Raw genomic sequence first — 64,816 nt, 5'->3', positions numbered from 1 at the left:
ACGATCTCCATGTCTTTCTACATTGTCCAATGGCGCTACAAGTGTGGGAACTCCTATCTATGGAGAGCGGAGTACTCATTGCTTCCACCTCCATTTACGAGCTCATGTCCTCCCTGCTTACAATCCAAAACCTTCCTCCTTATGGTGTGATAATACCATTGTGGCCTTGGGTGTTGTGGAACTTATGGAAGGCCAGAAATCATCTCTGTTTTGAGAACAGGAAATTCTCTGCCATAGAGATTGTTACCAAAGCAATTCGAGACGCTATGGAATGGCAAAAGACGCAGTTGGTAGACAATCCTCAGAGTGCTGATAATGTTCACCGACGCCAACTACTGCCGGCGCTCCCGAGTTCTGCTACTCCCAAGTGTTATGTTGATGCGGCGTGGGATGCCAGAACCGAAGCATGCGGGCTGGGGGGGAGTCTTCAGTGGACCTCCATCCTTTGATCGTCTCCCTCATTTGTCCGAATCCCGGACCCTAGTTTCTTCTGCATTGATGGCTGAGGCCCTCGCAGTTCGTTTGGCGGTCATGAAGACTGCGTTTTCAAACATGAAATCCTTGGTGATTCTCTCTGACTCTCTCTCTCTCATCACTCTGCTGAAAGGGAAGGACTCAAGACCAGAATTGTTTGGAATTCTGTTTGATATTTATCACTTCATTCCCTACTTTGATGCTATTTCCTTTTGTTATATCCCTCGCTTTCAAAACACTGAGGCCGATGGTGTTGCTAAATCTGCTCTAGTTTCTGTTATTGCTTCATTCTCCATTTCAGGAGTGTAAAACATTTTAGTTTGAATGAAAGTTCTTGTTGCTCAAAAAAAAGATCCATATTTGTGTGACCACAATGATAAAGTATAGTGGGGTAATTTCGAACATAAATTACTTATCAGTTCAAAGCATTCCTACCATCAGAGCACCATCGGTTAGTATAGTATAGTTGATAATGATACATAGGTATTTATTACTTTTTAGAGTAGCTAGTTACAGTCAGGAGTGTTAGTTTTTCTCTCTGGTTCAATAATCGAGACAACGTCGCCGCTGCTGCTTCTTGACGCCGGCAAGGCCTCTGGTCGCCGGCGTCGGGAGACTTGCTACATCTTTCTCATGGGTTTTCTCGCTCCAAGTCAAAGCTCTCGTCTTGTTTCTTGCTTCGCACTTACTCAATCAGTTTCTCTGGATCTGGTGTCGTCGATATTGGAGAAGATCTTCGTGGTCTCTGCTCCGGTTTTCAAGACCACTGGAACTGCATCGTTAATCGGGGTCTCTCGGAAAAGCTGTACACGGTTCACCTTTCACCTCCTTCCTTACTCTGAGCCCGGACTTCACATGCGCTCCAGATCTGAGAGGTCCTCCGTGGGATGTTCCGGATCTGAGCAGGATAAAGCTCAAAACTTAGCCATAAAGAGCATCTCAGGCCACCGCGGTGCATCATCTTCGAGTTATAAACGGGGTTCCGTTTCTCTTCTCGGTGGTTGCTCAACCCCCAACACTCCAATCATCACAGCCTTCTCTCCTCCATCTTGCGCCACCGACGAAGTGTACCTTCACGTTGCCGCACGCACTCTCCGTTCCAGCTCCGCCTCCCATCCTGGATCTAGGGTTTCTCCAGCCAGGCTGGTTGTTAATGGGCCAAATTTCAATTGTTTGTGGGCATGGCCCAGTACCACTAAGGAAGAAAGCGGTCATTTGCTTAGTCAATCAATACCCACTGGTTTGATTAGTTTGGCTAGTTTAAAGATTTCTAAGGGTTTCCTTGGGATCTATGTTATGCGCGTATTGCTATATCAATCTTATAGGATGAATTGTTCGGTGGTTTTACCGACTTTGCTACCGGTACTATCATCCTCTTCTACAAAGGAGAGAATCTTATTACCATGCCTCTTTTCTGTGAAAGGAGATGATTCCTCGGTTATTTTACCGAGAGTTTGCTTCAACTTACTCACCGGTTTGTCACTTTGCATAGCGGTCTGTACGGGATCTGAAGGTGCAAACGAGAAGACTACTTCGGTTCTTCTCGTTGGTGAGAGTTGGCTTTCAACATCACAATATAAGGTGACTAAATCCCAGCTGTATGACTTTGTCGTACATGCTTCCTCGACGCATCCAAGCTTTGGCTTGAATTCGCTGTCATCTTCTGATGAAGACTTATTATGTTTAATCTTAATTGCTGTTGTGGCTTATGTTTATTTTCCAAGAAGATGTCTAATTCTCTCTGGTTATTGTAGTTTTTCAAGTTGATTTAATGAAAGAAAGTTTGTGTTCAAAAAAAAAGAAGATACATAGGTATTTATTTTTAAAAATTTTGTTTGAAAATTATCTAAGAAATTAATTCATAACGATGCTTACCCATTTATTTGCGACGATCATTTTTGCTTTTCGAATCCCTATCATTTATGTCGGAAATTAATATATTTTTATTTATATTAATTGTTTAACTAGATAATAAACTCATAAAATAAACGAAATATAAAATCCTATCTTAGATTGTTATGAAGTTATATAAGGAGATCAATCACAACTAATGGAAGATGTTCTTCATTAGTAAATAAGTAATGAATATACATATAAATGTATGGAATAAACAAACTAATTTGGATGTTTCTTGTAAAAACAATGCCAACAATTTGTAAGATGATAGGAATGTAGTGGCAATTTTCTAAGACAAAATTTAACCATTAGTATAGATTATAATTTCTTAGATTCCTCTCTTGCAGTCAACTTCGGACCTCGTTTACTACACCTTTGGGGAAACAAAAAAACAATTAATAGAAAAATTACCTAGGATAATTTTAAAATTTTAAGAGTTGTTATGATAACTCTTTAACTTTTACTACCCAAGTAATCGTTTTCATGTTTTAAATTATTAAAAAAAATTGGACTTGGAAAAGTTCCAAATCTTCTAGATTTGAAACTTACTACTTAGATTTATCCATCTGCGTGGTTAGATAGCCTGGGTATCTAATTTCCAAATAGAACAACCAACTCCTTGAAAATTAGTTTGGATTTCGACCTGAAACACCTTGAATTTGTCAAAAAAGATATAACAAATTTTGTGTCGGTTTAAGTATTATTTTAGTTCGGTTAGCATTCAGTTCTTTTCCATTTGGTTTATATTTCCCACTTCCAGAGTTCTAGCCTTCATATGCATTGTCTCAATCACCTGAACTAATGGTCGATAAGACATTACAGCTGCAGCATTCATCTTCTTACCGATCCCAGCTCTCTTCGAACAGACATGTCCCAATGACCATCAACGTCATCTGCATGTTCACATCTGAAATCTTCGTCAATGTACATGTTACCCTTTCGATACGGGCCATACAGCTGTGCTAATTATCTCCCTTTGAATACAGTTTTGTCAGTTTTCTTCTGGAAATTAACGTAATATAAAAGTTGGACCAACTAGGTTGGGGTAGCATGTGGAATAACTCGTGGGTGAGTCTTGCTTATCTAATGTGAGATTCAATGCCACTAAGCTGCATGCTAAACACTATATTTATGTGGCGAGGCAATTTCCCCGCACCGTGATATGTTCATATCAAATATAACGGAAAATGTAATATTATATTAAAAACAAGCACAAGAAACAAACTTCGACCCTTCGTTAACGTTTAATCTTTCAACCGCTAGACCATCATAAATTGGTTTGAACATTCAGTTTTTTATGTACATTCAGTTGTCTATGTACAAATTTAATTTATTTTTGTACTGTCATATATGTACTTAAAATAATGTCATATTTATCTTATGCATTAATATTAAATTTGTACCATTTTCATATTGGGATTGACTTCCAAGTGAAAGCAGGCGTTTTACTGTTTTAGTTTAGGTAAAAGAATGATGCTGTCGTTTCTCTCAAACCCACCTTCCACGTGGTAAGAAACCAATTGTCTAAAAATAGTCTGAAAGCAACTTCAAGAAAACTGGAAAAAAAAATCAATGTAGATTGCTTGGTTTTATTATCCTCACATACAATGACTACTGAAGACTTTCGACACTGGAAACAATATTTTCCCGATATTTATGATGTAACTTTTCTAAAAAAGTCTTTCATATATTTATTATGTAACGTGTTTGATCAGGTAAAATAAAGAATGCATGTACTCCTCTGAATCTAAAATAAAGAATGCATGTACTCCTCAGAGGAGGATGATTGCTTCTTGTGGAAAATTGGTAATGACCCCCCCAAAACCACCTTTTCTAACTCTCTTATGTGGGCTCACTTGTTTGATAACCTCCCGGAGGTACCATGGCATAAGTCTGTGTGGTTCAAGGGGAGAATCCCAAAACACGCCTTCCTTACTTGGTTGGTGACTCTGGATCGATTGTCTACACGGGACAGAATGAGACGTTGGGGGGTTTCCATTTCTCCGTTATGTCCTCTGTGTAACTCTGAGAATGAGATCCGTCAACATTTGTTTTTTGAGTGCGGTTTCAGTAAGGAAGTGTGGGAAGCCTTCTGCTCGGCCTTCCACCTTTCTCCTCCACCTCTATTCATGGACGTATTAGATTGGATCAAGGCTCCTTCTCATGACAACAATGTCAATGTGATGTTCAAGCTCGTCTTCCAGGCGGTAATATACCTGCTTTGGAAGGAACGTAACTCGAGAGTTCACAACCTGTCTTCTCGTCCAGCCGCATCTATCATCTTGGAGATCAAGAGGATTCTTAGTGCTAAGATGGATATCTTATCTAGAGCTCAGAGAAACGTAGCCTCTTCCGTTACCTATTTATCTACTTGGCGAGTTGTATTTCCTAGCCGGTAGAAGTTTCTTTTTTCTTTGCAGTTGTATTTTGTTGCTTCTATGAATAAAGGAAATTTAGAGTTAAAAAAAAAAAAAAAGAATGCATGTACTCTTTAAGGACCACACGGTCATATGAAACCCACATGGAAGAAAAACAGTTGTGACATCAAATTGATGGTTGTAAGAGTTTCTTATTCTATTCGCTTCCAAGCCGAACGACTAAAGTACCGATTGTTTTTACTTCTATGTTTTTCAACTTTTTTGTTGCCATGGACTCAAACCTATAAAGTTTTACATTTTGTTTATAACATTTTATAAACTTCAACTTTCATTTAGTGAAATGATATTTACATTTGTAGCAAAAGAAAAAAAGTTGTAAGAGTCGGTATTCAAGATTACTGAAGAGTTTTGTATAGTTAACGGTCAATTCATTAAGATAGATTATAGACCAAAACTCCAAAATTTATACGGTTCATATAAGTAAATCTCTTATAATAGAATATAGATTTATTTTCAGCTAGTAAAAAACATAAAACGAGTAGGCAAGTCAAAGTCTTATCTTCTAGGTCAACTGGTACCCATTTCTCACGTCACATATTTTGTCATGTCTAACCAAAAAAATATATATTAGTGTTATATATTAGCCATGTCTCCTATAATGAAAATACAGATTCATTTTTTCAGTCCTATTGATTTGATAATTTGAGTAAATGGGAAAGAGTTGGGTTATGAATACTTCCCTCTTGTTTTTTATTCTCTTCCTTCAAACCCTAAAACATGTTCACGCCAGTTACAAATGCTACGGCGACTTTTTCACCGGTAACTATGGCATCAACCGAGACAACCTCTTATCTACTCTTCCTTCCAACGTCGTCAATAACGGCGGCTTCTACAACGCATCACTTGGCAGAAACAACAGAATCCATGTTGTCGCCTTATGTATAAGAGGCTACGAGGCCCAAGCTTGTAAGACATGCCTCGAGCATGTCATTGACGATACAAAATCCAACTGTCCTCACCAAAAGGAAACTTTCTCATGGGTCACTGAAGAGGCCAATGACGTTTTATGCAATCTCCGTTACACCAATCACTCAACTTTCGGCAAGCTAGAGCTTTTGCCATTTACTATCAACCCTAATTCGAAAGTTCTAGAATCATACAAGAATATGACTCTTTTCAGCCAAGAATGGACTGCTATGGTTAATCGGACGCTCGAGGCTGCTTCTACCGCTGACACTTCCTCAGTACTCAAGTACTATAGCGCCACAAGAACAGAGTTCACAGAGATTCCAGATGTTTACGCGATGATGCAATGCACGCCTGATCTATCGCCAAGTGACTGTAACAGATGTCTTAGAGAGTGTGTGAATGAGTTTCAGAGGCAGTGTTGGGGAAGACTAGGAGGTGGAGTTGGTCGGCCTAGCTGTTATTTCCGGTGGGATCTTTTCGAATTTTATAAAGCTTTTGATAATGTTACAAAGGTTCTTGCTCCTCCTAGGCAATGTTCTCCGCCTGCTCTGGATTGTGGGAGAGACGAGAAACATTTTGAAGGAAGACATATTGCAATCATTGTGGTCCCTGCAATCATTAATCTCATTATCTTTGTTGGTTTAATCTGTTCTTGGAAGAGAAAAACGTCAGACACCGGAATCAAAGGTAAAGTTATTTAAACAACACCATATATTGAGTTTTGTTGTTGTTATCCTATGTTGCACAAAAAAGTTAGATCCTATATTATATTAGAAGTTCTAACACACTTGGTATATAAGAGTCGATGCGTTCAAGTTTAAATTAAGATAGTGAACATGATATCAAAACTCATTTTATTAACCCAAATAAGATTTGTCCAAATAGGCGCCTAGGATGAAATTCGGTTCAAGGTAACATATAAGAACCAAAATCTAAAGGGAACGTGTTATTAGTATTTCTATCAGGAACTAACAAGAACCTCTTGTTTTAGAACGTCTTCAACTACTTGATTTTTCATTTTAAATTGGAGTTTGGACTAAAATCTTTTCTTATCCTACTTTATATTAGAGTACAAAATGAGATTACTCTACAAATAAAATAATAAATCTAGTTTTATTCATTACTACTTTTACTCTAAAATGAAATACGATTAGAGTCAAACTCAACTGTAAAATGAAAATTATTTTATTTTAGAATAAAATTAGAGTAATAAATAGGAAATGCTCTTCTATAAGGGGGCTATTTTTTTATCTCCCCCCTGATTCCTACAGCCTTTGTTTTGGATCCGTTGCATCCATTGCGTTTACATGAGATCCATTGAGTATACATGATTTTCTACTGCCAAGTGAGCAAATGAAGGAAAGAAGAAAAAGAGAGACTATTATTTCTTCTTTTTTGTTTTCTATTTCCCATTGAGAGTTAAAAATATATATATTTTGACCCAAATGTTAAAAGGTTAGAATATATGCATAGGTTTCTTACATGTCTCATGGTGATCTGCAGAGTCTTATAATCCATATGATGGTCAATCTATGTTACGGTTTGATTTCGTAATGCTTCGAACTGCAACCCATGACTTCTCTCCTGAAACGAAGCTTGGCGAAGGTGGATTTGGATCTGTCTACAAGGTAAAATAAACTAATAAGTCCAAAAAAAATATTTAGATGGGTCAGTGATCATATAGAATTACAATGGTTTTTCAGGGGGTGTTACCGAACGGCCAAGAAATAGCGGTAAAGAGATTAACAAAAGGTTCAGGGCAAGGAGATATGGAATTCAGGAATGAGGTCTTACTCTTGACAAGACTCCAACATAGGAATCTTGTTAAGCTTCTTGGGTTTTGTAATGAAGGAGATGAAGAGATTCTTGTCTACGAATTTGTCCCCAATTCAAGCCTTGACCACTTCATATTTGGTGAGCTTTCCTTTGATCATTCCATTTTTGGAATAATTTAAAAAAAAAAACAAAATATATAAAAAAAAATTAATCTACAGATGAACACAAACGTTGTCTTCTTACATGGGATGTGAGGTACAGAATTATAGAAGGAGTTGCAAGAGGGCTTCTTTATCTCCATGAAGATTCTCAGTTGAGGATTATTCATAGGGATTTGAAGGCAAGCAATATTCTCTTAGACGCTGAGATGAACCCTAAAGTTGCAGACTTTGGGATGGCAAGGCTTTTCAACATGGACCAGACTCGAGGACAGACAAGCAGAGTTGTTGGAACATAGTATGTATGCTCTGTTTTCCTTTCTTAAGATTCCTCCATAAACATTTCCATTTAATGTGGATTTGGTTAATGCAGTGGATATATGGCTCCAGAATACGCAACATATGGACAATTCTCAGCTAAATCTGATGTTTATAGCTTTGGTATTATGCTCCTAGAAATGATAAGTGGCAAAAGAAACAAAAGCATGAAAGAAGAAGAAGGAGAAGAAGAGGAAGAACAAGAAGGGCTTCTAGATTTTGTAAGATTTTCACATATTTTGATCATTATTCTTCTTTTCTTCCTTATTGAAATGTTAAAAAAAAATCTTTACAGGTATGGAAGAAGTGGAGTGAGGGAAAATATGCAGAGATGATCGATCCTTTGGCTGCGCCGAGTAACAACATCTCAGTAGACCAAGTAATGAAGCTCATTCACATAGGTTTATTGTGTGTTCAAGAAGATGTTTTCAAAAGGCCTACCATTAATTCAGTTCTCATATGGCTTGAAAGTCATGCTGCTACAACCATGCCTGTGCCCACACCTGTTACTTTTCTTACGGCACCATCGTCACCATCATCATCACTGCACGGTTAATGAACCATCAAGCATGTTTGTATACATCTTTGGCTTGCTTATTGCAATTAAAGAGATGCCGTCTAGTGCAAACAAATTATCTTTTTAAAGATTAGTAAAGGGAGGCTTGTATTGTATAATTACTTTCTTAACTTCAAATTCTTAAATAATTATTTCTTCAGTTGGTGTCCACTTCTTAAGTATGAACATCAACTTGTTTCATTTGACACATTTTCTATAGTTGTCACAGTAATTTCTTTTTAAAGCACATCATTTTTAAGTTTTTTTTTTTGAAACACACATTCATTAAATAAAAGGAAACGAGTTAGTTAGGAGTAGAAACTACTCCATCAACCATTAATACATTGGCAACCGCTAAAGCATGTTTTGCCATAATGTCAGCCTGGACATTTTGATCGCGAGGGATCCAAGCAAAAGAAATAAATTCAAAAGCATTAACAAGAGAAAGGACATCAGAGATGACTCCATAGAGATCCGGCGAGAAGCTCCCCGAACAGACTTCCTTCACTAGTTGCAGAGAATCAGACTCAAAACAGACTGAAACCAAACCTTCTTCCCTCGCCATTTTCACCGCTTCGAGGAGGGCAAGCCCCTCTGCCATTAGAGTCGAGGTCACAAAGGTTGCAGTCGAACTAGCAGCTCTTGTACATGCAGGCGACAACAAGAACAAACCCAGACCTGCGTTTGTTCCTCTCATATTCCAAGCAGCGTCAGACCTTATTGTACACGCGCCTAAGGGGGGGGGGGAGGGAGTAGGTGCTCGGATGGTCCTTTTAACAGGTTCCTTCTGCTGCTTGCTTAAGTTCCATTCTCTGGCTAGTCGTAAAGCTTTAGATAAGGTTTCCTCTGCTGAGCCTGAGCTCCCTTCAAACACAAACTTGTTGCGTTCTTTCCAAATACTCCACAAGATCCATGGGGCTAGCGAGCCTGAGGTGATTCCCGATGGAGGTAAGCACGGTTTTGAGCATAGCTCAGACCAACATCCCGCCAAATCTAGCATTCCACTGTAATCCGTCGTCGATGAGAAAGGGGCTATGATGCGGCCATGAAATCCACAGCTCCTAAAGTAGACAAAACTTTCCATGTTTGGACTCGAATGAACCTAGACACCATCAAGCATGTGGTTTGTTTGTCTCAGCTGGCTGTTCCGAAACAAAGGCCACCACTTAAGCCTCCTTATCAGCTAATAAATATGTGGATCAATGGTATTAAAGGCGTGGTCATCATCTTCTCAATAAGCAAATCTCAATCCCTTGAGATCAGCCATTTTGACCAGCATTTTGATTGTCTTTTAATTATGATTTGTCCTAGAAATCCGCCTTTCATTTATGTCTTTGATTTTGTCCAAGAGCTATATATAAAGCTCCTCTCCATTCATTGTAAAGGCAGACTTGAGTATTGAATAAAAAGTGAGATTTTATCTTGAGAGCTTTTATGCTTGTTCTTGTTAATTCTAAGTTATGTGAGAAGCTTTCTTAGGATACAAGTGTGGAACCTTTATCTTTGTGTGAGGTGCTGGTTCTTGATCTTATCTCAAAGCCTTTCACATCTTTGAGTGGCGATCTTCATTTTATTTAAGCCGTAAGTTTTGATTTCTTGTGAGAAAAGCTAGAGTGAGATTCTCAGCCTGTATCATTTGGTATCAGAGCTAAAAGCTCCTATCATTTTTTCTGTTTTTCATTCTACTTTCCAAAAAAAAAAAACCAGAAAAATCGTTTTCCTCTCTCTTTCTTTTTTGTTTTGTTTTTTTTTTCTCTAAGTTTCTTTCATACAAAAATTATAAAGAGAAGGTATGGAAAACCAGTCCAGCAACAACAACATGGCCGACCATCCTTGGAGTCTTTTGAAGCAAGAAGATTATTATTTTGCAGGAAGATCAGGCCCAGATGAGTACTTTGAATGGGAGCACAAGATGAATGAGTTCTTCATTTCTTGCCGCTGTCCAGATTTCGAGAAGGTATACATTGCTGCTGATCAACTCATCGACCTAGCTCAACTCTGGTGGAGACAATCTACTGCAAAAGGAGGCCGTCGCTGGAATTCTCGAGAATATACTTGGGGTGAGATGAAAAATATGATGAGGAAGCAATACATCCCACACGATCAGTATCAAGAAATCCGGAGGCAATTTCGCACGCTTTGCCAAGATGATAAGACGGTCATGGAGTACCACAAGCAATTCAACCATCTTCGCATTCGGCTCAATCCAGGAGTAAGGAATGAGGATATCATGGACCAGTTTGCTTATGGGCTAAAAAAATGAGATATGTTTCCACATACAAGGACACTCATGCAATTGTTTGGAGGAGTTGGCCCAACAGACGGCCCAAATTGAGCATGAAAACAAAGAGCCCGAACCGCTTGATCCATCTGAAGAGGTCCAGCAAAATCCGAGGTACATCCCTATATCACATGAGCAAGTTTTGAGGACAAAACTTTTACAAAGGGGAGGGAATGATGCGGCCATGAAATCCACAGCTCCTAAAGTAGACAAAACTTTCCATGTTTGGACTCGAATGAACCTAGACACCATCAAGCATGTGGTTTGTTTGACTCAGCTGGCTGTTCCCAAACAAAGGCCACCACTTAAGCCTCCTTATCAGCTAATAAATATGTGGATCAATGGTATTAAAGGCGTGGTCATCATCTTCTTAATAAGCAAATCTCAATCCCTTGAGATCAGCCCTTTTGACCAGCATTTTGATTGTCTTTTAATTATGATTTGTCCTAGAAATCCGCCTTTCATTTATGTCTTTGATTTTGTCCAAGAGCTATATATAAAGCTCCTCTCCATTCATTGTAAAGGCAGACTTGAGTATTGAATAAAAAGTGAGATTTTCTCTTGAGAGCTTTTATGCTTGTTCTTGTTAATTCTAAGTTATGTGAGAAGCTTTCTTAGGATACAAGTGTGGAACCTTTATCTTTGTGTGAGATTCACTTAGGTGCTGGGTCTTGATCTTATCTCAAAGCCTTTCACATCTTTGAGTGGCGATCTTCATTTCATTTAAGCCGTAGGTTTTGATTTCTTGTGAGAAAAGCTAGAGTGAGATTCTCAGCCTGTATCATTTTAAAATGTTGTGGGCACAGGGTCAGGCCTTCCGGAAATATGGAACTGAGGTTTAGTCCAATAGTTCGGATTGGTACCTGAAACAAAGAGTGAACCTTTTTATGAGTTTTACATATTTATGATGCAAACAGAAGCAAATATGAATATGAATCAGAATGATAATAAGAATAAAAGCAAATAGAAAAGGGATAGATTGATGGAGATGGGATCTTTGTTGCTGGACTGAAGTCACTCTCAACAAGATCAATGGATGGAAGATGGATAGATATGGGATTTGCTTGCTGGACTGAAGTCTCTCTCAAGGCAAATCAGTAGATGGAAATGATGGGGGATTGAGGACGCCACAAGACACTATGGAAAGGAGTCTTGATAAGTCAAGGTGCTCTGGAGCTGCTTCTCACAAACTCTAAAGACTTGAAACAATAGTTTTTAAGAAAACTAGAAAACTGAATAATTCATATTACTTTCAAAGATGGGTGATTATTACAAAGACAACTACTGAGCTTATATAGGCTCGACCTTGGGACTCTCTAACAGTCTAAAAATGACTAAAGGAAAGAAATAAACTTGAAATAAAAGTCTTGGAAGCAAAGGCTTTGATGGCTCCAAAGAAATAGCCTTTAGCTAGATTTATGCTCTCTTCAAAGGGGAAACTTGATCTGATGTTGTATCTGGATGTTTTCTTGAACCTGGATGGTTTAAGAGGATAGGAAAGCATCCTGGGAATCTTCTTCATGGCTGGATAGGAGCTGATCACGTTCCTGGTTTGAACAGAAAAGAGCTGTTGGACATTAATGTCGGTTTGCTCCAAATATGGTAAGTGTGATTGCAAAAGAATCCATCTGATCCTCTGGCTGCTGGTGCATGGTATAAAGTCTTGGATGTCTTCTGGTTGGCTAAGAGTATCTCCTGGTTTCCACAAATAGGTTTGGGTCGGACCAAATTGAATTGTTTGACAGCTTTCCGAAATTGATGTCGGTTTGACCGGTTTTGGGAATTTGAGTAAACCAAGTGGATCTTCTGGTTGGATTGGGATTTGGGCTTGGTTCTTCTTGCTCTGGACTCCTAAAAGGCTCTCCTTAATATAATAACTGGCTTCAGACGAGGCCGCTTCATGGTTAGACTTGTATGGACCGAAACGTGGCGGATCTGACCCATTGGGTGCTGAGAAGATGGGCTGACTTGTAAAATTCATAACTTCCTGATCCGAGAATCTTTTCTTGAATTTACATGCCTCAGTAATTCCTTGATGAGTTAGGCTTCTTCTAAAATTTGTTTCATGACAAAAATCCTTCTGGTTGTTGAGATATTCGCCTTGGACTGAACCTCTGTCGCTGGCACCTCCAAAGTGGCCGGATTGGATAGTTTGGTTGACCTCCAGTTCAGCTACTGTTTTGATGACCACATCATCCCCTACCCCTTGTGAAGGTTTTGACCTCAAAACTGGATAACCTGATACACCACAATAGAGCAAGTCAGGTTTCATTCTCTTTTGGGAGTTTAGAACCTTATCTTGATACAATTTTGGTTTGGTAATGGTTTGTGCATCTGGTGGCTCTTCTTTAAAGAAATGGGAAATGATCACGCCTCTGGCCTGGATAGTGTCATTTCTTCTCTTCTGGAGTTGATGGTACTTCACACTAGTGGTAACCTCATGGTTGATCATCTTTGGGACTGATTCTCCAAGTAATAAAAGATTATCCGGTGGGATTTCTTTTAAAGCTTTCTTCTTTGCAACCTGAAAAATTCTCAACATTCTGGACAAAGACAAAGTGAATTATATCTGATACTGGAGTTTCATAAACAGAATGTGATATGGTCGAATTTACCATAGGTGCATCAGCATGATGAAGAATTAAATTCTTCTTTGGACAGCTTTGGATTGATGGCTGCCTTTCTTGCACCCTTTTATCTTGTTGGGTGTGATATCCTTCTTGTCTTGTATCTGAAAAATAATTTCTTGGCAAAGACAAATGCATTATATCTGTGGTTGAAGATTTAAAAACAGAATATTTAAAATTCATACTTACTTTGATTGCAACAAAAAGTTGAAGTATGATTTTCTCTTTGTTGCCAGCTTCTCCTTCATTCTGTTTTGCACATGTAATGTTGATGGTGTGCCTTACTAGGGACGTGAGATCTCTTCCTCTAGGCTCTCTTTCTTTTGTTATTCCTGGATCAAAATTCCTTGGCAAAAACAAGTGCATTATACCAGAATTTTGAACCAATAAATCAGATTGAATAAAACTATCACTTTTTATAGATAAATCTGTTTTCTTTTCTAGTGATGTTTGTATCAATGCTTGCTTAGTGGGGCAAGTCACAACAAAGTGTCCTATTTTATGACATCTATAACATGTCTGATCTTTTAAAAATTTTAAGTTAGAAGACTTACCTTGGGTTGATGCCTTTTCTTTCTTTTGGTTTGGAATCTCCATTTTTCTTGGAAATAAATCATGGACAACTCTTGATTCCAACAAGGGTGTGGGGGTCATGTCTTTCTGGACCTCAAGACCTGTCTTAATATCCTTGGACAAAGACAAGTGACTCATACCAGTGGGAGATGATATATAAACCAATTTATCAAGTATAAGACTTACCATAGCCTTTGCTTGAAGTACTGGTTTGTTAAGCTCTTCTTTGGGTCTGCTCAAGGTGTCTTGGCTGACGTTTTTACTCACCTCCATAACCTTTAGGATGTCACTTTTCTGGCCTAAGCAATGGACAATGGCGTGCCCCTGGTTTGGCTGAAAGTTGGTTTGTTGAGGCAAGCTTCCTTGACCCTCTTTTTGGACAGCTTCTCTTGCTTCTTGGGAACCATGAGTTGGATACCTCCTTGGGTACTGCTCCTTGATATGAGATCTTGTATAACCTGGTGCAAACTCATACCTCATGGCTTTCTTAAGTGCTCCCCACGTTTTGATAGTTGGCTCCTTGTAAAACCATCTATCATCTACTTCTTGAACCCACCATTTAAAAGCATCTCCTTTTAGATGATCAATGGCATAAGCTAGCCTTTCTTCCTTCAAGATGTTGTTGTAGTGAAACCATTCATCAAGGTTCCTCTCCCATCTAAGATAACCTCTTTTTCCTGAAAATTTAAAGAGTTCAAATTTATTAGCAAAAGAGTTATAATCAAAATGAGAATTAACAACATTAAGTTTGGGGGTTTTAGAATTTGGATTTTTATTGATCCTTGAAGGATCTGGTGGCTTGGGCTCGACATAGACAGCCTCTGGTGCATCTCCAAATCTTCTTTCTCCTGGCTGTGGACGTTTGCCTTGTGCCTTTCTTCTTTTCCTCAACTGAGCAATCTGTTCAACCTCTTGCAAAGCTGTCAAATGTTGGCTCAGCTTGGCCCTTTGGTTTTGGCCGTGTCTCTCCTCTTCCATTGCTCCCTGAAACAATCTCAAAGATCAAGTGAAGGTATGGAAAGCTTTGGTCTAACCAAAATAAATCAAATGCAAAATGCAATTTACACTAAACCGAGAATCATGCAAATATGAACCGATATGAAATAAACTATGCAATAAAAACTTTTTATTTTTATTTTCTGATGCAAATCTAGAAATGAAACAATAATGAATGACAATTAACACAAATGAAAAGAAAATATGGAAAACAAACTAATGCTGATTTTTTTTGATTTATAAATGCAAAACAAATGCAAGCAAATATGAAATGCAAGGATAGATATCACCTTAGTCAGGAGCTTGAGCTCTGATACCAAAATGTTGTGGGCACAGGGTCAGGCCTTCCGGAAATATGGAACTGAAGTTTAGTCCAATAGTTTCGGATTGGTACCTGAAACAAAGAGTGAACCTTTTTATGAGTTTTACATATTTATGATGCAAACAGAAGCAATTATGAATATGAATCAGAATGATAATAAGAATAAAAGCAAATAGAAAAGGGATAGATTGATGGAGATGGGATCTTTGTTGCTGGACTGAAGTCACTCTCAACAAGATCAATGGATGGAAGATGGATAGATATGGGATTTGCTTGCTGGACTGAAGTCTCTCTCAAGGCAAATCAGTAGATGGAAATGATGGGGGATTGAGGACGCCACAAGACACTATGGAAAGGAGTCTTGATAAGTCAAGGTGCTCTGGAGCTGCTTCTCACAAACTCTAAAGACTTGAAACAATAGTTTTTAAGAAAACTAGAAAACTGAATAATTCATATTACTTTCAAAGATGGGTGATTATTACAAAGACAACTACTGAGCTTATATAGGCTCGACCTTGGGACTCTCTAACAGTCTAAAAATGACTAAAGGAAAGAAATAAACTTGAAATAAAAGTCTTGGAAGCAAAGGCTTTGATGCCTCCAAAGAAATAGCCTTTAGCTAGATTTATGCTCTCTTCAAAGGGGAAACTTGATCTGATCTTGTATCTGGATGTTTTCTTGAACCTGGATGGTTTAAGAGGATAGGAAAGCATCCTGGGAATCTTCTTCATGGCTGGATAGGAGCTGATCACGTTCCTGGTTTGAACAGAAAAGAGCTGTTGGACATTAATGTCGGTTTGCTCCAAATATGGTAAGTGTGATTGCAAAAGAATCCATCTGATCCTCTGGCTGCTGGTGCATGGTATGAAGTCTTGGATGTCTTCTGGTTGGCTAAGAGTATCTCCTGGTTTCCACAAATAGGTTTGGGTCGGACCAAATTGAATTGTTTGACAGCTTTCCGAAATTGATGTCGGTTTGACCAGTTTTGGGAATTTGAGTAAACCAAGTGGATCTTCTGGTTGGATTGGGATTTGGGCTTGGTTCTTCTTGCTCTGGATTCCTAAAAGGCTCTCCTTAATATAATAACTGGCTTCAGACGAGGCCGCTTCATGGTTAGACTTGTATGGACCGAAACGTGGCTGATCTGACCCATTGGGTGCTGAGAAGATGGGCTGACATGTAAAATTCATAACTTCCTGATCCGAGAATCGTTTCTTGAATTTCCAAGCCTCAGTAATTCCTTGATGAGTTAGGCTTCTTCTAAAATTTGTTTCATGACAAAAATCCTTCTGGTTGTTGAGATATTCGCCTTGGACTGAACCTCTGTTGCTGGCACCTCCAAAGTGGCCGGATTGGATAGTTTGGTTGACCTCCAGTTCAGCTACTGTTTTGATGACCACATCAGGCTAGCTGCCAAATCTTTCTTGCAAAAGGAAAAAGAAAGCACATATGAATAATAGATTCAGTTTCACCACATCGCTTACAAGCCGAGTCCACTGGAATATGTCTCGCTACGAGTCGTTCGCCCACTGGTACGGCTCCTTTCAGCAGCTTCCACGAGAACATCTTCACTTTAGGAGCACAATCTAGACTTCAAACTTCTTTCTTCCAGTTAAAGCCACCACCATTAAGAATCCCTGGAATGTAATCTTCATCATCCACCGCGCTGTAGTAGCCTGACTTAACAGAGTACTCCCCTGTTTTAGTTCCGAGCCAAATGATCCTGTCCGGAGCCCCGGTTTTGCTTGGTCTGATGCACTGAATAGCTTCCTCATACGCAGGCAGGAGCTGTTGGATTTTCTGCAAATCCCACTCTTCGAGCCCGATATCAAGAGGTCAGAGACCGTCATCTCGAGACATCTTTCCTCCGGAGGTCCCATTGGCCGAATTTGATGGGATCTACTTAGCCACGGTTCGTCCCAGACTTTGATGGACTGCCCATCTCCAACCACCCAGCCAAGTTTTTGAGCCAAAAGGTCGCGCCCCACCAAGACACTCCGCCAACCATGTGACATGTTTGAGGTTCCGGTGGCTAGTAAGATGTTATTATCCGGGCAATATTTCCCAAGTAGCACTTTCCCCAACAGGCAATCAGGGTTTTGGAGCAGGCGCCACCCTGTTTTTGCAAGGAGAGCCGCATTGTAATCTTGAAAATCCCGGAAACCGAGGCCTCCGATAGCCTTTGGTTTAGCCATATCTGTCCAAGAAACCCACGCCATCTTCTTCGTATTTGGGTTGTTGTCCCACCAGAATCGGGTAATTGTCGATTGGATGCGCTTGCATAGGGAGACTGGTAGCTCAAAAGTACGTCATGGAATAGGAGGGGACTGCCGAGAGAACGCTTTGAAGCATTACCATTTTTCCCGCAGAGGAGAGGAATTTATTTGACCAGCCTCGGGCTTTCTGTTTAATCTTATCAACTATAGAGGAAAAGATGTCCCGCTTTTTGCGTCCAAAGTGCTCCGGTAAGCCGAGATATTTGCCGGTTCCTCCCTCTTTTTGGATTTGAAGTTCCCCTTTGATCAACCGCTTGAGAGACGCCGGTGTTTTCCGAGAGAAAGTAATGGCAGATTTTTGTTTGCTAATAGCTTGACCCGAAGCAGTCTCATACTTGTCCAAAATACTCGTGAGAGCCGCACAATTTTCCCGATTAGCATCAAGGAAAAACATTGTATCATCCGCAAAAAGGAGATGGTTGATACGAGGGCAGGTTCGAGCTACCCGAAGCCCTTGAAGAGACCCATCCTCCTGCGCTCTGTTACATAATCCCGAGAGAACCTCGCTGCACATAATAAATATGTAAGGAGAAAGGGGGTCTCCTTGACGGATTCCCCTGCTCGGTACTACCTCCCCTCTAGGCAAGCCGGTAATGAGGAAGGAGTATGTAACAGAATCGATACATTGCATGATGCAGCTGACAAAAGTTTGGTGGAATCCCAACCGAAGCATAACAAGGGAGATGAATTCCCACTCAAGACGGTCATACGCCTTGCTCATATCCGTTTTAACCGACATTGCACATCTCTGTTCCGCCTTGGAAGTCTTGAGATAATGTAGCACCTCATGAGTAATCAAGATGTTATCTCCTATTGCGCGACCCGGTACAAAGGCGGACTGATTCTCCAATATCAACTTCCCCATGAGAGGTTGGAGCCGACGGGTAAGAAGCTTGGAGAAAATTTTGTAGTAAACATTACACAAGGCTATCGGTCTATAGTCCGAGACCTTTTGCGGGTTGGTGATCTTGGGAATTAGGCGGATGTTGGTTTCATTAATGTTCTCCGGTAAAGGCTCGCCTCTGAAGAAGCCTTGCACCTCTGCCACAATATCCGAACCGACATCCTCCCAGTGGGTATGGAAGAATCCTGCCGAGAAACCATCGGGACCCGGAGCTTTCTCTGCATTGATTGAGAAAGCAGCCTCTCGGATTTCCCATTCCGAGGGAACAGCAGTAAGGGCGTCGTTCTCCTCATTAGAGACTATTGGCCGAAGTGCATAATGCACAGTCTCTTCTCTATTTCCTGGTGAGGAGGAGAACATCTTCTGAAAATAGTTCCCAATCACTTCAATTATCTCCTCCTCCTTAAACACTGCTTGCCCATCTTCATTCTCAATCACCGAGAAGGAGTTCAAACGTTTCCTGTTCTTTGTGGCAGCGTGAAAGTATCCAGTATTACGATCCCCAAGCTTAAGCCATAACAGCCAGCTGCGTTGTTTCCAATACTCCTCCTCTGCTAAGTAGGCTGCCTCAAGCTTAGCCGCGATATCTTGGATCAGAACAGTATCATTCGCCGTGCTGGAGAGGGCAACATTAAGCTCTAATTTCTTCTGCTCAATAATAACCTGGCTGTTCATGTGCTGTGTTTTATTCCAACCAGAGATGGCACTCCTAGTAGAACTTAGCTTCTCTCTAACCGTACCCGAGCCGGAGTCCCGCCAGGCAGCAGAGATCATCTTCTTTGCAGCTTCATTTTTGCACAATCGACGGTCGTAACGGAAGCAGCCACGTCTCCTCTGTGGTCCTATGTCGAAGAAAGATAATAGCGGTTTGTGATCAGAAGTCAGATCAGCTTCCAGGTACTGGCACCGAGCTGAAGGGAATTTCTCTGCCCATAGCGTGTTGGCTGCAGCTCTGTCTAACCGACATCTCACTAGATGGTCACCCCGTTGGCCTCGCCAAGAGAGCGGATCCCCCGTGTGTTGGAGATCGAAGAGATCCCCTTCTGAGAAGAAAGTTCGCATGTCCGAAAAAGATCCTTCAGGTCGGTCTGGCCCTCCTTCTTTCTCCGCAGCGCCTAGGAGATCATTAAAATCTCCCGTAATGAACCAAGCTTCTTCTCGGATAGTTGCTTTAGTGACAAGTTGATCCCACATTTGGTTCCTTTGGTTTCTTTCAATACTCCCATGAACAAAGGAAGAATAGAAATGCTTGCCTTCAAATTCAATAAATGTTTCAATTACATTGGGAGTTGATTCCAGGATTTGAAGCTTTAAATCGGACTTCCAAAAGAGGCCTAGTCCGCCTGCCCCATGACCCGTTGGGGAGACAAGATGATGACAGTCAAAAGGTAGGGGCTCCAGCTTCTTTAGCACTACCTCGTCGGGGTTTTTTGACTCCATGATGAAGATGATATCCAGGTCGAACTTCTTTGATATCTCCTTCAGTTTCCGAACTGTCCGGGGATTCCCCAAACCCTGACAGTTCCAGCTCAGAATCGCTAAGGAACGGGGTTGGATGGAACCCGAAAATCCATCCGACGTCTTGCACTTGGTGGGATCAAGTTAACAATTGGAACATTATCAGAGGAGGAGGGCGTTCCCGCAGATGTGCCTCTTCGTAGATTTTTAGCTCTTGGCTTGGTTTGTTTGACAGTTCTCCTTGATTTTTCTCCCTCTGGATTCTGCTTTTTCCGACCAGTTGGGGGTTTGTCCTGCTGGGTTTTGCGCTTACGCACTCCGGCATTTTGTGAGAGGCCAGGACTTGACAATACTTTCCTCGAACCTGGAGGCCTGCCAGGCTTTCTCTTCTTCGTTTTTGGACTTGATGTCTGTCCCTCAGTGGTAATTACGCCAAGCCTTTCCCCTGCTGGAACTCTCTCTGTTTGCTCAAAGCTAAGTCGCTCTGCAGAAGCCCCTGATCCCACAGCCTGGGAGCCTAGTCTGTTAGCAATTGGGATTCGATCCAGAGACCCACTTGGAGTATTCATTCTCCTCGAGTCAACAGCCTCTGTAGCCACTATCTGAGAAAGGTCCTGGTTCGCAGGCAGTGGACCAAGCCTGGACTTAATATGAGATCTCTCTAGCGACCCAACATCAGTAGGGGAGTATAAATTTGTTGTATCTCTAGCTTCGGTGGGTATAGGAATTGGTCCTAGCCTTGCAGAAACAGGGGTTCTAAGGCTGGTCTCTTTTTCTCCACTGCCAATCACTTCCTTGGCCGCAGCCTGTCTTGCTCTGAGAATTTTTGCATTTTGAATAGCATTCTTCTCAATATTGCCCTTGAGCTCCGCTACTCTGAGCCTTTCCCGTCGTGCTGCACTTTCAGTCGGGTCCGAGCAGGCAGCGTAGTTTGTCAATGTTTCCCGAATTTCCCCTAGAGCAGACTCTACAGCCTCTTGTGGGACTTTGTCGTTGCACATCGGAAGGGGAATTCCCCTTACAGATGGCTGAAGATTAATGCGTGAGGCAGAAGAAAACTCTTGTGGAGTAGGGCTTCTATCTCTCATCGCAGGTCTTCGATCCTCCTCACGTCTCCTATAGGGATGGTAGTGTCTACTCTTAGACGAATGGTAGGCGTGGGAATCCCCACTAAAACGATCAGCATACTTATGAGAATCCTCTCTTCCTCCACTCTCATATCTTCCATAATTATGTTTGTGGCCAGGAGGTCTCTTGAGATGCTTAGGTTGCCACTCTTGGCGATGGGAGTCTCTACCTTTTGAGACTCTGTCACGACTGGAAGGTTGATTTTGGGATACACCATAAGCCAGCGTACGATCAGTTAGGCGTCTCACCTCACCTCCATAAGGTTGCCTGATGCCTTCGTCACAGTGGAGATGTGCACTGTTATCCATAACAGCTCGATCTGTACGATTGGGATTCCCCGACTCCTTCCGAGGGGCTTGAGAGCTGATGGCATCTTTGTGGTGGCTGGCTTCCTGAGTCACCAAGAGTGCTTTCTTCAGAGCTTTTGCCTCCAAACAGTCTCGTACCTCATGGTCCAGCTTGTTACATTGCGAGCAATGACGCTCAAGTCTCTCGTACTGAAGGGTAGCTACGACTTCGTCTCCATTATCATACTCTATCACCGACTTTTTGATGAGTGGGAGGCGTCCATTAACATGGACTCGCATCCGAATGGCAGTGGAGGTAATTTCTACAGTCTCAAAGGTACCAATGTCCTGCCCCATGTTGCGAATTGTTTGCTCTGACCACAAGTGAATCGGAATGCCCTGTACTTTAATCCAAAAAGGGGATCATAGATGGGAACTCAGGCGAGGTAGTAGGTTCCCACCTTTGGAGGATAATCATCCATCTAGCATAGTGATACGATTGTTTCTCTAGAACCGTGAGTAGGTCAGATTCAAGCTCAAACTCGAACTGGAAGAGACCCAAGCCAAGATCAGCGCCACAGGAGGAATATCTGTTTTCCAATGCTAAGTGAAGAAAGGTATGAGGGACCATACTTTCTGCATCGAAGGTTTTGTAACCCTACCAATTAGGGTTAGGGAATGCTTCTGCTTTTGTGTAGCGATATCAGGCCCCACCGCTTTAACCCTAGCTGTGCAAGGAGCCGGCACATGCTCGAGAGCAACTGCCTTCCCTTTGTCAGCTGAAGAGAGACGGCGCTGCATATTTCCAAGTAGAAATGTGAACTGGTAAAGTTATCAAAGAAGGATCCGAGGGAGCCCAGTTGCTCGAGCTCTAAAAATTCAGTAGCAGGATTAGATAAGGTCTTGTTGCTAAGAAAGAGCTTGAAGAGATGGCGACCAGTAACCACTGGTTAAAAGGAGACTCGTAGCAGAAACTCAAGAATGGCACTTCCATCGTCTTCCATCATCAGAGGTTGTAGGGGAGCAAGGAATCGAGCCGACATACCCATTTTCGATGGCAACTCCGGTGGAAAACACGGCGGTGGTGGTCCCTCCGACCCGGGTCGGGGGAAGAACCCGGTGGGTTATTCTGCAAGGAATTCTATTATCCACCAGATAATTCTTAAAGGAGGAACAATTTGAATCGAAGCTTCCTTTTGCAGTGAAACCAGACCCCAAACAGGAAAGTAACTGTCGGGTAAAAAGGTGAAAAGCTCAAGCAGGAAAAGTCACAAAACCCACTCGAAAAGCGTGCCTGAGAGCGTTTTTTGCCTTTTCACATCATTTTTAAGCTATCAACCGGAAACAAAGAGAAAGATGTGTCGGACTTATCTTATTATTGCGAAACATTAAAAATAGGTTTGCCATGGGAGATGAATCAAAACAAGACAAACACCAAACATAAAAGCAACCAAAATAGACACAAAAGCAACAGTGACAAGTGCCATGGCTCGTAAAATAGCTTTCTGTATAAGTTGAAAATCACTATGGCGTTGTGCCAAAATGAGATGTGTTAGTGCTACAACAGAACTGAGCAGTGAAATGCTGTTGCACATCAGGAAAACCATGAATATTGCTTTCTTGACCAAACCTGGACCTGGAGCAGAACTGATGTAAAGCTTTGTACATGTGAAACCCATAACAAATGTCACAGTTGCTGCCATTATCACAGCCCACGCAAGAAATTTGATGCCAGCTTTTGAATCTTCTATATTTTGTTGGTTAGATCTTTTGCGACGCCGTGAAGCACTCGAGAGACGTGGCTGTGAACCAGCAGATCCCAAGGCCATATCCGAGTTAATTAAATCTCTGTCAAGAAGTTAGATTAGACATAAATTGATAGGAGTTTATGAGAAAAAATGTTTTAAAAAACCAGATTCAGAAAAGAAAATTGGATCGTAAAGTTGACAATAAAGATCATTAACTCGCTTCTTTTTAAAAATTGAAATCCAAAAGAATAAACAAAACTAAAAACTTGGAAACACGCACTCAAAGATTACCTTAGACACTTTGAAATTTAGTAGAGCAAAGAGGAAGAAGGAAATGAAATGATGAAGATAACTGGGGTAGTAGCAACCACAATATTTCATCTGATCAAGTCATTGACTTAATCTGGGCAATATAGAAAACGTCTGAACGTGCGCACCAATCAACATCTATGCTTTAGCTTGCCAGGCATACAATAAATAATATAATCAAGTCATTGAAAAGTCTTTGTATTCTTTTACATCCACCATAAGGTAGTACATAACAGTGATGACTTCACCTTGATGAACAAAGGGTCTTTAATTGGGTTTGAATCCTTGTTGGCCGTTTGGGTCTATATATTTCACGGTTTTGGATTGTGATTTGGGGTGGTATATATTTATACATTTCTATAAAACAAAGAATGTAGTTTTTAGCTTAAAAACAAAGAATGTAGTTTCAACTTGGTTTTATAAAACTAGATTTTGATTCGCGATTTCAAAGCGAACATTAACTTTTGGGATTATATTTTAATATAATAACTTTATTTGTTTGTTCAAAATGTGAGATCAAATTTGTAATTGCGAAAAGATTTGAAGATCTGGCCAAAGAAAGTGATAGCCCTATATATGTAAATGTGCAATTTGATGACTAAACTTAAACTTGAGAGTTTAAATATTTTCAAGTATTTTATTATAGATTAATAATTTTCATAATGTATTATTAATTTTTTAAAGTAAGATTCTGATCCGGGATTTGAACTTAAAGTGTATATAATATAATGAATTTTATTAAAAAAATAAATTTTATAATGCATTATGTTTTAACGTATTAAACATATTTTTCAATTGATAGAGAAAGAAAAAAACAATTTTGATTATTTTGTGGAGTCAAAATTTTTAGAATATGTTTTTGTCATTCAAATAAATGTTTGTATATTCAAACATGAAATATATTTGTTGTTTGCTAAAAACGTTGCCTTCAGAAATCCATATCTATGTCTATGTATATATTTTCGGTCATATGTTAACATTTGGCCGTAACACAACAAATGATTAATGTTACATGGAGTCAAATTTTTTGATTGAATTAGTGGTTGATTGATTTTGTAAACCAATTTGTAATCTTGGTAATAAATTCAGGTATTAAATTTGTGGAATCAAATTAGGTGTCAAAAATCAATTCATAATCTTCATTTATTGATTTTTAAACTTATCAAATAATTTTGTCAATTAGGTTCATATAAAAAGGTACATTGGGAATTGATTTTTGTTTGCCTTGATTTATTAGCATTCGATAGTTTAGGCAAGTTTTAGCCAAAATTTAGAGCGAATGTTATGTAATATTAATTTGTGAAAAAATAATTATGGCGATTTCACAAAGCTGATTAACCCTAAATTTTCTTCCATGACGTATATAAATACGGTGCCGAAAGCACATCTCCACACCACACTCTGCTTCTCAAATCATCATTTAAATGGTTCTCATTGATTCTAATGTGAGTTTCTACAATTTTAGCTATGTTTAATGTAATATGCTTGGATACATATGTTGTATTATGTGTGTTGCAATGCAAATTAATTAGGGAGTAGATAATGTATTGTACTAATTTTAAATTAAAAAGTGTTGAAGTTGATATCGCCTTAATATTTTACTGACATTATTTTGTTTATAATGATAAAGTCGATTAAAGAACTTGACTAACATTGATGGGTTATCCAAAATTATTTTTGAAGTCAATGTGGTCCAGAAATCGATGGTTTCAGAAAGAGATATATTATTACGTTTAGTGAATTTGGTAAATAAGTTTGTTTAGTTTGGTAAACTGATTCTTTATTATTTCATCTATATAAGATTGCAACCATGAGTTCTGAAGACATTTTTTTCACACAATTTGTGGTTTATCAGTTTTTTACTAGCTTTCTTATAGTTGTTTCTTTCATATTTTATATTTCTATTACCTATGTTTCTTTTAATATTATAATTATAATTATTTATTATGAAAGCAATATTCTATTGCCTATGTTTTGTTTTATTTTAAATTCATAAAAATCTATATAAGTCTTTGCTTACTCTTATAGATTTTTTTCTATAAAATATACTTTAATTACACTTAACTAATTACACAAGCTTTTTCAAAAAAAAAAACAAAAACAAATAAGCATACATTATATATATATACATGCACAATTGTTTTCGATATTTCATTAAATCTAATATTTGTGATTATAACTTTTAACTTTCTAATATATATACAGATTAAATTAGAAATCTTTTTTTAGTCACTCATTCCGTGCATGGCGTGGATTATCAGCTAGTAGTTATATTAAAATTCAAAGTTTTGTACGTAAAAAATATCATAAGTTTGGTAGCTCATGAACCACGCGTTAGTGGTACAGTTGTTAAATTTAACCTGGGAAGTCATGGGTTCGAGTGCCACTGGGAGGTGATTATCTCGAGGGACCTTCGGGCCCAATACGGAGAAGCCTACTAACATGTGGCCACTGGTGGGATTTAAATGGAGAGATCACCAGCCCTCTTGGATGCTTTGGCGGGCTCCCCGGCTGTACTCTGGTGAACGGTTATTGGCGCTACTCGGATTCTCTCGAGGCTCCGGATACCAGGATCATAAAAAAAAGGTTTGGTAGCTCATGTGGTAGAAAGGTAGATGGTGCACCCTTAGAAAGCATTGTGTAGTCCTTTTATCAGCATGAAATGAGTCTGACTGTTTAAACAAAAAAAAAAAATGAGTTCTGACTGAACCGGAATGTTTATTCCCAAAACCAGGTCGACACACTTAAGTGACTCAACAGACAAAAACGCCACCGTATCAATGTATCAAAACGACGAATGTGTGACACCTTCGTCACCACCAAGATCTAAAAGGGGTTTACAAAACCTCAGCTTAGCGCTTAGCTAGGGTTTCTCCACATCAACTTCGAAGAGAGAAAAAAAAACATGGAATTCGAGAAGAGGAAAGCCGCGACGCTAGCCTCAATCCGCTCGTCAGTAACGGACAAATCTCCAAAAGGCTACCTGGACGAGCCCATCCTCCCTCTCCTCGAAACCATCAACCACCACCCTTCCTTCTTCACCACCAGCTCCTGCTCCGGCCGTATCTCAATCCTCTCCCAACCCAAACCACAATCAACTACAACAACAACAACCAAGAAGAAAGCTCGCGGCGGCTCGTGGCTCTACATCACTCACGATCCAGCAGATCCGGAGTCGGTACTCAACCTCCTCTTCCCTCCCAACCCGCCGACTCAGATTACTGATTCCAGCGAGCTGGTCTTCAGATTCGAGCCGTTGATCATCGCGGTGGAGTGCAAGGACGTGAGCTCGGCTCAGTTTCTCGTGGCGACGGCGATCTCAGCGGGGTTTAGAGAGTCGGGGATCACGTGTTGCGGGGAGGGTAAAAGGGTAATTATAGCGATACGGTGTTCGATTCGGATGGAGGTGCCGTTGGGTGATACGGAGACGGTGTTGGTTTCGAGGGAGTATGTGAGGTTTCTTGTCGGTGTTGCGAATGAGAAGATGGTTGCTAATAGGAAGCGGACTGATGGGTTTGGTTTGGCTTTGTTGAGTAACGGTTTCAAGAGTCCAGATGGTGGTAATGATGTGGAGGAAGATGATAATTTCGAATGTCTAGCTGAGAATCACGAGGAGGATAATTTCGAGAATCTAGCTGGAACTCAGGAGTCGAGAAGTATCAACAATGGTGACTTGCATCCTGGTAATTTTCGCTGAGCTAGATCAATATCAAGTTTGTTCAGATTGGTTCGCCGGGTCGGATAATAAAACAATAAACTAGCTAATACCGCTTAAACAGAATAATTGGTTCTGGTTCTGTTCGGTTTTTGGGTAATTTGGGTAAAATACCGCTTAATTAGAATGGTTTGGATTAAATTTGAATTATTTTGGAATTAAAATATTCAGATAATTTTTTTGGTAATTTGAATAATTATGGGTAACTTGGGTTTTCAAGTATTTTTGGGGTTTTAGTAGGTTTATAAACTATATTTATAGATATTTGGTTATTTTACATTTGAATATAATTAATACTTTTAGGTAGAATTTTTTTTTTTTTTAATATTTGGGGTACTAATTTCGTTCTTGGTTTGGATATTCTTAGTAGGTTTATGAATATTTTGGTATATTATATTTAAATATAATTAATCTTTTTCTTATAAAAGTTATATTTCTTATATTTGGTCTCGGTTTGGATTTTGATATAGATATATAGAAACTGATACTTGTGAGTTCCGGGTTCGGTTCAACTCTCAGTTTTTAGGTCCGGTTCTCCGGATTTCAAGTAGAATGCTCATGCCTAGAATAATGCAGTAGGATTGGACGTAATGTAGCGTTTATGCTAGTGGTAGACTATCTTTGGTCGAGAATTTGAGCCATGCTATATTTGGTTTGCAGGATAACTTTCCAAATTTTAAACGTGACATCCAGTTTCCATATCTAATTAATTGGCAGGGCTTCATCAAGATCTTATGCCGCTCTCAACAATATCCATCACCGGGGAACCTGTCGAGAAGCTTCACCTCTGGGGACATTCAGCTTGTACTATAAATAAAACAGACAGAAGAGAAGTTATCGTGTTTGGTGGCTTTGGCGGTTTTGGTAGACATGCCAGAAGAAACGAGTCTATGTTGCTCGACCCTTCATGCGGCACCTTAAAGTTGGTCACAGTCAATGAATCTCCATCACCACGGCTTGGACATACAGCTTCAATGGTTGGCGATCTCATGTTTGTTATTGGAGGAAGAGCTGATCCCTTGAATATTCTGAATGATATTTGGATGCTTGATATATCAAAGTGTGAGTGGAGCTCACAGAGATGCATTGGATGTGAATTTCCTCCGAGGCATCGTCATGCAGCAGCCAGTATTGGCTCAAATATATACGTATTCGGGGGACTTAACCAGGAGAAGATATTATCCTCGTTGCACCTTTTGGACACCAAGAACCTTCAGTGGAAAGAAATTGAACAGAGAGGTCAATGGCCTTGTGCACGCCACTCTCATGATATGGTTGCATATGAGTCTCAGCTATTCATGTTTGGAGGATACAATGGTGAGAAGGTACTTGATGATCTATACAGCTTTGACGTGCAAAGCTCTTCTTGGAAACTTGAAGTGGTTTCAGGGAAATGGCCTCAGGCCAGGTTTTCGCACTCCATGTTTGTGTATAAACATGTTATTGGCATAATTGGAGGTTGCCCTGTTTCGCAAAACTGTCATGATTTAGTTCTGCTAGATCTGAAGCACCGATTGTGGAGGAGTGTGAGACTGGACTTTATGAACAAAGAGCTATTAGTTCGAAGTACAGCTAGTGTGATTGGCGATGATCTTATCGTTATTGGGGGTGGGGCTGCTTGCTATGCTTTTGGGACAAAGTTTAGTGAACCAGTGAAGATCAACTTGCTTCAATCATTGACTATGAGCGAAAATCATGTCACTCCTCAACACGAAGATGCTTCTATAGAAGTGAAGACTGAAGCTTCTCTGTGTCAGCCCTGTGTCTTACAGTTAGAAAGAAAGTATGCAAAGTTTGGCAAGGACATACTTAAAAACTTTGGATGGTTAGACCTTGAGAGGAAAGTTTACTCACACGAAAAAGGTCTTTATATCTGCTTCCCCGTGACTAAGAAGTTCTCTGAGCTTTTCCATGAAAAGCAGCTTTTGGACAAGGATTTAGAAGGGTCAGAAGATAATCACCTTACCAGTCAGCTCACAAAGGGTCTATCGCTGAAGGAAATATCCAGCTCTGTGGCTTTGAATCTATTGAAGGAGCTTGGTGCTAGAAAATTCACTACTGTAGCTGTTGAAGCCAAAAAAGTAGCAAAGTCTCCTTTACAAAGAATGAAAGAAGCTGTCACGTCTATACTTAAACAGAAAGGTCTACCAGAGGAGCTTTTGGATGAGCTTCCACAGAAGTGAGTGTTACAAAATGCTAATTTTATTTTGTTTTCACTTCAATTTGATAATTATTTTGTGTTTCCTCTATTGGTAGATGGGAACGGCTTGGAGATATTGTCGTACTACCTGTAACATCTTTTAAAGATCCAGCTTGGAGCTCTATAAGTGAGGAAGTTTGGTCTGCTGTTGCTGTATCGCTTAGTGCCAACCGTCTTGCACGCCAAGTATGTTTTAAGTGTAATACTTAAATCTTTTCGTTATAGTTTGAAGGATTAGTAAGCATTTTGTCTCACTCCTGTTTACATTTGCTTTCAAGGGACGTGTGGAAGCCAACGGTACAAGGGATAGTACATTGGAGATTCTTGTGGGAGACGATGGATGGGTGGATCATCGTGAAAATGGAATCTTGTACTCTTTTAATGCTACCAAGTGTATGTTCTCATGGGGCAATCTCTCGGAAAAGCTGCGTATGGGTAACATGGCCTGCGAAAATGAAGTTGTGGTGGACCTGTTCGCTGGAATTGGATACTTTACCCTCCCTTTCCTTGTGAGGTGTGTGCCACTAAACAAATGAAAGTAGTAGTGTGAAGAATGATCTCTTGCAGCTTCACTTCATTCTTGTTATATGCTTTTGCAGGGCAAAGGCAACGATGGTATATGCTTGTGAATGGAATCCTCATGCCATTGAAGCACTTCGACATAACGTTGAAGCAAATTTTGTTTCTGACCGTTGTATGGTTCTTGAAGGAGATAACCGGATCACTGCACCTAAAGTACGTTGATGATAATTCCCAAAACTGCTCATAGTCTATTCAATCTTAGGCAAATTGTTGGACTAACTAACAGTCTTTTTGATTCTCAGGGAGTAGCTGACAGAGTCTGTCTTGGTCTTATCCCATCTAGCGAAGGAAGCTGGGTCACAGCTATCCAGGCGTTAAGGTGGTTTTAATTTGCTTACATAAGTTTGGGAAATAACATGAGTTTCACTAATGTCTCTGTTCTTGGTATTGGAACATGCAGGCCCGAGGGAGGAATACTCCATGTGCATGGAAACGTCAAGGACACGGATGTGACAAGTTGGGCCGAGCATGTCTCCAAATCATTAAGTGATATCGCCAGAGCCGAAGGTAAAAGACTATTTTGTCAAAAGCTTTTTTTTTTTCTGATTTTGGTTACTAAATCAAGACTCTGATGTAGTGGGGTTTTCTTGATTTTGGTTAATCACAGAATAACACTCAGGCTTATATTTTGGGTTTTGTCATGGTTTAGGTCGTAGGTGGGAAGTTACAGTAGAACATATAGAGAAAGTGAAATGGTATGCTCCTCGGATTCGCCATCTTGTAGCTGATGTTAGATGCAGCTGAAGATGATTACAGCAAAGAGACTATCCCATTGTATTGTGTAACTTTGTAAGATCACAGTTTCGATGACCGGTGTTTTTTCACTTTCTGTGACATTGATTTCACTAGCTTGTCAAGTTATCTGTACCGGTACCATTTGTTAAGAATTTCTAAAATCTATAGAAAATGCAGCTGTTTTGGAAGTCTCACCGAAGATAAAGCGGTCGGGGACAAACTCAGAGACAAGAATCACTTCATCTCCTTCATTACAGAAACCAAGAAGCTTAACCAGATTCTTATGCTCGAGTCTTATCAAGAGTGAAACCTCTTGACTCGCCTACAATGCAACCAATAAAGTTTATCAGGATATTCAACATCGACTAATTTAAGAATTAAAAAACGATGGAGATTGGAAACCCCTGAAATGTGAAATCGCCAAAAGGAGAAAGGCTGAGAACTATCCACTGAACAGGCAACCATCAGAGACCAGAAACGTCTGTTTCCTGGATCATCCACTGAGACGTTGATCCCAAAATTATTTCTAGCACACAGATCAAGTAAAGATAATGGCATGATGAAATAATATAACCAGCTAAAAAACCCTTCCAGTATTCATCAACTTAAAACCCTATTGTAAAATATCTCAAAGCATGACATCAAGACTAACAAAATGAAATGGAACAAAGTGATAATAAGTAGCAATACAACACACACTGTCAGCTGTTTTCATAAAGAAGTACACAAAAAGCAAACTTTCTTGGCATAGTATCCAACAATCTAAAACACAAAGCACAAAATTACCACCAATGTTAACAAAGAAAAACTAACTTGGTTCTCGGAGATCATGTCTATTACTTACCCATCTTCTGGCGGTGTCAACAGAAAACTTCTCAATAAACATAATTCAGCAAACCTATAACAAATCATTCCTGTGAGATCACCGCCAAATGTAACTAGTCCCAAAACAATTACTAGTATATCAAATCAAAGTATCCATTTTGACCGAGTCCTGATAATGGCATGAATATGAAAACCTCTTCAAAAAGTATATACCTTCTGACATGGGTTCACCAATAGAAAACATATGAACGTCTGAACCTTCAATAACCCCAAGAATAAGCCTAAAATAACAGACACAAAGGAAAAGTAAAAGTGAGCAACCGATCCTTTGAAAATACTAATAAAAGTACTTCACGTCGGAGACAGGTGGAATGAAGTTGAAAAATAACAAGTGAGGTAACCTAAACAAATCAAGAGCTGAAGATTATAAACTATAAAAAACCACCTCAAGTCAACTAATTAAATCAAAGAATTGTCAAAGACAAAGACTCTGCACAACAACAAAAAAAAAAAAATCTCAAGAGAACCTTCAGTTTCACCTCACAATTTGGTAGAATCTTGTAAACGACAGACTCTAAGAAAAGTCTCTTACTGCTGCAGAACATAACATAACTTGACTCGAAACACGTTACAACAGGAAAGATAGACAGCAAACTCAGATTGATGCATTCAGTTAGTAGTACGGTCATAAAACTCAATGTTCAGTCGTGAACTAGATCTCGCTCTACAGAATCAAGAGCTGAAGTACAAGAACATCTAAAAAGAAAAGTAACACCAAACAGAAGACCCTCATGTCCTGAAGCAATTAATAGAACCTTCAGTGCCACCTCATCTCATTCGAATGCAAAAATTATTAATATTCGGTGGAGCACCAAAAAGTCAATGACATGTCCTCCACGAAAAAGTAGCCTAGTAGAATCAGAAACAAGGAAGTTTATTTGAACTGATCAGTGAAGAACACAAAGTTTATTTCCTACTTAAAAACCTGATTGAAGTCCCTCCAAAAGCCTGCTTTATTGGATACGTCTCAAATAGTATCAAAACAGACCTTCAGTCTCGATATCCATCTAAATGCACACAAATAAAAAACAGAGCAAAACAATTTTAAGTTAATACAAGGTTAACAAAGACATCCGCAATGGAGCTTGACCAGATCTAGAAAGAGCAAAATGTCCAGAACTTTAACTTATCCGGTAATATATACTTCTCTCTTCACAGAAAAAAAATCCCAAAACAGAATGAGAAATTTTTAATGCACAAAGAAGCAAATCATCAAGTGCTGAATATTCTGAAATGTCTCCCACAAAGCAACGGCCAACCATTCAGATCAAAGTACTGCGATAGATAAAAAATAATAATTCTGAAAAAGAGTTTCTCCACAGAAAAATGCAAAAGCAAAACTCAGGAGAACCATATGAACCTAAGCAAAAAACAAATAACTGTGGAGGGCAAAAAACTTAACAGAAAGCCAGAGAGACAGAGCCTATTAACACAAAAAAAATGAAAGAGAAAATGGGATAGCGATTACTTAATAAAGAGATATGGCTAAAAAAATGTCAAGACCCCTCAAAATTAAGTAGAGAATTTAAGAAAAGTCTCCTGTTGCAGAACATAAAAGAACTTAAATTTGGAAAGCAGGACAGATAATTCACTTAAAGAACATCAGTTTGGAAAGAGAATAAAACGACAAGGAAGAAGATATGACTAAAAGCAGAACAGAGCACAGGTTGTAAAATGTACCTCTCCTACTGTCTTCATGCATGAACTTGGGAACCACACAGACTTACAATGTAACTTCATCTCTAAATCAGTGCCACGTTTCCTTGGTTCCCTGGAAAAGGACGAAACCAGAATTATGACACAAATGAGTAATCAACATGAACAGGTCAGATACAATTTGGACCCTGGAAGAGGGTGGCAACCTATTACAAATATATGTCAAAATGAGATTTTCAAGAAATATATGACCAGTTATACCTCAAACCTCTTCAAAACCAATATCTGGAAATCTACAGAATCAAGAGCCGAACAATATCCAAAAACATAATATCATCACACAAAAAAAAACTTCATGTCCTGACGCAAATGTAAGGTAAAGTAAAACTCAAGAGAACCTCAGTGCCACCTTATCTAATTGGAAAACCAGAATAATCCAAAAAAAAGAACAACGACAAATCATTAAAATCTGTATCAAGAGAAATTGTTAACATTCAATGGAGCCCCAAGAGAGTCAACTCACTTTTCATAAATTTGTTAACTTACTTAATCTGAATGTGAGTATAATGCATAATGATATCGATGAAGAATACAACAAGAGACAAGAACAACTGTACCTTGTAGAAACAGAATGAAGTTGCAGAGGAGAAAAGAATCAGATATCACAAAACCTCCCAGAATGCTTCTCCCACTTAGAGAAGTCAAGGAGAAGTAACCTCAAGTAAAAAACACTAAAAACCGCCAATCAGATATGGGTGACAACTATGAATGAGACCCTCCACTCTGCACGAAAAGTAACTTATAGAAACAGAATCATATCAACGTTAATACACATACCTTGGCATAAATTCCCTACTAACGCTCTCCAACATCATAAAGTAGAAAGCACCCAAGCTTCCACAAGAGTTCACTGTACTGTGGTCACTTTGACAAGACATAAAAAAAGAGAACATAGCTCAACAATTTCGGGGAAAGAAAGATTTTGACCACCTAACGAGAAAGTGATAGTCAGAGACTCAACGAGTACATAGCACAGGCTGCCGCTGCGGCTAAGCCAAGAAACCTTCTGCCAACGTTACTGTCTGAATTAGTACCGTTCTCTGTTACACAACCCTGGATCTCAAAAAGCTGAAACAGACGACCCTCGCTCGAAGCAACCAAACCCAACTTCGGCCAACTGTAGATACAAGTATAGTGAAAACAAGCAAAGGCATATTATATATCAGGGCCGAAAAATCATAGGAGCCTAGAAACATATCGTGGACCCTTAAAATCTAAAGGAAAACAATCAGCCAGTGGAAACTTGAGTTCGAAGACATAGGAAGCAAAACCTTGCAACATTCCCGTGGCTACAAATTCTGAAACTTTGGTGCTCCTGCAAGTCACAAGATGTGTCTTAAGGCAAAACCAGCATAAAATAGTTCCCATAAACAGTAAAAACACGTTCAAGGAGGAACCAAAATTTTCAAATACCTTTGGGTTAATGATCCGAGTAAAATGCTCATCAAATAATGTATCTTTCCGTAAGCAGCATATGCTGATCTTAGCGGAAACATTTCCACCATCCGTTGCTGCAACCTGGAATCCCAATCTACAAAATTATACACTTGCCTTAGAAAGAATCATTCTATAAATTGATGACTGAATTTGGATAGACTAATGTTGCACTAATCGGTTATATTTATGTAAGAACTAGATGGTATTTGCATGATCATGTAAGAAAATTAATAAATCACAAAAGATTATTGCAAACAAATAATATAGAAACAATCATACAATTGATCCAAAAGTCTGGAACTCGAAACCAATAGAAAATTGCAGAAAACAAAACAGATAGAAAGTTAGAAATGTTTATCTCTCTCCCCCTTCCAATACATTAACCGTGAAGAGCAGCCATGATGATATCTTCAACACTATACAACAATAACCTGCAAAGAGGCGAAACACATAAGAAAAGGTGAGCCATTTGAATTGGTAATAACTTACTCTCAAAGGAATTGCATCGAACATGTTAAGAACAAAAAAAATTCTCTCCGTATTCAGGCAAAAGAAGATTGTTATCTTTCACAGGTCAGCAAGCTTCTATGAACGACAGAAAAACAGAGCAAAAATAAAAGTTATGATACAAAAAAGTGCCTAGCATTATGAAACTTAAATGATCTATCAATCCAACTAGCTTTGAATTTAAAAAGTTCAAATAAGTCTCAGTGGAACATACCGACACTGAAGAAAAACAAACTATATAACCGGTCCCAAACGATTCCAGTGATTTACCCTATTGGATACCAACTACGGCCAATTATTCAGATCCAAGCACTGCGAAAGACTAAAGTATTATATAAGAAAACCATCATGTTCTGAACAATGGTTTAAAGCAAACGCCAAACTCAAGAAAACCATACATATTACCTCATACCGCTGTAAAACCATAGGAGCCTCAAAACTAAATCTTGTACCCTAGTAATAAAAAAAGAAAAAAAACATATGATATTATAATCAATCGGAGTGCTCATTAACAAAGGAAGAATGGATGACTAAAATCAGCGCAAAGCAAACCTTTTTGTACAAAGAGCACGGGATCTAGAATTTGTACCTTTCTGCATATTCTTAGTATCTTATTGCCTCCATGCACAGACATGAAATCATTACAGACAAAAGCGTAACAAGATCACCTCTAAAAGAGAGTGGTAACTGAATACCCTTTCGGTTATTTACATAACTTGAAGAATAATTGATAACCTGTAACAAATACATGTCTTATAACAAGAAACCAAGTCCTGATACTTGAATATCTCAAAGCTTCATCCTAGACACTGCCTCAGTAAAAGAATGAAATAAATGTGATATACTTCTTTAATTAGGTCAGCAATGGCTCTGCATGATGATTTATAAGGAAAGGTAGATAAAAGAAACATGCCTCAGTCAAGAAAATTGTGAAAATAGTTAACGGTGGAAGGAAGATAGTGCCCATTCTTCAGAAATTTGTCAACTTAATCTGAATGTGAGTATAATGCATAATGATATTGATGAAGAAAATCTGAAAGCACAATAAGAGACAAGAACAACCGTACCTTATAGAACAAAATGAAGTTGCAGAGGAGAAAAGAATAAGATATCACAAAATCTTCCACATGAAACCTCCCTCGTCTCCCAGAATGGTTCTCCCTCTTAGACACACTACAATCCAAATAAAGGAGAAGTAACATCAAGTAAAAAGAAAAAAACTAAAACCGCCAATCAGATATGGGTGACAACTATGAATGAGGCCCTCTACTCAGCTAATGGTAGCTCGTAACTTTAATGCTATGCTCGACAAATAAAAATGACAAAGTAAAGTAACAAATATGAACAGACGGAGATCAATGTTAATATGCATACTTTGGCATACATACACTACTAACGCTCTCCAACATCGTACAGTAGCAAGAACCACAAGTCAAATGTTATCTCCGATTGTGCCACCTAGTGCAGCAACAAACCTCAAATTTCTTGATATTTCCAAGAAGGTTCTCTCAGACTCAATTACTGATAAACAACAAATTACTTGCCATCTCCTGTTTCGTATCTTCTAACAGTGAACATGTAGAACCATAATAAAGCATTGTGACTATTATCGAAAACAGAAGTCAAAGGAAAAACCGGAAACCTTGAGACTATTAGCAAGCCCAACAGAGAAAAAATCAATGTGGCCGAAGCAAAGCTCGTAAGACATACATGTACTTAACTCAAATAGTCAAATGATAACCTGCATTTAGCAGTTACTGTCATAAACACTGCAATATTGATAACCAGATAAGATAATGCCAAAAATCATAAAATCATCATCTGAAGATATTGCCTTACACAAGGAATTAAGAAAAAGAAGAATCTAAGAACAACAACCTGGATTAAAAGGCAGAAAGGATGAAACTGACGCAAAGGAGGAACAATGAAAATCAGAAACCAGATCCAATCCTGAAATCAGCCACAATCAATGGACAGAAAAGTTAAACCAGGTACCTGCTTTGGAACTACAAATCAAATCTGAATAAAGAGTTAGACAGAAAAAGAGTAACCACAAAAACCTGTAATAAGTGAGCAAAACAAACAAGGAGTTCACTGGGACACAAATACAACAAGGAAAACGATAAAGCGATCATCATCGGAAAGCTGCAAATTAAGAGCAGGAAAACAAGCATGAAATTCCAAACGACTTTATCTGAATCCACCGACAATACATGCAAGACTAAGATCATAATACCACGCATGCAAGATATTAACAGAGCCAACAAGTCCCAAAGGAGATTGCTGCATCATCAGAAACTTACTTAGTACAATTTTCATACACAGTCCTCTCATATTCGTACCCATCCTATTCCTATTGTCTTCATGCAATGAAATGAAATCATTAAAATTAACCCTCAGAAACCTGGTAGAACGCATATATCTAGTAGTAACGTAGGAATCAAAACCTTGCAGGTTCCCTTCGCTACCAATTTCAAAAAACTTTGGCTCTCCTGCAAAATTACAAGATGTGTCTTACGGATAAACCCTAAACAGTAAAGAACACATGAATCGAAATTTTCAGATACCTTTGGGATCACCAAGAGTGGAGATCATAAGCTTTGATCTTTTGTAAGCAGCATCTGCTGATCTTAGCAGAAACATCACCACCGTTTGCTGCAACCTAGACAGTTGCGACAAGGGTAGGATCAGATACAATAAATTCTGCAGAAATGTGGGAGCTACTGATATATAAAATATAGAGCTTTGGGTCACTATAATGAAGGATTAGTTCTCCCGTTTGTCTTTTCCACATACCTATAATAAGTGAGACTTGAGTTCTTCAACAAGCATATGTAACCAAGATTAAGACCCAAAGCGACCAAAAGTACAAGCTCAAATATAGACGAAAACCCCATACAGAGAATTGAACCACAAGATCAAGATCCGAAGAGCCTTCATCAACATTTTATCTCGCTGAAGAACACAATGATCAAAATCTATCCGGAGTAACTTCATCAACACTACAACAAAAGAGGTAATGCATGAATGGATCAAATAGTAAATGTACCTGATCCTGCATAAACCACCACCAAATGTAACTGATTCCATAGAGTTAATTATTACCTTTTGCTTTACTCTCAAACTATGTAGGTCTCATTAGGGAGGTGTCAGAACCAGATGCGGAAAGGACAAACGAAAATTAGAAACCAGGCCCAGTCCTGAAACAAATCAGCAACAATACATGGACAAAAAAGTTAAATCCGGTAAGTATGAACTATGAGTCAAAATCATGAGTTATACACAAGAAGAGTAACCACAAAGACCTGATATTAAGTGAGCAAAGCAAACAAGCTCACAAGGAAAAAGTTCGTTAGGATAGAGGGATCATCATCAGAAAGCTGAAAACTAAATACAAGAAAACAAATGAGAAAGATAGTACTAAACATGAACAATTTTAAACAAACATTAAAAGTTTCTCTGTTCCCTTAAACAAAAGAAAAAGAATCAAGCAAAGTCAATTTTTATCATGAGAACACAATGACTATAAATATATGATCTTTGGTGAAGTTCAATGTCCATTAGGAACGCCAAATGACTTTACCTGAAATCCACAGAAAATAATCCCATGTAAAATAAGATGATAGGACATCCCACATGCAAGATATTAAACAAGTACGACAGGAACTGTTTCTGCGTCCTTCTACAAGATTGCTGCATCAGCTGAAAATTTGATAGTTGGTAGAATTTGTTACATGATCCTCTAATATTCTTAAACATCATATTGTCTTCATGCAACAAAATAATATAGTCACAGATCTACTCATCTCTAAAATCATATTTGAGATTCTTCCCTCCGAATTAATACAGCATGAAGACAAGTGAAGTCTGAAGTCACTGACAAATAAAAAACAGTACCTGGATACACAACAAGTAAAAAATACCTTGTAGAAGAAAAACTTGACTGCGAATGGTTTCATGAAAAATCCTCAACAAGCAGTCACCAGTCTGGAAAAAAAATAAAGCGACAAGGAAACAGATCACTAACACAAGAGCAGAGGCTTACACACTCGGTGGCTGCAATAAGCAGAGGTTTGGAATAAAGTATTGCTGTGACACGTTTAACAGAAAGCTATCTTTCGACTCAAAGAAATCACAAGGGACTTATTGCCAAATAACAAACAGTACCTGAATACACAATAAGTAAAAAAATATCTGGTTAAAGAAAAACTTGAATACGAACAATTTTCATGAAAACTACCTCAATAATCATAACATCAGATTGGGACGAAAATAAAGCGACAAAAAAACATATGACACTAAAAACAGAGCAGGGAAAAGCTTACATTCTAGATGGCTGAAATTATAAACCTATCCTTGTTTGTATTGTGACACATTTAACAGAAAGCTATCTTTCGACTCCAAGAAAGTCGCAAGGCAGCTTGTATCCCAGACGCATATTCAGCATACCTAGAATGAAGGGATGTAAACCATGTAAAGATAGGACATATAAAGCATGAAATAAAAAACAAAAACTTACATTCTAGATGGCTGAAATTATAAACCTATCCTTGTTTGTATTGCGACACATTTAACAGAAAGCTATCTTTCGGCTCCAAGAAAGTCGCAAGGCAGCTTGTATCCCAGACGCATATTCAGCATACCTAGAATGAAGGGATGTAAACCATGTAAAGATAGGACATATAAAGCATGAAATAAAAAACACTTCAACATATGCTTATCCCTGACGTGAATAAACATATCTGATAAAAAAACTCTTTGCTGTCAGACTGTAACCTGTGAAACCAGAAAGGCTTCTACGTACCATACCTGATGTGCTGACAACCTACAAAGAGACGATGGGCATATATAAACAAAAGAAACCCCTAGTTCAAACAGTATTATAGGTATCAGTACTTGATGCATTGACAACATATAACAAAGAGACGTTATACATAAATTAACCAAAACAACTTAGAGATCAAAAACAAATGTACATAAGTTTATCAAACCTATTCACTGGTGAAAGAATTCTGAGAAGTCGTTGGCAAATGAAACTAGCCCCCAAAAAGTTACCTATTACAGAGCTTCTCAGTTCTCATCTTTCGCTAGAAGTGAATATACCGCAAAAGAAACAAGTGATGTGATTGATAAATAGTACAATAAGTCAACTCATACCAAGCGAAAGAAAAAGGTGTACGTATGCGAGGTAACCAGAAAGTTACAAACCCTCTTGACTCACCTGCAATGCAACCAATAAAGTTTCTCTTGTTTATCAGGGTATCCAACATCAACTAATTTGAAATAAAAATAAGAACGATGGAGATAGGAAACACCTGAACAGTGAAATTGCCAAAAGGAGAAAGGCAGTGAAATTGCCAAAAGGAGAAAGGCTGAGAGCTATCCACTGAAGAGGTAACCATCAGAGACCAGAAACTTCCGTCTCCTGCATCATCCACTGTGAATAACACAAGCAATCAACATAAACAGAAAACTGACAGATGTAATTTGAACAAAAAAAAGGTCAAAAGTACCTTAGAGATCAGACAATGAATGTTGCTCTTCAGAACCTGTCGCATTCCAATAAGATCGTCAAGACACGTAGTTGATCCCGAGAAAAATTACAGAACACAGATCAAGTAAAGATAAATGGCATGATGAAATAAGAAATAAATGTGTTATTTACTTCTTGAATTAGATCAAGCAATGGCTCTGCATAATGATTTCCAAAACCTGTCTCAGTAAAAGAAAATATTGAAAAAATAGATTTCCAATACCTTTGTATCTTTAACATACCGCGATGAAGAAAGCCAAACTATATAAACAGACATACAGTCCCAAACTTTCCCCTCTTGGAAGTTGGAATCTCCAACTGTTCAGATCCAAGCACTGCGAAAGATGAAAGTATTATATAAGAGAAGCATCGGGTTCTGAACAATGGCTTCTCCACAGCTGAAAGCAAACGCCAACCTCAAGAGAACAATACATATTACCTCATACCGCTGTAAAACCATAGGAGCCTCAAAACTAAATCTTGTACCCTTGTAATAAAAAAAAAAAAAAACGAAACATATGATATTATAATCAATCCGAGTGCTAATTTGAGTTAGACAAAAAGGAGATCTAACTGAGGCTCATTAACAAAGGAAGAATAGATGACTAAAATCAGCGCAAAGCAAACCTTTTTGTACAAAACAGAGCACGGGATCTAGAATTTGTACCTTTCTCTGCATATTTTTAGTCTATCTTATTGCCTCCATGCACAGACATGAAAACCATTACAGACAAAAGTGTAGCAAGATCACCTCTAAAAGGGAGAGTGGTAACTGAATACTCTTTGGGTTATTTACATAACTTGAATAACTGACAACCTGTAACAAATGCATGTCTTATAACAAGAAACCAAGTCCTGATACGTGAATATCTCAAAGCTTCATCCTAGACACTGCCTCAGTAAAAGAATGAAATAAATGTGTTATATACTTCTTTAATTAGGTCAGCAATGGCTCTGCATGATGATTTATAAGGAAATGTAGATAAAAGAAACATGCCTCAGTAAAGAAAATTGTGAAAATAGTTAACGGTGGAAGGAAGATAGAGCCCATTCTTCAGAAATTTGTCAACTTAATCTGAATGTGAGTATAATGCATAATGATATTGATGAAGAAAATCTGAAAGCACAATAAGAGACAAGAACAACCGTACCTTATAGAACAAAATGAAGTTGCAGAGGAGAAAAGAATAAGATATCACAAAATCTTCCACATGAAACCTCCCTCGTCTCCCAGAATGGTTCTCCCTCTTAGACACACTACAATCCAAATAAAGGAGAAGTAACATCAAGTAAAAAGAAAAAAACTAAAACCGCCAATCAGATATGGGTGACAACTATGAATGAGGCCCTCTACTCAGCTAATGGTAGCTCGTAACTTTAATGCTATGCTCCACAAATAAAAATGACAAAGGTAAAGTAACAAATATGAACAGACGGAGATCAATGTTAATATGCATACACTACTAACGCTCTCCAACATCGTACAGTAGCAAGAACCACCAAGTCAAATGTCAGAAACGGAAATGTTATCTCCGATTGCGCCACCTAGTGCAACAAACCTCAAATAGCTTGATATTTCCAAGAAGGTTCTCTCACACTCAATTACTGATAAACAACAAATTACTTGCCATCTCCTGTTTCGTATCTTCTAACAGTGAACATGTAGAACCATAAGAAAACATTGTGACTATTATCAAAAACAGAAGTCAAAGGAAAACCCGGAAACCTTGAGACTATTAGCAAGCCCAACAGAAAAAAAATCAATGTGGCCGAAGCAAAGCTCGTGAGACACACATGATAACCTGCATTTAGCAGTTACTGTCATAAACACTGCAATATTGATAACCAGATAAGATAATGCCAAAAATCATAAAATCATCATCTGAAGATATTGCCTTACACAAGTAATTAAGACCTACTGTATCTGAACTACAACCACTTCCGTAAACAAAAATAACATCCAACAGAGAAGACCCTCATGTCCGTGACTAAAAGAAAAAGAAGAATCTAAAAACAACAACCTGGATTAAAAGGCAAAAAGGATGAAACTGACGCAAAGGAGGAACAATGAAAAAATCAGAAACCAGATCCAATCCTGAAATCAGCCACAATCAATGGACAGAAAATTTAAACCAGGTACCTGCTTAGGGACTACAAATCAAATTTGAATAAGAAAAAGAGTAACCACAAAAAAACCTGTAATAAGTGAGCAAAACAAACAAGGAGTTCACTGGGACACAAATACCACAAGGAAAACGATAAATCGATCATCATCGGAAAGCTGCAAATTAAGAGCAGGAAAAGAAGCATGAAAGATTTCCAAATGACTTTACCTGAATCCACAGACAATACATGCAAGACTAAGATCATAATACCACGCATGCAAGATATTAACAAGTCCCAAAGGAGATTGCTGCATCATCTGAAACTTACTTAGTAGAATTTTCTACACAATCCTCTCATATTCGTACCCATCCTATTGTCTTTATGCAATGAAATGAAATCATTTAAATTAACCCTCAGAAACCTGGTAGAACGCATATATCTAGTAGGTTCGTAGGAATCAAAACCTTGCAGGTTCCCTTCGCTACCAATTTCAAAACCCTGCAAAATTACAAGATGTGTCTTACGGATAAACCAACTTAAAATAACTCCCCTAAACAGTAAAGAACACATGAATCGAAATTTTCAGATACCTTTGGGATCAGCAAGAGTGGAGATCATAGCTTTGATATTTGGTAAGCAGCATCTGCTGATCTTAGCAGATACATCTCCACCACCGTTTGCTGCAACCTAGAATCCCAACCTAGACAGCTGCGACAAGGTTAGGATCAGATACAATAAATTCTGCAGAAATGTAGGAGCTACTGATATATAAAATATAGAGCTTTGCGTCACTATAATGAAGGATTAGTTCTCCCGTTTGTCTTTTCCACATACCTATAATAAGTGAGACTTGAGTTCTTCAACAAGCATATGTATAGACCCAAAGCGACCAAAAGTACGAGCTCAAATATAGACGAAAGCCCCATACAGAGAATTGAACCACAAAATCAAGATCCGAAGAGCCTTCATCAACATTTTATCTCGCTGAAGAACACAATGATCAAAATCTATCCGAAGTAATTTCATCAATACTAAAACAAAAGAGGTAATGCATGAACGGATCAAATAGTGGATGTACCTGATCCTGCATAAACCACCACCAAATGTAACTGATTCCATAGAGTTAACTATTACCTTTTGCTTTACTCTCAAACTATGTAGGTCTCATTAGGGAGGTGTCAGAACCAGATGCGGAAAGGACAAACGAAAATTAGAAACCAGGCCCAGTCCTGAAACAAATCAGCAACAATCCATGGACAGAAAAGTTAAATCCGGTAAGTATGAACTATGACTCAAAATCATATGAGAGTTATACAGAAGAAGAGTAACCACAAAAACCTGATATTAAGTGACCAAAGCAAACGAGAAGTTCCCTGGGAAACAAATTCCTCACAAGGAAAAAGTTCGTTAGGATAGAGGGATCATCATCAGAAAGCTGAAAACTAAATACAAGAAAACAAACGAGGAAGATAGTACTAAACATGAACAATTAAACAAACATCAAAAGTTCCTCTGTGCCCTTAAACAAAGGAAAAAGAATCAAGCAAAGTCAATTTTCATCATCATGAGAACACAATGACAATATATGATCTTTGGTGAAGTTCAATGTCCATTAGGAACGCCAAATGACTTTACCTGAAATCCACAGAAAATAATCCCATGTAAAATAAGATGATAGGACATCCCACATGCAAGATATTAAACAAGTACGACAGGAACTGTTTCTGCGTCCTTCTACAAGATTGCTGCATCAGCTGAAAATTTGATAGTTGGTAGAATTTGTTACATGATCCTCTAATATTCTTAAACATCATATTGTCTTCATGCAACAAAATGAGATAGTTACAGATCTGCTCATCTCTAAAATCATATTTCAGATTCTTCCCTCCGAATTAATACAGCATGAAAACAAGTGAAGTGACAAATAAAAAACAGTACCTGGATACACAACAAGTAAAAACATACCTTGTAGAAGAAAAACTTGACTGCGAATGGTTTCATGAAAAATCCTCAACAAGCATCTATTGACCTGCAGAACACCACCAGTCTAGGAAAAAAATAAGGCGACAAGGAAACAGATCAATGAGACAAGAGCAGAGGCTTACACACCCGGTGGCTGCAATAAGCAGAGGTTTTGATTAAAGTATTGTGATAACAGAAAGCTATCTTTCGACTCAAAGAAATCACAAGGGACTCATTGCTAAATAACAAACAGTACCTGAATACACAATAAGTAAAAACATATCTGGTTAAAGGAAAACTTGAATACGAATAATTTTCATGAGAACTACCTCAATAATCATAACATCAGACTGGGACGAAAATAAAGCGACAAAAAAACATTTGTCACTAAAAACAGAGCAGGGCAAAGCTTACATTCTAGATGGCTGAAATTATAAACCTATCTTTGTTTGTATTGTGACACATTTAACAGAAAGCTATCTTTCGACTCCAAGAAAGTCGCAAGGCAGCTTGTATCTTTCGACGCATATTCAGCATACCTAGAATGAAAGGATGTAAACCATGTAAAGATAAGCCATATAAAGCATGAAATAAAAAACACTTCAACATATAAAGCCATCCCTGACGTGAATAAACATAAATGATAAAAAAAAACTCTTTGCTGTCAGACTGTAACCTGTGAAACCAGAAAGGCTTCTACGTACCATACCTGATGTGCTGACAACTTACAAAGAGACGATGGGCATATATAAACAAAAGAAACTCCTAGTTCAAACAGTATTATAGGTATCAGTACTTGATGCATTGACAACATATAACAAAGAGACGTTATACATAAATTAACCAAAACAACTTAGAGATTAAAAAAAATGTACGTAAGTTTATCAAACCTAATCACTGGTGAAAGAATTCTGCGCAGTCGTTGGCAAATGAAACTAGCTCCCCAAAAAGTTACCTATTACAGAGCTTCTCAGTTCTCATCTTTCGCTAGAAGTGAATATACCGCAAAAGAAACAAGTGATGTGATTGATAAATAGTACAATAAGTCAACTCATACCAAGCGAAAGAAAAAGGTGTATGTATGCGAGGTAACCAGAAAGTTACAAACCCTCTTGACTCACCTGCAATGCAACCAATAAAGTTTCTCTTGTTTATCAGGGTATCCAACATCAACTAATTTGAAATAAAAATAAAAACGATGGAGATAGGAAACCCATGAACAGTGAAATCGCAAATGAACATAAGTTTATCAAACCTAATCACTGGTGAGAGCTATCCACTGAAGAGGCAACCATCAGAGACCAGAAACTTCCGTCTCCTGCATCATCCACTGTGAATAACACAAGTAATCAACATAAACAGAAAACCGACAAATGTAATTTGAACCAGAAAAAGGGAAAAGTTACTTAGAGATCAGACAATGAATGTTGCTCTTCAGAACATGTCGCATTCCGATGAGATCGTCAAGACACTTCGTTGATCCCGAAAAAAATTATAGAACACAGATCAAGTAAAGATAAATGGCATGTTGAAATAAGAAATAAATGTGTTATTTACTTCTTGAATTAGATCAAGCAACGGCTCTGCATGATTATTTCCAAAACCTGTCTCGGTAAAGAAGTTATCAGTACTGTAGTCACTTTGACAAGGCATAGAAATGGAAACCTAATTTCTGAGGGACGTTTACAAACGAGAAGATAGCTCAACAGTTTGGGGAAAGAAAAAAATTAACTACCTAACAAGAAAGTGATAGTCAGAGACTCAACGAGTACCGGAGAATTAGCACATATTGAAGCGGCGGCTATACCAAGCTGGCTTCCAATGGTACTGTCCTTGTTTACACCATGGCTGTCTTTTCATTCAGAACCTCGCTCGAAGCAACCAGTTCGAAACCAAAAACATCAGTTATTCTACACAAATACAACTACGGCCAACTGTAGACAACAAAGTATATTGAAAACAAGTAAAGACAAAACTCAAAAAGAACCTTATATATCAAGACTGGGAGGGAAACCATAGGAGCCTAAAGACATATCTTGTACCCTTGAAATCTAAAGGAAACACACACAATCAGTCAGGGGTAACTTGAGTTAGAAGAAAAGAGAAGGACATCTAATTGACCTGCAGAACATAGGAATCAAACCTTTGAAGATTCCCGTGGCTACAAAATTCTGAAACTTTGGTGCTCCTGCAAGTCACACGATGTGTCTTCAGGAAAAAAAAACATAAAACATTTCACATAAACAGTAAAGAACACATTCATGGAGGAATCAAAATTTGCAAACCACCATAGTGTTAATGATCCGAGTAAAAGGATCATCAAACGTGCAGAGCATAGCTTTGATATTTTCTTGGATCGACTAATGTTTCTAATCAGTTATACTTATGTAAGAACTAGATCGTAGTTGCATGATCATGTAAGAAAATTAATGAATCAAGAGATCCTAGCAAACCTAATCACTGGTGAAAGAATTTCTTCAAACTCGTTGGCAAATGAAACTAGAAAGTTACAAACCATTTTGACTCGCCTGCAATGCAACCAATAAAGTTTCTCTTATTTATCAGGATATCCAACATCAACTAACTTGAAATAAAAATAAGAACGATGGAGATAGGAAACACCTGAACAGCGAAATCGCCAAAAGGAGAAAGGCTGAGAACTATCCACTGAAGAGGCAACCATCAGAGACATCATTCACTGTGAATAACACAAGTAATCAACATAAACAGAAAACCAACAGATGCAATTTGAACAAGAAAAAGGTCAAAAGTAACTTAGAGATCAGACAATGAATATTGCTCTTCAGAACCTGTCGCATTCCAATGAGATCGTCAAGACACGTCGTTGATCCCGAAAAAGATTATAGAACACAGATCAAGTAAAGATAAATGGCATGATGAAATAAGAAATAAGTGTGTTATTTACTTCTTGAATTAGATCAAGCAATGGCTCTGCATAATGATTTCCAAAACCTGTCTCAGTAAAAGAAAATAGTGAAAAAATAGATTTCCAAAACCTTTGTATCTTTAATATTACCTCATACCGCTGTAAAACCATAAGGCGTCAAAACCAAATTTTGTACCCTTGTAATAAAGGAAGAAAAAGAAACACATGATATTATAATCAATCCGAGTGCAAAGTTGAGTTAGACAAAAAGGAGATCTAACTGAGGCTCATTAACAAAGGAAGAATAGATGACTAAAATCAGCGCCAAGCAAACCTTTAAGTACATAACAGAGCAGGGGATGTAGAACTTGTACCTTTTTGCATATTCTTAAACATCTTATTGTCTCCATGCCCGAACATGAAACAAGTACAGACAACCATACAGACATGTGATGTAACTTCACCGCTAAAAGAGAGTGGTAACTCGATCAGTCACAAATGACAACCTATAAGAAAGACATGTCTTAAACCAAGAAATCCAGTGAGATTTTCAGGAAACCAAGTCCTGATACTGACAAGTAAATCGATGACCATTTAAACCTCTTCAAAAACTGCATAAACTATACTAGAGCTCTATTGTGGACTGTCTCAAAGCTTCATCCTAGAAACTACATCAGTTAAAGAAATATATAAATGTGTGTTGTACATCTTTAATTAGGTCAAGCAATGGCTCTGCGTGATGATTTATAAGGGAAGGTAGATAAAATAAAACCTGCCTCAGAAAAAAAAATAGGTTTATTAACTTTGTTAATCTGACTGTGAGTATAATGCGTAATGCTGTTGATGAAGAAAATCTTAAAGCACAATAAGAGACGAGAAAAACCGTACCTTGTAGAACAGAATGAAGTTGCATAGGAGAAAAGAATCAGATATCACAAAAGCTTCCACATGAAACCTCCCTCTTAGACTCGCAAGGATCAAAATCAAGGAGAGTAACATCAAGTTAAAAATAAAAAACTTAAACCGCCAATCAGATATGGGTGACAGCTGAGGCCCTCCACTTAGCTTGAACTTTCAATACAGATAAACAACAAATGGCTTTTATACAGTAAGCAGTATATGCCATCGTTTGCTGCAACCTAGAATCCCAATCAATCTGCACAATTATAAACTTTCCTTAGAGTCAATTATTCTATAACTTGATCGATCAAAAATTAATGAATTATCATAAAATCGATCCAATACATCAACCGTGAGGAGTAGCCATGATTGTATATTTCATCCCTTTGCAACAAGAACCTGCAAAGAGGCGCAAAAACACACAGTGAAAGTGAGCATTACATCGAACATGTTAAGAACAACATAAACCTAATTTCTCAAAGACGTTTAAAAACAGAGAACGGGGGAAACACCGATAGTCTCAGCAGATCGAATTGAAAACGACGACGGATGGATGGATAGTAACTTCATTCCACATGAGCGGTGACAACGATCGATCTACAATTAGACTCCGAAACTCCAATCTCCTTTTATAAACACACACGTAACAAATCCACGATTTGTAATTTAGGAACAAAAATCAGAAACGACGTACGTGCTCGAAACAATGATTGATCGATCGAAAGCAGCCTCTCTGAAACTTCTTCATGCTGACAATTTTAAAAAAAAAAAAAAATCAACGGAAAGCAAACCAATTACGTTTGAATGTGGAGAAAAGTCACCTCCGACGCTTTTTGTTATAGAAACTTCTCAACGGTTATGTTAATCAAGTCGGTGATTACTTTTGTCTACGTGGCATATGCGTGTACTTCTCTGACTTTTTTTTACCGTTGGGCTTCATACTAATCTAACACGTGTCCATTGCTGATTAGTACAGGAAGAAACATTTTTTTTTTGGTAAAAGTAAAAATTATAAAATTCCATAACACTACCACAATCGAATGGTATGTCGATGTAGCACTTTAGGATCGAATCCACAGAGACCAACTCTTACACTTTATTTCTATTGGATCAAAATCAAGCTAAGACAAATATGGGGCTTTGATTTAAGTAGTGACGTGCAAGTAAAGTAAATGATTACAAAGAGTAAATTCAAATTAAAGAGAAGCCAGTCTAGGGTTACTTCATCGGGTGCTAAAACTTGTGAGCTAAACAATTATTCAAGTGCTAATAAGAACAGTCTAGAACTCGGATCACTCAAGTAGAACAGTCCACTGTCGTAGTACTGCTCTCTATGCTGATCGATCTCACCGTCTAACTGTCGTTGAGGTGAGAAGCGATCGCAAGCAATAGAGATCAGGTCCGATAGGTTCACAAAACACCCTAATATCTACTTTCGCTGATTAGGGATGCAATGCTCATTCAAAACAGATCTAGCAACCTATTACACGGTTAATGAACAGGTTAAATCTATGATCTAACATTAAGCGGCCAGTTTAATGCAAGCAATAAGAATAGTTATGAATGAAGACAATCAATGGATTCACTTATCTATGTTTAGCTCACGAAATCAACACCCTAGAACCCTAGACAAGCTAGCCGACTACTCAGCCATGACACAAGAAAAGACAAGCATCAATACTGAATAATACTGCATAAAATAACAGAAACAAAAGATAGGGTTCAGGGGTTCTTCTCTATGGAGAGAGATAGCCTTCTCCCTTTACAAAGTAGCAAATCTCAAAGTAAAAAGCTCTAGAGTCTGTTTCTTTATGAAAAGTAGCGTAGAATGATGTAGAAAAATAGAAAAAGAAGTTATATCAAAAGCCACAGGCGGCCAGAGAGAAAAAGAGGATAATTAGAGCAAATCCCGAGATGTTGTATTTTCCTTATTCGTCGGGAACAACCGCGGGATCACTCCGTCTGCTTGTTCCGCTTGATCGGGAACAGTCATCAGACTGTTCTGCGTGAAAATCACCAAACTGCACTGTTTTCTGCTTCTTTTGTTCCAGCAGGTCCATCTCCCATCCAGTGCAACTCCAGACCTGTAATGACTCGAAAAGGACTAGAAAGACTCGATAAAGACTTGAAAACCAATTAGAAAACATATATACAATGATGTATAAAACACCATATATCAGTTCTTCACCTCTACGGATGAAGAGAGCTGTTCCACGCTGATGCACATCCTTGAGCAGTACAGGACCTCTTCCGGACAACTAATCAATACTTCCAAATCCTCTATATATTTCTCTGCTAAGACCCTGCAGGTAATACGGGAACGTGTTAAACTACACCTCGAGATTGAGAAGGAAGGTGGGGTAGGAAAGTATCTTGGTTTACCCGAGCACCTCGGTCGCCGGAAGAAGGACCTTTTACGGAAATTGTGGAACGCATAAAGAGAAAAGCGGCTTCCTGGGCTTCACGACAACTCTCTAGTGCTGGGAAGATAGTAATGTTGAAAGCCGTTCTTACAGCAATCCCATCTTATGCTATGACATGCTTCCTGATTCCCGTAAGCTTGTGCTCCAGAATCCAGTCGGCCCTCACTCGATTCTTTTGGGATTCGTCACCAGACAAGAAAAAGATGTGTTGGATTTCATGGGAGAGAATCACATCGCCAAAAGCTTTGGGGGGACTAGGGGTCCTAGACATTCAAGCTTTCAACACTGCCCTACTCGCCAAACAAGTTTGGAGAATTATTAATAAACCCGACTGTCTTTTATCCCGTGTGCTCAAGGGAAAATACTGCACTAAGAAAGGGTTTCTACAAGTCGAACTATCCAAGGCTTCATCTCATGGCTGGAGAAGCATTGTGGCGGGGAGAGATCTGCTCATCACTAACCTGAGCAAAGTAATCGGAGATGGGGAAACTACACGAGTCTGGAAGGACCCACGGATCAGCACCACTACACCTCTCATTCCGATCGGTCCTCCCAAGGAAGCAGACGCCGATCTTGTTGTAGCGGATTTTCTCTGCAGAGATACTAGAGAATGGAATGTACCGAAGATCAACGACACTGTGCCTCATCTGCTACAGGATATATTACGCATAAACCCGAGTCTAACGGGCTCATCTGATTCTTATGCTTGGTTGGCGTCAAAATCAGGTGAATATACTGCCAAATCTGGGTATTTTGTTGCTGCTGCCAGGGAACATTTAGCCACCAGTACTGTCTCGACAGCACAACAAACTGAAGCAGAGGAGCTGTATAAAACGATTTGGTCTAGAAAAGTATCACCTAAGATCCAAGTGTTCCTGTGGAAAATCACTCAAGGGGCTCTGCCTTTGGGCGAAAATCTAGCGAAGCGAGGCCTTCTTCTGAATACTTCTTGTCGCCACTGTGGAGAGTTGGAAACAGCATATCACATTTTCCTCCACTGCAGTTTTACCTGTCAGGTGTGGACAGAGTTCTTATGGGCACATGACTTCAACCCATCGGAAACACTATCATTTGCAACAGCTCTCATATCTTCTGCTCGGGTCACTAACCTCCCTCCGCTAGGAGTAACTGGAGCACTTTTCCCTTGGATCTGCAGGGGGTTATGAACAGCCAGAAACAACCTCCTCTTCGAAAATAGGAAGTTCTCTCCATCTGAAATCCTAGCACGAGCCATCATCAATGCACGAGACTGGAACCAAGCCCAGATCACTACAACAGGTACTCAAGGCGGTAGGACTACATCATCTTCTTTCGGTCAACCCCGCCATTCTATAGGTATCGCTTGCTTCACGGATGCAGCCTGGTTAGTTTCAACGAACAAAGCAGGTTGCGGGTGGTGTTTCTCCATCCCAAATGTGCATCCTTCCCTGCAGGGAACCAAGACCTTCTAGTTCGTCTCCTCATCACTCATGGCTGAAGCTCTAGTGGTTCGATGGGCTCTCCTCCATGCTCGCGAAGCGGGAATCACATAAATCTGCATCAAAACAGATTGTCAGGCACTAATTGCTATCCTCTCTTCGAATCGTCACCCGGCGAATCTACACGGAATCTCTCGGGACATCGAAGCCTTATCTACTTGTTTTTTTTTGCATTTCGTTTATTTACATTTCGAGAAACCTGAACTTTGTTGTGGATTCTCTTGCTAAGTCTGCCTTGTATTCTGCACCCATCAACTAGCTTGATGGGAAATTTTTTATCTAAGTAAATATCCAGTATTAAAAAAAAAAGGAACTGAAGTGGTGGTTACAAAATATACAGAATAAATATAGTTTTTGAAATGTAACTAGATTTCATTAAATTGGACCTAACATTTAATCAATTGGACATGATTGTGTTTTAATAGACTAGATTAGATTCTGATATGCCATTTCAAAGGGCGGGTATATGTTTTTGTTTTAATTTTCTTAAAAAATTTTAATTTTATATTTGAATTTTTTTGTAATCATATTTGTGTTTAATATTAATTTTATTTAATATAATTTTTAGTAACTGTTAAATATGTCAAGTTGCATAACTATATACTTGTGCCATATGCATTTCATAAATTATTTTTAAACTTTATTCCTAATATTTGCAATATGTTATATTTTCTTTGTAGTAACCTAACATAATTAGTCAAATTTTTGTACCCAAAAAACCGACTCATAATTGACCCGTAAATCAAAGTCTCATATTCTATTAGATCTTACCTATATATTCGAACCAGGGCCGTCTCAAACTTTTCACAGACCCTGTTCAAAAAAAAAAGATCTCTTTTAACAATCTGAAATATTTTTAATTTTTTTACAAAATATCATTATAATATAAAATAAATACATCAATTTAATTATTTATAATCTAAACAACACTAATTTTTTAGTTGTTAATGCAAAATCATTGACCAAATAACTGAACATGACTTGTAAAATCGTCTAGGAAGTCTTCTATTTTAATTTCACGCTAAAAATATTTAGTTTTTCGCTAAAAATATAATCTCTAAACATAATCCCTAAACTAAATTAACTAACTAAACACTTTATAAAATCAAATTATACTTAAAAGTGTTTACTATACAAATAAATAAACACATATAGATAAAAAAAAAAAATTTTACAAAAAACATTTAAGTTTTCCAAAATCTAACCCTAAAAATATATACAATACAACAACATATGTTGTCAAACCCTAAACCAAAGAATATCATGATTAACTACTTTCACTCATCTATGCTAGAAACTGTTCGATTTTGTTATATCTTAATTTACATCACTTAATATTGTTTATAATTACAAGATATTAACTTTTCACTTGTCAAAATATTTTTTTTTAAATTTAAATTATTTTAAAAATTAACTACCCCAGACGACTTACCTGGAAGTCTTCTAGATGACTTACAAAATCTCAGAAGACTTAGACGGCTTAAGGCGGCTATATTCATAAAAATAAGTTTTGTTTTTTTTGTTTGGTCACAAGAGTTAAGAGGCTAAATGTAATTTCCCGAGGCTTTTATGTTAGTTTTCCATTTTATTCAAGTTTGGGTATAATTTTGTATTTAAAATCAGATGTGTCCTCGAATCAAATTATTTTTCCAACATGTTTGAAGCTAAATTCAAAATTGTGCGTACTCATATAGTAATGAACTATAAACGATAAACGACAAAGAAAACGATATGTGCTTAATCCACTTTTATCAGTTTGATCATAAGCTATAACATGATAAGAGCATTTGTAACAATGATCCTTAGAACAATTTTTTTAAAAAATATCATAAAATTATGTGGGTCCCACTTTATCTATGTTTTTGTGCCAACAAAAGCTCATAAAATCTCTATCTAAGGATTCGATTTGCTGAACCTCTAAACTATTCGCGGGCTCCACTAATACGTAATGATCTGTGATTAGTTAGTTTTTTTTCTTTTAAATTCAAAAAAAGAATAATAAAATAATCATAATTATTATTTCTAAAAATTTGTGATTTGATGTCCTAAAGCAAAGAAAGAAAGTATAGGTTAACGTCAACCAAACAAGAAATTAAGGGGGGGTGTATTCAACCGAGAGTTTTAAGTGATTTGTATTAAAATGACAAATCCGATGTTATTCAAACATGAATTTTAAAAACTCATTTAAAATTCACTGTTATTGAACTTGACATTTCGTAAAGTACTCCTGAATCCACTGTTATTAAAAATATTTTAAGTTGTGGAGTTTTAAAATTTTGAGGTGATTTTAGGGTGTTTAGGTGGAGTTTCTTAGTTAAAAAAATTAAAACTTAAATCTCATGGTTTTAGGTGATATTCTAGAGTAGTTTAACAAAAATCACCTAAATCTCTGCAATTTATTAAAATCATCTAAAACTCCTTTAAAAATCAAATCACATCAAATGTTAAATTGAATACACCCTCTTAAGTCAACGAAAAAGAGCTAATGTGTTTTAAAGTTGATCAAAGAACCGACAAGATCGTGAAGGACGAATGAGTTGTGTGTGTGTGGCCATGTTCGGTCTTACAGCCTTTTCCAGTTTCTGTCTCTCACAACTACACATTTTCCATTATTACATCAAATTCATACTATTAAATTGAGTTGAAAATTACATATAGGAAAAAAAGAGAAATGGCGTCGTAACGCGTTATAAAAAAAAGAGTAGTATTTTCCCTTGTCATAGCCAGGATGTCGAGAGTATTACGTCTTTTTCTTCGACCATTATGTAAGTGGCCAAATGTCTGGGCAACATATACATTGATTAAGCTCGAAGTGAAACTTCTTAACACCTTTAGAATTTTCGTTCAGACTTCGAGATATCCGTCACTGCTTTGCTTTTTGTTTTTCACATGATGCTTTGCTGGTCGACGAACTAGACTAGTTGACTCGGGACTAAACTAACTTGGTTTATCATTCATAAATTTTGACATGACATAATGCATATAAAAGAACGTTTGGCTTCAAGTAGATGTATAAAGGGAATAATAATGATATTTTTGGTAATTATGAGTCAATAAGGCTCATGTGTCGCATTGTAAGTAACGTACGGGCTGATATGTTGGACAAGATTTACTTATGAATGGTATATCTTTACGTTTGAATTTTTCTTGTAAACTCCATTACTAAAACGATATTATAACATCCCGAGTTGTGATATGTGAAAAGGTTTAAGAGAATTGATTTGGCTATCTATATCACCAAAGTTGACTTACCTTTTCTGGAGCACATCCTGAAAGAACTCCAGAGTTAAGCGTGTTTGAGCTGGAATAGTGGAAGGATGGGTGACCTATCGGGAAGTGATTCGCGATAGCGTGTAAGTGAGGCCAAAGCACGGGGAAAGGTCATGTGGTGATTGCAGGGTCAGTAAACAATGATTTCGAGCCTTGGAAAAATTAACGACCGACCGTCGGATGGGATGGGGCCCACAGGCTGAGAGAGCGGGCTTGGGTGGCCCATTAGCCGTGGGCGGTCGGGGCGTTACAAGTGGTATCAGAGCTGGTTAGCCGTCTCAGTTCTGGCCTGAGAGGCGTCTTGAGACATGTCGTGGGGCGCAACAAGGACGTTGCGTTCTTTGAGAGGGGATGAGTTGTAACATCCCGAGTTGTGATATGTGAAAAGGCTTAAGAGAATTGATTTGGCTACCTATATCACCAAAGTTGACTTACCTTTTCTGGAGCACATCCTGAAAGAACTCCAGAGTTAAGCGTGCTTGAGCTAGAGTAGTGGAAGGATGGGTGACCTATCGGGAAGTGATTCGCGATAGCGTGTGAGTGAGGTCAAAGCACGGGGAAAGGTCATGTGGTGATTGCAGAGTCAGTAAACAATGATTTCGAGCCTTGGAAAAATTAACGACCGACCGTCGGATGGGATGGGACCCACGGGCCGAGAGAACGGGCGTGGATGGCCCATTAACCGTGGGCGGTCGGAGCGTTACAGATATATTGTAGAAAAGTTTTTGTCGTTGTTCTTCTGCTTTTATTAATTGCTTTACCTCAGTTTTAATTGTATAGTCAACTGTGGCCTAACTAGTAAAATATCTATAATTCTATTTTACTGGTTACGCTTCACTTGTCATCATTTTCATATTAATCTAACCATCACCTATTCTCTAAAATATATTTTCCTAACCATTTCATCAACTTTAACCTAATCACAGTCTAAACATATTGTATGCACTTTTAAAAAAAAAAAAACATATTGTATGCATCTCATATGTGCGATGTTTTAACTAAATCAACTATCTTTTTTAAAAAAATACATCTAAAATCATCGGAATCTTAATGATGATAAAAACTAATCAAAAATTTAAATCACTTCCTGATATCTTAACCATGTATCTTTCTCTTCAACTCAAAACTAATGCCACAGATAGCATGATTTACGTGTATTATTAGTTGAAGGGAATCGAAGTATATTATATAGGAAAATATTAAAACAAAAAAACAGTTTAAGGTCATCAAACTTGAAGAGAAAATAGAGGAGGAAGATCAGAGATAGTTCGTGAAGAAGACGAGGACGACAAGAATCGTTTAACCGATTTGATCAAACGAGAGACAAGATTTTTGCAAACGCAACTATTATTCTTCCTCAGCTTCCTTAGCTTCTTACCGATTCTCATTCTTATTCCAGCTACTCTGATTATAATCAAGGGTCCAGATGATCTCTTCCTCTGGTGCTGCTGTCTTGTCTTGTTGTCTGCTCGTTCTAGAACCTTATGAATTAGAAATTGAGCTCTTCTGTGAATTAGCTCTTGGGGATCTTCTTTCTCTATCTTTGTGTATACGTATGGACCATTCTTCGCCATTACTGCTGTTGATTGATCTTCGTGAGTTTTGTCCTTTGAAGTATTTAGAAAGATTGTGCAGGCTAATAACAGGGAGTACACATATATATATAGTGAGGGAAGGCAAGGGCATGAAAGAGACCATGTGGGTATTATTAATTGTTGTGTATGACTATATGAGTAATACTGTACATATACATGTGGATTATTTTTCTAAGTTTGTCTGCCTGCCAGGACTACTCACTTTCACACATATTTTTGTACTTTATATCATTCAATAACTACAATTATGTAAATATTTAGATATATCTGATTTGTTTTTGGTAAATTAGATATATCTGATGATTTATAATGTTTACAGCAAACATATCTAAATTTCTATAAGTGGAGGGTTCACTGTGCAACATCTATAACAATTCAACTCGCATAAATGATCGAATATGTACCATCTGCAATATTAATAAACTCAAACCGATATCTTTTAAAGTGGTTTATGTGAAACATATTTCAACTTATAATTGAATATAAAAATTATATACAAACTAAAAATTATTTTGTTAGAATATTTGCATCTTGCTTAACAATATATTTTGGCCTACAAATGTCTTCAAACTAACCAAGCTAGTACGATTTAATGGTCTTGAGAGAGTTTCGGACCTAATACAGACTCGGATTATCCAATCCCGCTGGCCACGTCAATTAACATGGGATGAAATCGGCGGCCCTCCAAGATGTCTTCTACGGAGGTGAACTTAGGGGCTAGTCGGGTTTCCTCCGGGGTATCCGAATTACATGGATCATAAAAAATGTCTTCAGAACTTTGAGTTAATTATGTCACTGAAATTAGGATGACAGTGGCTTGAAATTATGTTTACAAATGTCTTCATACTTTGAGTTAACCTGGATTCGTAGTGAACTAGGTCTCTTTAAATTACAAGTAAGTTTAGCCTATTTCTTACATTATTGTCAATCATTTTGATACAATACAATTGCAATATTGCCCGCTCATAACATTCACATTTAATCTTCTTACTTTGGTTTTCAGAAATATTTGAAACAATATCCAGTTAATGTTGAACGAACTTTGTGGTTTAGTCCCGGTTGTTTTGACATGGTTTATCAAGATCGAGACAAACTTTGGAGACGGTCGTCGGATGAAATTTATATATTCAGCTTTGACCTCACATGATTATAAAACATATCATTATTGACAATTTGATATATTAGTTAATTATTTGTTAACTTCTCTCTGTTTTTTGCCTTTTGGTGGCATTTATATGACAATACTTGCATGCATGTAGCTCTCTATTTATTTATATATTTTAACAAAGTGGCTAATGTAACTCTCTATTTCCAAAGGTATCCGATGATGGAAGCAACATGATAAGGAATCTCTCCTAATTAATACTAAACTAATAGTATATTAAATATGCATGTATATATATATATATATTAATTTTTCACTCGTATCAGCACAACTCGTATCCAATTTTTTGATTCAAACTCATGTCAGCGCAACTGTGTATATTATTTTTAATAATATAAGGTTCAATTGATAACACAAAACGATAAGAAAATTTTGTGTAGCGGAACGAATGAATGGTAACATATGAAAATAGTTAAGTGATAAAAATAATAATGTCAAAAGTAAAACGGCAATGCAGTTCGTTTATCCATCTAGGCTATATCAAGTGGAAAACAGACGAATCGATCTTCTTAAGAGCATCTTCATCTATCCGGGTCTGATCTATATAGAAGAAAATATAACTTCTGGTTCTTGTATCTTTTGCTAACCTGTCTGCTCGGTCATTCCGACTTCAAGATATATAAAACTGTCTCACATCTTCAAAGTCATCATGTAATTTTTAGAACATGTCGACCTCTGTTGCAAATGCTGGTTATTCTATCGAATTTGTATTCATACCACTAAATATGTGTAGTCCGTCTGAAACCGTACCAAAGTGATTAAACGGCATACAATGTTATAAATATTATTTTGACATTGTTTTGGCCACAAAATTGATTCCTAATTCAAGTCAGATAGTCTAATCAATGATATATAGTCTACAAAAACAAAATGTAGAAAAAAAAAGAAATCAAAATGTAGGGTCAGACTGTATAGTGTAAGATAAATTAATGCCGAGTTAATCTACGGAATCAAAATGTAAAAAAACTGTAAAAAAACTAGTGTAGGATAAATTAATGTCGAATTACTCTTTTTGTACACCAGTCAAGTGGAAAATAAAAAAACAATAAAAAATAAAAATTTCTTAATTTGCGTTTACTATGAGAGAAGTTTTACTCTTGAATAAATACGGAATAACTTGACGCAACACATATTTTAACTTTTTCTCTTTATTTTTGTTTTTAAATTAAAAACGTTAAATCCGGATCTATTAAAGACACATACCTAATCTCCGAATGAAGATACAGCCTACGAATATATCATTTCTTGGGCACTCAAATGAATCGAAAGAAATAACTTATATCTGTGTGGCCAGTGGAATTGAAACCAAATTTGCCATATTGGTTTTAATTCCCTCAAACGGCACTCACCACCACCACTGATTCCCATTTATTTTCCCCACTCATTTACTTCCATTTCAGTTTTTTTACCTATCACACCCGTAATTGTTAAACTAGAATTTGATACGCATCCCCGTGCGGATGTTTGATTTAATTTATGTTCAATTAATTTATGTTCAACGTAAATTTTTAAACCGTCGGTTTAAAAAAAAAAATTCATGTATGTTTTTTATGTTTTGTAATTTGACGATTTAGTTAATTCCATGAAAAAGTTATCTCCTTTTAGTACATGCTGTTGGTTAATATTCGTACAATATGATAATGGTCAATATATAAATATTGATTTGGTTAGATAAACTTTAAAAATGTAACTAACTAATTTACATTGATTATAAATACAGCTGCAAAATCTGTAAATAAAAAAATACATAATTTATTGTAAATGTAATAGCTAAATGTATAAATAAAAGAAAATACCAAAAATAATACTATCCAAGTTACGAGAAAAAAATCATTTAAACGGTTATTCATGTTCCAAACAATACTAAAATGTACTTCAGTTTTAATAATATAGATTCATGTACACTTATCTTCATGTTGTTTGTCTGAGAGATATGTCTGATAAAATAAAAAAATAAAAGACTCGAGAATCTTTCTTTAATATGGCTTGGTTATATAGTTGGTGGTGTATTTTATGAGAGTGTATACTAAAGGAAATTGGCAAGGATAACCAAAAACACTATACTTCAACATGTAACTATTAAAGGACAATGGCTACGATATATTACATATAAACTATAATATTACAATCTAATTTTACATCGACCTATTTTTATTCTTTTATTTATTTATTTATTTATTTATTTTGCTTTCTTTTTCCATAGAAATTTTCTCACATCTTCTCTTATCCCTTTAGTTCTCTTGAAGAAATTCATTGAACCTCAATAACACAAAGATTTTTTTTTTCATATATACCATAGTTTGATATTTTTTTGGTAAACAGACATGTAAAAACAAAAACGGATCTATAAATCTTCCAAAAATATGACATTATTTTCTGTTTTATACCATTCTATTTTTAATGTCGAAGGCTGTACTATATACCATAACAATAAATATTATGGTAAGAGCATCTCCAATGTAAAATTCCATATTTTACTTAGTAAAAGTGAATATGGAGTAAAAATGCTCTAATCATACTCCATTTTCCACTCTATAATAGAGTAATGAACAAACAAAAAATGGATTATTCCATTTATGGAGTAAATTTTATTATGGAATTGGGTTGGAACATTTCTTACTGCATATTCACTTTTATTCTATTTTGAAAAAAATGGAGTTGTGTTGGAAATGCCCTAAATAGTATAATATAAAATTTATACTATACATTTCTGTATTAATAAGATTAGTCTAAATATATTAAAATGTTTATTTAGTTAACTATACCAATTCTATGGGCGAGTTGATCTGCTTTGATCAAGGAAAAAGCCCAGTCAGCCACCAACTATGCTTAAATACATAGTTTAGTATATTCATCTCGTTCTATAGTAATACATGTTAAGTTGAATTTTTATTATTTATAAGGTTTAGTGCAATGCTATATATTTTCAAGATTCTAAATTTGATACTATAATCTACATCATTGAATTCACAGAGTTATATATGGAGTTATGAACTGTATACGGGTTCAAATGGTAACATGCATAGTAACTATAAATGGTAATTAATAATAACAAAAATATATACTCCATCCGCTTTTTTAATGTAAGTCGTTTAAGAACTATGCACATGGATTAAGAATATCATTAATTTCTTATATTTTCTAGGTAAAAACATCAGTAATTATTTACGTAACTACAAATCAACCAATAAAAAAATAGATGATATTTTATTATTGGTCATACAACATTAAATATTAATAAACTTTACATAGAAAACAGAAAACGTCATATAATTCGGAACAAAAAATTTCCTCGAAAACGACTTATACAAAAACACGGAGGGAGTATATGTTTATGTTACTACGGTTTATCGTTACTGTTTGAAGTCAGTTATATAAATGTGTCTAGTGTCATTTTAAGGACGAGTTTGATGCACAATCACGCATAAACAAATTAGTTTTGTCCAGTTTGCGACAATGGTTACATCCTCTCTCTACATATATATCATCACCGTTTGAACAACCGTCCAATTCACTCCTATGTATTTGGGAGTTTTTCGGAAATATAGTAGATGAAAAGTGTAGAGAATATGTGTATAGGGTATTTTGGTCTTTGTATTATACCTACATACTTCTTGTATTCAGTATAAATACTGTCTTCTATGTATTAATGAAATCACTTTAGCCCAATACTCTTATATGGTATCAGAGCAGTGATACCTAGGGATCTACCTCTCTTATTTTTTTATTTTCCTGGCCGCCACTCTCCTTTTTCACAACAACGACATCTTCTTCTCTCCCAATCTCCATTGATGTCGACTTCTCCTGCTTCTTCTCATGAAACCATCATCGTTCCGGATGGCCAAAATCTTCTCCACGTGAACATGAATAACGTCACCAAGCTCACGTCCTCAAACTTTCTGATGTGGTCACGCCAAGTTCACGCCTTGTTGGATGGATATGATCTCGCCGGTTTCATCGACGGCTCTTCCGTTCAACCGACTTCGACGGTCACTACTGATGGCGTCCTCTCCACCAACCCTGCTTACACCCTCTGGAAACGCCAAGATAAGCTAATCTATAGCTCTCTGCTTGGCGCCATCACGGTTAACATCCAACCAATCCTCTCCACAACAACAACGTCGGCTCAGATTTGGGAGACTCTCTCTGCAACCTACGCTAAGCCCAGCCGTGCGCATATCCAGCAGCTGCGCCAGCAAGTGAAGTCATGGACGAAAGGGACAATGTCCATTGACACTTATCTCCAAGGGTTCACAACCCGCTTTGATCAGCTTGCGCTTCTTGGCAAGCCTTACGAACTGGAGGATCAAGTTGACTATGTGCTCGCTGGATTGCCCGAAGAGTACAAACAGGTGGTTGATCAGATTGAAAGCCGTGATACCACACCTCCGATCACGGAGATTCATGAGAAGCTCCTTAACTTCGAGGTCAAGTTACAGACGAAAGCTCCAACGCCAGCTGTGGTTCCAGTTACTGCTAATGCGGCTCAGGTTGATCGTGATCCGGGCTTTGTTGATCGTGATCGTCCTCATCATGTGTGTCGTCTCAAGAAAGCCCTATATGGTCTGAAACAAGCCCCCCGGGCTTGGTATGAAGAACTAAAGACATTCTTGCTTCAAATGGGATGCCACAACTCAACCGCTGATACCTCGGTCTTTATCTATCTTCATGCCAGTCATGTTCTCTACATACTGGTATACGTCGATGACATCATCATTACGGGGAGCACCACTTCTCTGGTTACTGCCTGCATCCATGTTTTAGCCTCACGCTTCTCTCTCAAGGAACCTCAGGACATCAATTACTTTCTCGGTATTGAGGTGACCCGTACACAGCGTGGGCTGCACATGATGCAACGTCGCTACATTGTCGACCTTCTCACCAAGCTTCAAATGCTTGACGCCAAACCAGTCTCCACGCCTCAAGCCACAACGCCTAAGCTCTCCTTGCTCTCGGGGTCACCACTAACCGATCCTAAAGAGTATAGGATGGTGATCGGGAGCCTGCAGTACCTAGCCTATACGCGACCTGACATTGCATACAGCGTTAATAGACTATCTCAGTTTATGCATCGCCCAACCGACATTCATTGGCAAGCGGCGAAGCGTATACTCAGATATCTAGCCGGCACCCTCACACATGGAGTCTTTATCAGCACCAGCTCTCCTATCCATCTTCACGCCTTCTCCGATGCTGATTGGGCTGGGGATACCGACGATTTTGTGTCCACAAATGCATACATCGTCTACCTTGGCAAAACTCCTATCGCCTGGTCCTCAAAGAAACAGAACGGAGTTGCGCGCTCTTCCACAGAAGCGGAGTATCGCTCGGTTGCTAACACAGCCTCGGAACTCAGCTGGATTTCCTCGCTACTACAGGAACTTGGTGTCCGAATGCCCTCCACTCCTACGGTTTACTGCGATAATGTAGGAGCCACGTACCTCAGTGCCAATCCCGTGTTCCACTCGAAGATGAAACACTTTGCACTTGACTTCCACTTCGTGCGCAATAATGTGCAATCGGGTGCACTTCGGGTACAGCATGTCTCGACACGCGATCAGCTTGCAGATGCACTCACTAAACCATTGGCGCGATCGAGATTCAATGAGCTTATGTCCAAGATTGGAGTGATGAAACTCCCTCCATCTTGAGGGGGTGTGTAGAGAATATGTGTATAGGGTATTTTGGTCTTTGTATTATACCTACATACTTCTTGTATTCAGTATAAATACTGTCTTCTATGTATTAATGAAATCACTTTAGCCCAATACTCTTATAAAAAGTTGCTTCCATATGTTTTTTTTTTTTTGATAAAGGGCTTAAGTTGCTTCCATATGTTACATGATGTAAATAGTTAAGTTAGAAAGTATTTCATTTCTGCGTTAGTTAGGATGATCAACTGAAAATATCATCAGCACTAATCATATGACGCAATTATATGTGCAACCCAAATAACAATGATTATATCATAGAAATAACTAAATAATTGACGAATGCACAATAATCCTATATCGTAGCTGACGCATTTACTTCATACGCGCATGCCGGCAAAAACGTCAACATAAATTAAATATATAAGGAGACAAAATTTCCACCGGCATAAAGCTTTCAAAATAATTTCCTGTCATTAGTTGCTAATAATAGTGAGAATATAAATACTTATGGTAATGAAAATATGTTTTAAAAGAATGTCATAATGATGGGACATGGTGAGTTCAGATCTGAGAAGGTAGTACTTAAAAGTCAACTCACCGGCTAAGCAACTCGGCTTTTGCCAGCTTTCGTA

At 37.9% G+C, this 64,816-nt stretch overlaps 8 protein-coding genes across 12 annotated transcripts; 4 read left to right on the top strand and 4 right to left on the bottom strand.

Moving 5' to 3' along the window:
- The first annotated feature begins 29 nt into the window (after window positions 1-29).
- On the top strand, window positions 30-449 carry LOC130509806 (uncharacterized). Its single transcript, XM_057006000.1, has one exon. It carries the CDS (start codon window positions 30-32, stop codon window positions 447-449), a length of 420 nt encoding a protein of 139 aa, XP_056861980.1.
- Window positions 450-4,346: 3,897 nt separating this feature from the next.
- On the top strand, window positions 4,347-4,769 carry LOC130509805 (uncharacterized). The gene has a single exon (XM_057005999.1). The coding sequence runs from the start codon at window positions 4,347-4,349 to the stop codon at window positions 4,767-4,769; it is 423 nt and encodes a 140-aa protein (XP_056861979.1).
- A 652-nt stretch (window positions 4,770-5,421) lies between these two features.
- On the top strand, window positions 5,422-8,685 carry LOC108838365 (cysteine-rich receptor-like protein kinase 37). Its single transcript, XM_057006106.1, has 6 exons — window positions 5,422-6,404; window positions 7,221-7,345; window positions 7,421-7,631; window positions 7,712-7,949; window positions 8,025-8,190; window positions 8,265-8,685. Exons 1-6 carry the CDS (start codon window positions 5,459-5,461, stop codon window positions 8,523-8,525), a joined length of 1,947 nt encoding a protein of 648 aa, XP_056862086.1. The 5' UTR covers window positions 5,422-5,458; the 3' UTR covers window positions 8,526-8,685.
- Window positions 8,686-10,346: 1,661 nt separating this feature from the next.
- On the bottom strand, window positions 10,347-23,573 carry LOC108821333 (uncharacterized). 3 transcript variants are annotated; one of them, XM_057005866.1, is made up of 4 exons: window positions 23,417-23,573; window positions 23,008-23,225; window positions 13,113-15,396; window positions 10,347-13,044 (listed from the first exon to the last, which is right to left on the bottom strand). In XM_057005866.1, the coding sequence occupies exons 3-4, from the start codon at window positions 13,138-13,140 to the stop codon at window positions 12,131-12,133; spliced, it is 942 nt and encodes a 313-aa protein (XP_056861846.1). In that variant the 5' UTR covers window positions 13,141-15,396; window positions 23,008-23,225; window positions 23,417-23,573; the 3' UTR covers window positions 10,347-12,130. The 3 variants fall into 2 exon arrangements, 2 of the variants coding, with proteins under 2 accessions (XP_056861846.1, XP_056861845.1); XM_057005865.1 differs by having other exon boundaries at window positions 10,347-15,396.
- A 2,664-nt stretch (window positions 23,574-26,237) lies between these two features.
- LOC108846797 (tRNA wybutosine-synthesizing protein 2/3/4-like) lies at window positions 26,238-30,854 on the top strand. The gene is made up of 8 exons (XM_018620000.2): window positions 26,238-27,117; window positions 27,867-29,328; window positions 29,406-29,535; window positions 29,628-29,863; window positions 29,949-30,084; window positions 30,174-30,250; window positions 30,332-30,438; window positions 30,581-30,854. Exons 1-8 carry the CDS (start codon window positions 26,340-26,342, stop codon window positions 30,673-30,675), a joined length of 3,021 nt encoding a protein of 1,006 aa, XP_018475502.2. The 5' UTR covers window positions 26,238-26,339; the 3' UTR covers window positions 30,676-30,854.
- Window positions 30,477-34,532, bottom strand: LOC108846801 (uncharacterized). Of its 3 annotated transcripts, XR_008943786.1 has the most exons (8): window positions 34,045-34,532; window positions 33,825-33,938; window positions 33,232-33,322; window positions 32,031-32,558; window positions 31,705-31,772; window positions 31,511-31,564; window positions 30,862-31,166; window positions 30,477-30,793 (listed from the first exon to the last, which is right to left on the bottom strand). XR_008943786.1 is itself a non-coding variant. In XM_057006103.1 (4 exons), the coding sequence occupies exons 1-4, from the start codon at window positions 31,733-31,735 to the stop codon at window positions 30,662-30,664; spliced, it is 354 nt and encodes a 117-aa protein (XP_056862083.1). In that variant the 5' UTR covers window positions 31,736-32,024; the 3' UTR covers window positions 30,477-30,661. The 3 variants fall into 3 exon arrangements, 1 of the variants encoding a protein (XP_056862083.1); XM_057006103.1 differs by lacking the exons at window positions 31,511-31,564; window positions 32,031-32,558; window positions 33,232-33,322; window positions 33,825-33,938; window positions 34,045-34,532 and having other exon boundaries at window positions 30,477-30,759; window positions 30,862-30,988; window positions 31,069-31,166; window positions 31,705-32,024; XR_008943787.1 differs by lacking the exons at window positions 31,511-31,564; window positions 32,031-32,558; window positions 33,232-33,322; window positions 33,825-33,938; window positions 34,045-34,532 and having other exon boundaries at window positions 30,862-31,192; window positions 31,705-32,024.
- Window positions 34,533-43,932: 9,400 nt separating this feature from the next.
- On the bottom strand, window positions 43,933-44,808 carry LOC130509847 (uncharacterized). The gene is made up of 3 exons (XM_057006104.1): window positions 44,486-44,808; window positions 44,189-44,292; window positions 43,933-44,079 (listed from the first exon to the last, which is right to left on the bottom strand). Exons 1-3 carry the CDS (start codon window positions 44,662-44,664, stop codon window positions 44,018-44,020), a joined length of 345 nt encoding a protein of 114 aa, XP_056862084.1. The 5' UTR covers window positions 44,665-44,808; the 3' UTR covers window positions 43,933-44,017.
- A 12,084-nt stretch (window positions 44,809-56,892) lies between these two features.
- Window positions 56,893-58,436, bottom strand: LOC108844865 (uncharacterized). The gene is made up of 2 exons (XM_057005998.1): window positions 58,407-58,436; window positions 56,893-57,509 (listed from the first exon to the last, which is right to left on the bottom strand). The coding sequence occupies exons 1-2, from the start codon at window positions 58,434-58,436 to the stop codon at window positions 56,997-56,999; spliced, it is 543 nt and encodes a 180-aa protein (XP_056861978.1). The 3' UTR covers window positions 56,893-56,996.
- Between the last annotated feature and the right edge of the window lie 6,380 nt (window positions 58,437-64,816).

Source organism: Raphanus sativus, chromosome 3 (assembly GCF_000801105.2).
Source record: "Raphanus sativus cultivar WK10039 chromosome 3, ASM80110v3, whole genome shotgun sequence".
Lineage (NCBI taxonomy): Eukaryota > Viridiplantae > Streptophyta > Magnoliopsida > Brassicales > Brassicaceae > Raphanus > Raphanus sativus.
This window is presented reverse-complemented; position numbering and strand designations above follow the sequence as displayed.

Excerpts from the sequence above, each read along its gene's own strand:
- LOC108838365 (XM_057006106.1), top strand. The coding sequence starts at position 5,459 with ATGGGAAAGAGTTGGGTTATGAATACTTCCCTCTTGTTTTTTATTCTC. Across the intron at positions 7,346-7,420 it reads GATTTGGATCTGTCTACAAG|GGGGTGTTACCGAACGGCCA; the intron begins GTAAAATAAACT and ends ATGGTTTTTCAG. Across the intron at positions 7,632-7,711 it reads CCTTGACCACTTCATATTTG|ATGAACACAAACGTTGTCTT; the intron begins GTGAGCTTTCCT and ends ATTAATCTACAG.
- LOC108821333 (XM_057005865.1), bottom strand. The coding sequence starts at position 14,984 with ATGGAAGAGGAGAGACACGGCCAAAACCAAAGGGCCAAGCTGAGCCAA.
- LOC130509805 (XM_057005999.1), top strand. The coding sequence starts at position 4,347 with ATGAGACGTTGGGGGGTTTCCATTTCTCCGTTATGTCCTCTGTGTAAC.
- LOC108846797 (XM_018620000.2), top strand. The coding sequence starts at position 26,340 with ATGGAATTCGAGAAGAGGAAAGCCGCGACGCTAGCCTCAATCCGCTCG. Across the intron at positions 29,329-29,405 it reads TTGGATGAGCTTCCACAGAA|ATGGGAACGGCTTGGAGATA; the intron begins GTGAGTGTTACA and ends CTCTATTGGTAG. Across the intron at positions 30,251-30,331 it reads ACAGCTATCCAGGCGTTAAG|GCCCGAGGGAGGAATACTCC; the intron begins GTGGTTTTAATT and ends TGGAACATGCAG.
- LOC108846801 (XM_057006103.1), bottom strand. The coding sequence starts at position 31,735 with ATGTTTTCTATTGGTGAACCCATGTCAGAAG. Across the intron at positions 30,989-31,068 it reads GGCGATTTCACATTTCAGGG|GCGAGTCAAGAGGTTTCACT; the intron begins GTTTCCAATCTC and ends GTTGCATTGTAG. Across the intron at positions 30,760-30,861 it reads CCCCGACCGCTTTATCTTCG|AAAGTGAAAAAACACCGGTC; the intron begins GTGAGACTTCCA and ends TCAATGTCACAG.
- LOC130509806 (XM_057006000.1), top strand. The coding sequence starts at position 30 with ATGGCGCTACAAGTGTGGGAACTCCTATCTATGGAGAGCGGAGTACTC.
- LOC130509847 (XM_057006104.1), bottom strand. The coding sequence starts at position 44,664 with ATGATGTTTAAGAATATTAGAGGATCATGTAACAAATTCTACCAACTA. Across the intron at positions 44,293-44,485 it reads TTATTTTCTGTGGATTTCAG|TTTTCAGCTTTCTGATGATG; the intron begins GTAAAGTCATTT and ends TCTTGTATTTAG. Across the intron at positions 44,080-44,188 it reads CTTTGGTCACTTAATATCAG|GACTGGGCCTGGTTTCTAAT; the intron begins GTTTTTGTGGTT and ends GATTTGTTTCAG.
- LOC108844865 (XM_057005998.1), bottom strand. The coding sequence starts at position 58,436 with ATGTCAAAACAACCGGGACTAAACCACAAA. Across the intron at positions 57,510-58,406 it reads AACCGGGACTAAACCACAAA|TATTACTCATATAGTCATAC; the intron begins GTTCGTTCAACA and ends GTATATGTACAG.